Raw genomic sequence first — 72,089 nt, 5'->3', positions numbered from 1 at the left:
GTCAAGGTTATTTTACCAGTTAGCTTACATGTGAAAATCAATAGATACACTTTCTCTTTAGCTTTGAGTCAAGTTCAGACATGTTAGAAGCTGGGGGACTTAAAGTTTATTTGCGGTCCTATCATATACAATAAAAATCTCGAGAGGGTTATTCTGATTTTACCTTTGCTTGACCTCAAAGTTTTACTAGTTTGAGGTTTTAGGATGTCAAATATATGTCATGCCTGACCTTCTATTGTCAAACCGTTCTCAAGATATTGTATGTAAACGTGTCTTTTAAGGTGAGTAGCAACACATTTTCCAAGTCTTGAGGTATGAAATGAAATGCAGATTTCTAATTAGCTGATATAGCTCTGAACTACACTGCGCAAATACATATTTGAACAAGGAGATTGAAATATATAGCTTAAATATGTCAGACTCTTAAATCTTGTTTTTCCTTTTCTGCCCAATGAAAGGAAATACTGTCGTTAGAGCACATACTTGCCTCACCAGGCATACCACTTTGGCATATCCCATGGTGGTGCTGGAGTCAGTTTTCACCTCTTCCCTCCAGTCTATTGGGCAGCCTACGCAGGAGTACTGGCTGGTCTGTAATGCCTGTAACACTAGATCTCAGATTAGCAGTACTCCCCATCCTCTATTTTCTGTAGGGAATATATGGTTTCCATAAGGAACAAAAGCACATTCCCCACGGTGACTGGCTCTCTCAAAATGGTCTTGCAAACCCCTCTGATACGTGCAAAGTAGACTCAGAAATACAGCCTCCATCCAAGAATTCAGCCTATTTACACAGGTAGTAGTCATGGAGGCAATTATTACCACTTGTGACTGACCTCCTTCCCACCCTGTCTTTCCTGGAAGGTAAAAGAGAGTAGTGATCCGAGACTGTCAACATCTTCTTTGATTAAAGGAATCTACATCCCTAGTCCAAACAGTACTAAAGAAACCATGGTTTGACACTAGAGAGGTTTAAAGCTACTGCCAAGTTTCTGATCCCCTGTTTCTAAGCAAGCCAATTGAGAATCTAGCAAAATCTTCACGGCAACACCACCTGTCAGCTGCCAGAATTCTGGATCCTTTTCACTCAGGCTTCAGCCCATGAAAATATTTGTTGCTTTGATGGGTGACCACCTCTTGTCCATAGACAAGGGAAGTACATTCATACTCATACTGCTGGAAAGCTCTGCAGTGATAGCTATTGTTCATGACCAAATACTCTTGTTTTGCCAACAAAAAAGCTCCAAAAGTGAATGGAAGAATACTGGAATGGCTCAGATCCTTCCTCGCAGAGTGAACCCACCGGGTGGTTATGGACACCTTCCAAAGCCCTCACCTGCAGCACCGAACAAGGCTAATAGTATTATCTATACAAAGCCTTTGGGAGGTAACCCAGGTCAGCATGCAGATGTCTACATCTCCTTCACATCAGACAGAAACAGCATCAGTTCCCAGCTTTCTGAATGCCTAGGCAAAATCAGCACTTTGGTGAAGAGCGGCTAAAGCTGATTCCAGGAAAGATCAGTGGGAAGGATGCGATCAAAGGAGGGAAGCACCATGAAGAACTTGCCTTCTCTAAGACATCCTAACTATCAAGGGCACCTGCCCTCACATTGTTAAGTTGGTCTGCAGCTCCAAGGCCCTTTTGAACTCCTTAATGCTCTTGGATGGGGCTTCTCTCACATATCAGGGTGTCATCTAATCAAGCACATTTTATTAGCACATCCTCAAATCTGACAAAAACACAGATCTCTTTGAAAGTATTGGAGGGAGCTCAAAGCCTTGCAGCAAAGTACTTCTACTCCCCAGAGCTGTGCTGACCTTACAGCAGAGTCACAGATGTAGTGACAGAGGGATGAAAATAGAGAGTTCTGATGTTTCATCCAACTGGTGTAGAAAATATTGGCAATATTTACCCTGTAAGATTATTACAGTGTGTGCAATATAACTTGTGAGTGCTACACATTCAGGGAGCAATTTAAAAAAACAAACTGTGGACAGGCAGCTCCCTCTTGCTCCAAGATTCCCTGTTCTGCCGCTAGTACAGAAGTGCCTCTCTGCTCTCTGAAATTATTTTGATCTTTCCTCTTTGCTGCAGCTAATGCTGCTGCTCTCTTCCTGGCTGTTGGGTTGGAGCTCCTCCTCCATTGGCAGATGGCTCCTTTGGACACCAGCTCCTTCCATGTTACTGGGCCTCCTCCTGCTCTTTGGTAGTGGCTCCTCTGGGGGTCTCTCTAGGCAATGTTGGCTTCTCCTTGTTCTTCCTCATCACTGTAGGCTCAGGCAAGCTGTCCTGCTGCTTGTGGAGTACAGCAGCCCTCGCTATGTCTAGCCGTTTGCTGGAGCAAAGAGGACACCTGAACCTCTCTGGTGAGGGCTGATTTCTGCTGGAGAAGAAGCCTGCCCTGCCCAGTTACTGTGGGGCTCTCCCAGCTATAGGCAGATGCTGTTCTAGGCTCCTCGCTTCTCTTCAGTGGAATTGCTGACATACCAGGAGTCTTCTTCTCCCTGGCAGCATCTCCGTGACACTAAATAGTGGCAGCTGCTCCATCCTGCTGAAAAACCTAGGTGTTGATGTCTTCTTATAAGGGCTTGTGGCTACCAACACCCTCTGCTTGGCTTCCTGCACATGGTCAACTGTAACTGTGGAGATGGGCTGGTAGCAACCTTAGCTGCTGAAATCATGTACAAATGCACTGGAACTCAGGGTGCCGAGGATCACAGGGCAAACACCACTGTGTCAAAGCCCTTCATTTTCTGCATGTAAAAGCCAGGCTGGCATTAGGAGGTAGCAAGCAGGGCAACTGCCCAGGGCCCCACGCCACAGAGAGCCTCGCAAAGCTAAGCTGTTCAGGCTTCAGCTTGAGGCTCAGTTGGCAGGGCTTGGGGTGGTGGGGCTTTGGCTTTCTGCCCTGGGCCCCAATGAGTCTCATGCTGGCCCTGCTTGGTGGACCCCCAGAAACCTGCTTGCAGCCCCCCAGGGGGCCTCAGACCCCTAGTTGAGAACTGCTGCAGTATTCTCTTTTTCTATTTAGGTATTTTCCATGGGAGAAGATGTGAAGAATATTTAAAAAAATACAATGCAAAACATCCCATATAAAAGTTTAGAGAATTAGACTGCAGCATTCCGAAAACATAACAGAGCCTTGGGCAAAAAAGACACATTACGTAACTATTTAAAAACCTCAGCATTGTCTGTACAATAAATACATAGCATACATGGAGGCATTTCTTGGCTTGACTAAGAGGAATGTTATCTGCAAGATGTTAAGGAATCACCCACCTCTTCCAGCATCCCAGACCATGACTTGTGGCTTTAGTACATGACTCCATCCTGGCCAGGCCTCACATCTCATGACAACAATGGACTGCTGACTGCTGAGTAGTCACAAGGCCAAAGAAACTAAGATTGTGCTGTGCTGGGCCTGTAATCAAGTGTAATATTTTTGCCTCTTTTCTAACTAGAAGTATGAGTGCTTTCAGTGATACAGACAGCACGAGAACTGCAGATGCTACTTTTCAGGGTGAAGAAGCTCCTGGATTACCTGACACATGGATGAAAGCAGCTGTGTTCTAGTATACTGAACATGGGGTAAAACATGCCAGGCTTCTATTGCCAACTCTGCCATTGACTTTGTCATAGTGGCTCTTTACCTCTGTGTGCCTCCTTTATCCGGTGGTTTAAAACAATATAGCTGGAACAGTACTTTGAGATCCATGGATGAAAAACATTACAGAAGGGCAATACATTGAAGATATTTATGGGAAGGCTTTTCAGACAGTTTATACATCTCAACCAGGGATGAAGGTTTCATGCAATGGCAAGTTTTCTGTTTCATGTTACTCTCTGTCCTGCAATAGAAGATTGTGTCTACCTGACAAAATATTTTAGCCCTTTTTCACTGTGTGGTTAGATGGAAAAATGCTAGTGCTTGGTTAACCCTAGCACTTACATTATTATATATACACCACTGCTCAAAATAGGTAGCAATATTCTTAGCATAGGCAAAGCGAAAAGGTGCACTAGGGCAGGGTTGCAGGTCTTTGCAATTCACTGATGATGCCCAAACTCCTGGTATCTCTTGTAGGAGTAGTATTAAAAAGAGGGCCATAGTGAGTACCCCAGCGACCCAATAACCTTTGAATCTAAAATAGGGTGACCAGATGTCCTGATTTTATAGGGACAGTCCCAATATTTGGGGCTTTTTTAATATGGGCTCCTATTACCCCCGACCCTTGTCTCGATTTTTCACAGTTGCAGTCTGGTCACCCTAATCTAAAAGTAATATTTACCATTTGCTTAGTTAATTATGGTAAATAATATTTCTTAATCTCTGTCTTTTCTTTGAATTTTCAGGACTATATCCTCCATGGAGTTTATGGCTCTGCAGTCACAGTGTCATCTAAGGTCCAAGAAACAGGCCATCAGACTGAGATCATAGCTAAGCTAGTGCATCTGCATTAAGATGGGAATTTACATATGTTATGGATGAATTGCTTCAAACACTGGGCTTCTTGCATTTCTGATCAGACACAGATTCCAGTAAGTCGCTCAAGGAAGAACAGGTTGGTATGTGGGACACTGAAGAGTCCTCTGCTCTGGCTAAAGCAGGACCATTATGCTGCTCAAACAGTGATTCCTTTGCAGTAGCCTGATATGACCTCAGCTGGGTCTGATATGGAGCACCAAGCCAGCCAGGGTGGACCATGCCAGAAATATGTTTACACAGAGGAGGCTACAGTTTTACTGTATTTGTGGAAATTGTCATCTTGCACAAAAGGATCACTGACAGTTTCTTTAGTATGTTTCGGAACAAACAACTGTCCACCAACCTGATGCAGGAGCTGACAAGTTTTGGACAAACATCTATCTTATCAAGGTTAGAGCAATTCATAGATAGCCAGCAAAGATGTGTGTGTGTGTCTGAAGAGAAGGATAGTGTGGAGGACCAATTTAAGGGAGATTTCTAATGTTGCCTTCTGGCAGGAGTTCAATGTAGCACTGGTGGATGGGTTTACCCTTTATCTTATCCCAAACCCAAGCAGAAGGCTGGGAATGAGTGGGCCACCACTTACAGTGAAAGGTAAACATTGTATTGGATTTATTATGAAGCACAGATTTAAAGCATCCACCCTTTGGGCCTCTTTGTGCAAGGAAGCAGCTGTCGGGGGAGGGAGCATTCAGCTGGGGGCAAATTCCAAGGAGCATGGGCCATGGTGATTTCATGAGTGTGAGGAAAGAAGAGTGACTAGACAGACTATAGAAGGAACCACATGAGATAAAATTTCTGTTGGGTAACAAAGTTTCAGGTTTTATCTTTAACAGCAGCTGAGGCCATCCCTTTATGAAAGAATTAATGTGGAGTCTGTTTCACTAGCCTACAGTTGCAGCATCAGGCAGCTTTTTGTAAGAATTTATTATCCCTTTAAGATTCTGTGCACATCCGTTTCAGAGACTCATTTTCATTCATTAATCTAAAATGTTTTGCACCTTCAAATCCCTCCTCCAATCACTCCTTTGCCGAGATGCCTACAAAAAACTTGACAACAGGCTGCTAGTGCGCAGAGACCATTGCCTAACATGCTGACCAATACCATCTCACTGTTTACTCCTCTATCTGTCTATATCCATGGCTTGTCTCTTGTCGTCTATTTAGATTGTAGTCTCCTTAGGGAAGGGATTGTCCCTTTGTTCTGTGGTTGTACACCACCAAGCACATTGGGGTCCTGCTCTATGACTAGAGATCCTACATACCGTGATTATGCAGACAAACAAAAACAAATAATAATAATATATTTAAAAGACACATTCTACCATTACTTTCTAGAATTATAGAACACTTTCAGCGAAATTTCATTTAACTGAAATATGCTATTTCATCAAAGCTGATACATTTTGTGGAGACACAGGCGTTTCAGCTAAGTTTTTGTCAGGAAGGGATGCAGGGTGGGGAAGCAAGAAACGCTCTTGTGCTCGATAGCATGGTTGCTTAGGCCCTGGCCTGAGATTTTTGGAGATCAAAGTTCAAGTCTCTGCCTGATTCACTGTGATCTTGGATAAAATACTCTGCTCTGAATCAGGCAGAGAAATTATTTAAAGTTGGGGCTCCTACATCCCAAGCTGGTTCCCTAACTGCCAGGCCAATCACCCAGGTTTTGGACCAACCCTGGACATTTCCACCCAATATCATGTTCACAAAAACATTTGAAAGCTTTTGTTTTCATTCCAATGCATAACCAAAACAAATTTGGCAGCCTCAAAAGTTGCAATGAAATGAAATTGCCATCCTCCAGTCAGCTCTATTTTTGTATGCATCTCTGGCAAGTGTTCATTTCTTTTCATTTTACAATTTAAAAATATGCAGTGTTAAAGAATACCCTCAGTGCTACAGAAAATACACAAAAAGGTACACAAAAGCACACCAAATAGACGATCAGTATTTAACCACCACTTCTGCTGCTAATGTGATGCTGTAATTAAATGAATGTTTGCTTCCACCCCCTCCTCCACTTCATTTTAGTGATTTTCTAAGAGGCTATATTTTTATAGTCATTCTGTAGGTTAGCTGGAATAGCAGATCCTTACTGCACATACGGAACATTTTGAACCTGCTTATAAAGACATGTAAAAGTGAACCCTGCTAGGAACTCCACTGTTCATGCTGAGGTTTAAACACTGGAATTGGGTTCCCAGTGGATTTTCACTTTCACAAGTACTTAATGCAGCTTTAGGTGTCCCTAGGGCAATCTGAACTGGCCACTGAATATCTTTTTCAAGGGGAGTGAACAATGGCTTAGTTCCACCTCTCTTGAAATACAGGATTCATGTTTTTCTCTCTTAAAATTTAGTGTTCCTGGAGGCAGTCAGTAGCATTAGAGAATGAGACTGTATTTATCCATCCCAAGGCTAGGTACAGTGTAGGTGAGGGCAATCCAAGCTTCCCCATGGTGCTTTGTCAAAGCTTTTTAACCCTAAGCTGAAAGGATAACCACTCTAGAGTACGATTACAATTGAACCTCCAGGCCTATTAAAAAGTTGGGTCTTTAAATTGGCAAAAGCTTTTGATTATAGGAAATTCTTTGTTACTTTTTATGATGTGCATCTCTATACTAGGGGCTACACTGAGAAAAATGAACAGATTTCACCTCAAACCAATTCTCAGATTGGAACTCAGATCTCTGGAGATTTTCTTTTCTTGAAAAACAGTGTGATTTTATTTTTCACTAGAAAATGTGATAAAACATACCTGCTGGGAATAAAAAACAGCGACACTAAATAGATCATTTCTAAACGAATGAAAAACAAGGCGTGCATCAGATAAGAACAATACAAAATGAAAGTATTTAGATGAAAAACATTTTTGTTCTTGTAACATTAAAAGCCAAAAGCCTTTGTACAGATTTAAGGATTGTGATGAATACGTTAACTCATTAACAACTAGAGGCTCAGTCCTGTTGAGTGCCCTCGACTCCTATTGACCTCACTAGACGTTGAAGGCTCTCAGCACTTAGCATGATCTGGTCTAACTAAATACTAACAGCATGACGAAGAAAGGGATTTATTATTATTATTATTATCTTGATAATTTTAAAGGATATTTGTAAAATCATTTTTTTTATGAAAACCACAAAAATCTGCATATCTATAGAGTACAGTATTTCATTAAATATTCAAATGGCATTTCAATATTTAAACAAAATCTATAGGCTAATTTCATTATTGTCACAAGCAGAATATTATATTACCTGGAAAGTGTTCAATAAGATTGATTTGTGTTGCTCTGTAAAATATAGTCTCCACTGACCACTTGCCAGGTTGGGTTACAAGATCCTTTCAAACCACAAACTGTGCTGTGGTCTTTACAATGCATTGCCTGGAATGTTCAGACTGTGCTTTGAAACATTACAAAATATCAGTGACCATCTCACATCTTCTAACCAGCTAGGCAGAGGCTCTTTTCTGAAGATCTTTTGAAGTAGCTATTAGTGTAAATCAAAGGTTTAGTATGTTCTTATTTTTTTCTTTGCCTATCTAGAATATTCATAAATGATACGTACACTTTTGCATCCCACTTTAACCCCCACTCCTGACAAACCTTGAAGTGCTATAATTTAATCTCTTCTGCAATATTTTTTAACGAACCCCATCGATACTATTCATAATTAATGAAATGAAGGATGATTCCTGGATGAACTAAGTTTTAGTCCCCACTGCTAATCGATACTTCTGACCATGTCTGTTTCATTATTGACAACATCTACCCGCATTTACTCTTATAATTAAGTTACAGTTCAACTCCTAACTTTTCTTGAGTGTTTGAAATGGCCGTATGGTGTTCTTAATTTCAGTTGCTGTTTCATCTCTCTCAGTAGGTGCCTATTTTATTGTTAAAGGTCAGACTCATTTGTCTGCTCCAACAAAGGCAGACCTTAAAGTTGGCTGTGGTTTTGACAGACAGTGGTCCCTATAAGTGATGGCCTTAAGGACAGACCTGGCACTGGGAGACAGTCACCACAGCAAGGGAAATAACAGATAACAAATCATGCCACTATTTTTCCTCCTGGCGTGATTGACGACATCACAGCGGGTGTAACTTTTCAATGTCTCCAGATTAAAAACCTCTCAAACAAATGAGTTCTTAAAATACTGTCCGGGGGCGTCAAAGGGAGCTGCTGGACTCAAATGCATTTTTTAAAACTGGTATTATATTAAAAAAAAGCAAAGTGCATAATTTAAGACTGCTGAGTGCAATTATCTAATTGTCAGAGGTCTTTCAACTCTTATGGGACAAAGCCCTGCCATAGATCAAGAGGCTATTGTATTATAAATGTAAATATTTGTGCAATAGATACAAACTATATGAAGCAACACTTTTAGAGGGAAATAACACATTTGTCAATATACAAGTCTCTCTTTGTTACAAATGACAGGAAAATGGCAAACTTTTTGCGTGTGGTCTATTTGTTAAATTCTCTAAGCAAATTAAAAAAACGGTGACTCTAATGGAGGCAGTATTTATATATATTGTATAGTCTATGCAGAATGCAAAAGAGGGAGAGAAAGTAAAAACTTTCATGGTCTATATTTAAAAGTATTGATTTGAATCCTAATATTGTCTTGTTTCCTAAAATAAATCTGCAAGTAGCAAGTTGTTTGTGACCAGAATATAAGTGCCATACTTTCTCATAATGGCATTCCCAATTACAGTAAAAAGAGGGCATTCCAAGCTCTTCCCCAGTTAGGCTGGTCAGTGGCTCCTCTATAGGGTTGCCAACTTTCTAATGGCAAAAAACTGAACACCCGAGCCCTGCCCCTTCCCTGCCCCTTACCCAAGGCTCCTCCCCCCACTCACTACATCCCCCCTCCTTCGGTGGCTCGCTCTCCCCCACCCTCATCACTTCCACTGGGATGGGGCAGGAGCTTGGGGTGTGGACTCTGACTGGGGGTGCGGGCTCTGGGGTGGGGCTGGGGATGAGGTGTTTGGGGTGCAGGAGGGGGCTCCAGGCTGGGGGTGGGGCTGACAGATTTGGAGAGCAGGAGGGGCTGTGGGTTGAGGCAGGGGGTTGGGGTGCATGAGGGGGTGAGGACTGTGGGGTGGAGCTGTGGATGAGGGGTTCAGGATGTGGGAGGGGGTTCTGGGCTGGGCAGGGGGTTGGGATGCAGGGGGGCTGAGAGCTCTGGGCTGGGGGTGCGGGATCTGGGGTGGGGCCAGTGATGAGGGGCTGGGGCTGTAGGAGGGGGCTCCAGGTTTTGGGGGGCACTCAGGGTCGGGGTGGGGTTGGGGTGTGTGTGTGGACTCGGGGCTCGGGGTGCGGGCTCTGGGGTGGGGCCAGGGATGAGAGGTTTGAGGTGCAAGAGTGGGCTCCAGGTTTGGGGGCTCAGGGCTGGGGCAGGAGTTGGGGTGCAGGAGGGAGTGAGGACTCTAGGCGGGGCCTAGGGATGAGGAGTTGGGGGTGCAGGAGGGGCCTCTAGGTTTTGGGGGCTCTCAGGGCTGGGGTGGGGGTTGGGGTGTGGGGTGTGTGTGAGGGCTTTGGGGTGCAGGAGTGGGCTCCAGGTGGGGGGATCTCAGGACTGGGGCAGGGGGTTGGAGCTCGGGGTTGGGGCATGGGCTTACCTCTGGTGGCTCCTGGTCAGCAGCAGCACAGCAGGAGGGTTAGGGCAGGCTGTCTGCCTGTGCTGACACCACATTGCGCATGCCCCAGAAGTGGCCAGCAGGTCCGACGCTACTAGGAAAGGGGAGGAAGAACGCTTCGCGCGCTGCTCTCACCCACCGCAGGCACCACCCCCAGCTCCCATTGACTGGGAACTGGCCAATGGGAGGGCTGTACTGGTGCTCAGGGCAGGGGCAGTGCGTGGAGCCCTGTGGCCCCCTGTCTAGGAGCTGGACCTGCTGGCCCAGGGTGCAGCGTGGTGCCCCAGGATAGGTAGCGACTAGCCTGCCTGAGTGCCGCAGCACTGCTGACACGATCTTTAATGGCACAGTTGGCGGTGGTGATCGGCGCCACCAGGGTCTCTTTTTGACTGGGTGTTCCAGTTGAAAACCGGACACCTGGTCACCCTACTCGTCTATAGTAATGAGTGTGTCTCAGGCTCTCATTACGTTTCTTGATAAAAGTCTGTCATGCTTTGTCTTTGAAATCTAGACTTTCAATTTCTTTACTGGAACAACAGTAACTGAGATTAACATTGTGTGAGAAATGAAAATATTTTTGGCTGAAACTGCTGGATACATATGCAGGATGTCCAATAAATGCAAAAGAATTGTATACCTACACACAAGCACCCAGGGTATGACAGAAGAGAACTGAACAGAAAATGTTTATATGAAACAGGTGAAAGGGTTAGAGCCTTTCATGGCATGCAGCACTACTCTCGCTGAAGTGAAAGATATGTCAGTGTTTATGATTGAGCTCAGTCATAGCCTAGTAGCTGTTTCAAGTTGAAATCCCAGCTTGTGGTATGCCTCAGTTCACTGAGAGGAATGTATACACGTGTATATGCACATACATTCACCAAAACATGTGCACACACACACTCCCAATGATGAAAACTTTGTTAAACATCAGTTAAGGTTGCTTTAGCACCAAATCCACCTACACAAACCTTGAAATCAGGGACATAAACAATTAAGGGAAGTTAGTTCTTTACTATATCTTAGCTCTCACACATCCCATTAGCCCTTGTCACTGACAAACCCTACACCCTCATAAAGAACTGAGTTCCATCTCTCACATATAAATACGTGCAATACACACACACATCCAGTTCTCATTGTTATGGTAAACCATAGATCTGATTGCAGCAAATTAACTTATCTATTTTAGAAATAGGCCGGATGGTTAGGAGTATGATGGAGGTGTATTAGAGGAGAAAGTATGAGGTCAGAGCACTGAGAGAATCCTGCAGGCTAGGGAGAACTCTCCCTCCAATTTCCAAGGTATATGGCTCAAAAATTATAAGAAACAACAGGGGAATATACCTGCCATCCCCAGTTCCCACTTAAGCTCCCTTTTCGCACTATTTCGCACTCCTTCCTGATCACCAACACTTCCTTGCTTCTCCCATCTTTCTGTATCACATATATGTCTATAATGTGCAAACAGAGTAAAGTCCACTCCAGTCATACATAAACTTGGTGCTTTAAAAGAGCCAATTTCACAAAGCTGAAAATAATTATGAGCCAAATCAGCTGGAAGGAATAATTTAATCAGAAAAATGTGAATGATAATTCGGAATAGTTTAAGAACATTTTACTAGGTGCTCAAAAAGCCAAAATCAAGGAAGAAGGTCATATTGGTAAAAAAACAAAAAACAAAACAACAACAGACCTGCCTTAGAGGGGAAGTGAAGGCAGCTATAAAAATAAAATAATAAAATTAGTATAACAAATGGGAAAGAAGGGGGAAGTTGGTACTAATAAATATAAATCAGAAGTTAGGAATTGTAGAAAATTTATAATGGAAACAAAGGGCACAAGGAGAAAACTATGACCAGCAGAGTTAAGGGAAATAAAGAGTTTTAAAGTATATTGGGAACAAAAAGAATCCTGAAAATGGTATTGGTTCATTATTAGATGGAAATAGTGAAATTATAAATAATAATACAAAAACTGGCAGAAGTGTTCGATACGTATTTCTGTTCTATATTTGGAAAAAAGCCCCAAATGATGTAGTCATATGATATGATGATAACACTTTCTATTCCACTAGTATCTCAGGAGGATGTTAAACAGGAGCTACTAAAGTTAGACATTTTAAAATTAGCAATAAGATAATTTGCATCTAAAATACCTTTCTTAGGAGCTCACTGGACCGCTAAAGTTGATTTTACAATATTTCTTAGAACATTGGGCAAGTTCCAGATGTCTGGAAGAAAGCTAAGGGTAAATGAGATGACCTGGGTACTTATAGGTGTATCAATCTGATATTCATCCTGGGCAAGACAAGGCAGTGGTGGATATGAGACTCAGTGAATAAAGAATTAAAGAAGGGTAATGTACACAATGACAATCAACAAGATTTTTCTAGAAAACAGAGTGTCAAACTAACTTTATATCTTTTTTGATGAGATTATGAGTTAGGTTGAGAAGGTAATAGTGTTGATATAACATACTTAGCCTATGGCTACACTAGAGAGCTTGACTTGACTTGACTTGACATGACTTGAAAGCTGGAAGTTGAAACTAGACAAATTCAGATAGGAAATAAGGCATACATTTTTAACAGTGAGAGTAATTAACCTCTGGAACAATTTATCAATGATCGTGGTAGAATCGCCTGTTGATAACTTTTCAATTAAGATTGATGTTTTTCTAAAAGAGCTGCTCTAGGAATTATTTTGGGGAAATCCTATGGGCTGTGTTCTACAGGAGCTCAGACTAGATGATTACAGTGGTTCCTTCTGGCCTTGGAATTTACGAATCTATATTCCTTTTAATACTGCACCCCCTTATTAATGATTACACAATGTGATGGAAGTGCTTCCCTTCACAGCCAACTGTCTAGGCCCAGTGAACCATGGAGCCCCTGGTGGAAACTACAAGGGAAGCTCTCTTAACAACAGCACTGGTAGCTTGGCTCTGGAGACAGCACTGCTGCTCCAGAGCCAGACAACTTCTCCTAATGCTAAACAACCTGTAGTTCACCACTAGGGCTCACTGGGATAATTAACCATAGCTGTTTGAGAGACTGGGAGTGCCGGGAAGACACATCTGTCAGAGTAAAGGGTGGTAGGGAATGGCAGAAATCCCAGTGTGCATGTGCATGTGATAGCAGCCATATTGTCCAACAAACTAGGATTAAACCAGGGACCTCCAGACTTAAAAACATGAGCTTTTAAGTTAACAAGCCAAGGGTCTGTAGCTGGGGCTGAAACAGACTCGTATGCTCTGTGGGTCAGGAACTTACCCTCACCATGGGGTTACATGTGCACACTCTTGGGTGAAGTTTGGTATTTATGGTGGCTGTGGTTCTTTACCTAAATAAAATAAAGTGAGAGCCAGGCCCAGTATTTCAAAAGGGGAACAATTTAAAAAGCTTTATCTGGTAAGTTACAAAATATTTCTACAAACAGAACAGAGCATTCAAATGGGCTCTGAAGAATTAGGGTTTTAGAACTGGAAACTATATTCAACCTTCAAAGCAGTGCTTTTCAGTGTAGGGCTCTCTTTGGGGGGACAGGAAGGGTAAGCTGAGAGAGGGGCACAGACTGGTCTTTTAGTTCTTTTCCAGTCTCATCTTTCATTTAAATAAAAAAGCTGTTATGGTTTTGAAGAAAACCTTGAAAATGTGTCCCAAGTATAACTAATGTAGTCATGTCTGCCTGAATTTGCAAAGAACCCTAAATAATATCTCTCAAGTGTGAAGTTTGATTTGAAGGGTGCTGACTTAGACACCAACAATAATATTGTTGCAGCAGGTGTCACCAGGAGGCACTGTTACATGTAGACTTCCAAGTTATTTTTCTTACAATGTGAACAAATAATGTTCTGTCCAGGGAAGACATACTGTTATACAAAGTTAAATGTTAAGGGAGCTGTGTGAGTAGTTGGAGAGTTTGCTTTCTGCCTTGTCTCTGACTAGCGTCAATTCTTGAGATGGAGGAACCAGGCATTGGAGTTGGGCTGAAAGAAGGGACTGCGTGCATGCCGTTTGTGACCACCTATGTTTCAGGGCTGGTGTATGTGTTTAAATAAACCAAGTTATACTTAGAATGTACCAGGACTCTGCAACACTGATTTCTCTTTAACGTGGAAACTGAACTTCAGTGCCCTGAATATCTGCTACCATTCAGCTGTGGAACAACATTGTAAAGTCAGAAATGAGGGAGTTTCCAAGGACAGAAAGATGTACGATGTAGGCAAGTCTCATGCAGGTAGGTCACTTCTGACTACATATATGAGGTGTCTCCCATGTGTATTCTAACAAGTGTAGGGAATGTATTACTCTCATGAAATTTGCTATTGATACTCAAACAGGAATATGGATAATAAATGGTTTCTAAGCTAAAACCTTCAATTTTTTTCACACTGTTTCCCGTTATTTTGATCTTAAAGTGAGCATGTTATATATGCACCTCTAACCTAACACACTTTTAAGAAGACAGCAGTTATCTAGGCAATGCAATATTTTGTGCCAGTATTACTGTTGCCTCCTCAAATGCATGGATCATTGAACTTCTAGGTGTGCACATGTGAAGTCAGAATTGATTTAATCCTGGGAGATGCTAAGACCCTCAACTTCCAGTGACTTGAGTGGGAGTTAATAGCATTCAGTACCTCACGGTATTGGGCCTTTAATGAGCAGCATCTCCTCCAAACAATTAAAGCCGGAAGCTCCGTCCCCAATAGTCATACACTAAAATGCAAAACAAAGGCAATACAATCCATTCTATCTGCAAATATTTTTAATTTTTTTTAAACTAGGTTTTATTTCTACACTATTAAAATAGCCATCAACTAATGCTAGAAATAACAGTTGACAAGAACTCATAATCCTACGGAAACCAGAGAGTCTTCAAAATGAGTTTTATCAGGAATAGCGTAATATTCTTATATGAATAAATAACGATTCTTGTAAAACACAAGAGATTATTTTGTTTTGCATTATACAACTAAAACTGTCTTCACAAAATTGTAATCCTATACAGTTTATGGTAATTTCCCATAAATTACATGGGTATATTGGAAGCTTGTTAATAATTAAAAATCTTTTACTTTTTTCAACTCACAAATAAGTATTAGAGTAAATAGTTTCCAGTCTTCATCTGACATGACATCTAACCAATACAGGCATCACAAAATAAATAATTTATGAAAAATATTTATTTAAAGAGCAGTAATTTACCTTGCATTTACCATATGCCATTCATCCAAGTATCAATATAAAATATTCATTAGAGAAACTCATTAAAACAAACTTCTATACAATGAGGTGACAGGCCAACAAAAACATCAATCACAGAAAAGCTTGAAGTTATTATTAGTGCATATAGATAACTAATATTTCAAAGTAGAAAATTATGAATATTTTTGCTCTAGCCCTGGGATGACCATAGAGGCACAATGGAAAGTTTGATAAAGGTATAACAAAGACAGACCCAAGCTTCTCTTCACTCGTTTTCATTATAGTTAAAAAAAAAATCAGTGACAGCACACAGAGATCTATTTTATTAATGATGAATAAACGTGATGTAATAATTAATGGGAAATCTATAGCTAATCTTAGAGGAAGAATAACTAGGCATGTAATGATGTTTAAGTCTGGCATAGCAGAACTTTGTGCAGCTGTCCCTGACTGCCTGCAATGCAAACAGAGCAATCATCTATAACATCAACAGCTCTAGACTGATGGGAGGATACCAAGCATCCACACAGAGCAGTTTTTTTCTAAAACACAAGGAATAGTTGATATTTCGTAACATAGTAAGCCACAGCTTTTACTTCAGACTAGACCGACCACATATATGGATAGAGTATCTGGGATACTGTAAACTTTTAATATCAACTAGTCAAAAACACCTATACTCTGTGAAATTTCTTTAATGTAAGCAAATATCAGAACTTCTGATTTGAATTCAGAAAAGGTAGCATGCCAAAGCAATACATTTATGGGATTCACATAAGAAACAGTGGGGCTCACTGGCTTTCCATATATAGACTCTTTCACTTATTCATTAGGAAGTTCTGTTAAATATCTGCTTCACATCGGCAGTATTTCTATTACACTGTTGATCTGTGATTAAATGTTCTAATAAAATTAACTGGCTTTGCTACAAACAGAACATCTGGAGCTATGTTTAATTTCATGTCAAACATATACAGGAAACACCTGTCTAGGTGAAGTAATTTAAAAAAAAATGACATTAATCCATCTGTTGTGGAAATGTATGTCACAGTTGTCACATTAAAAAGCAATATCAACAAACACAGAAACCTTAAATTACTTTGGAACGTAAGCCTTCTAAAATTAACAAAAAATTCATTTATCCAAATGTTATCGTGTCAGTCTTATTTCATACTGACTAAGATCCCTTTCTTTTCTTCAGACTAAGGATGTCTTTCAATTACTGCACTGTAAAATTTCCAGATGTGAAATTAGTCTACATAATTAGAAGATTAAAAGCATTGAAGTGAGTCTTCCTAAGCACCTGTACCAAAATAATACCATAACAGTTCTAAGGATATGTGAAAAACAGCACACAAAAACAAAAGAAAACGTGTAAAGTATTTAAAAACAGAACCCTCACAAGTCCATATGAGAAGCAGAGTGTATTCTGAAGAAGCATTAGCTGTAAAGGATTTGTATGATGTATGAAAGAAGCATTCATGCTTTGCAATCTATTTACTACATTTCATTTTTCCAAGAGATCAGTAAAGTGTGTACATTGGGTGAGAAATTTGTGGGCCTGCCCATATCATTCACTGATGTAGAGATTGATAGACGGTTTCAGTACAACAATCAAAGCCAAGTTGAGAACCTATGCAGACAAATCTGAAGGAGAATGGGAAAAATAATTGTAGCAACTGCTGTTTGATATCAAGAGGTTTCAGAAGAATCCACTGGGATTATACCTTTCATGCTCATGTTTGCATGAGGACAAGAAGACTCCTTGCCCTCATGAAGGACGAGACGAAAAGCAAGCTGGGAGCATCACAGGAGTCAGCAGTACAATATGTGCTTGACTACCGCAAGAGAGTAGGAGAGTTTATTGCCTTAGCACATTATAATAACCTTGCTAAAACACATCAAAAAAAGAAAACCTGGTATGATTGACAAGCTAAGGCTTAGAAATATGAGGTGGGGCAAAAAGGTTATAGTTCTGATCCCTGTTTGGCAGGAAAACTGTAAACAGTCTGAGAGGGACCATTTAACAGTATTAGACAGGTCAACAATATTATCTACATCATGGAGTTTCCAGAGAGGAAGTGGAAGCATAGACTCTACAATTTAAACACTAGCAAGCTGTAGTGTGATCAGGCTAGATCATGATCTGTGGAGAGGCAGAGGTTGGGGACATATAATTCATAATGGACTTACTAGGGAAGGCAAACAAGAAATGTTGGTAAAGTGGGTGGTTTTTTTACTGCAAGTTACATTTATGCAGAAGGTTCATATGATAGAAGTGCAGATTCCGTCACCGATGTGTTCTCAGACAAGACATGGCACAACTCAGCTATAAATCCTCAAGTAGAGGCTGGCTCTTCAGCAGCACAATTATAAAGGAGCAACAATAGTATAAAAAGGAAATAGTTAAATACAGACTGTGAGCTGGATCTAAGGTTTGACATTCCCAAGCAGTGTAACCACTGCTGACTTCTTACAGGAAGTGAGATGTCACAGGAAAAGTCATTGTGTGTCATTTGAGGAAGAAACTAAGGATATTGAATCCTGCATGTTATGCAGATGTCAAAGAGTGGCCATAAAAACAACATGTGGAAAAACAGTGGCCATGGGAAAGCAAAAATATTTAAATAAATTAAAAAAGTACCAATCTGTTTGGAAGAGTTCCAGCTGAACTTCTGAAAAGATGGGACTACGATTTTGATGTTGGAGGACTGTAGAGGGATTCTTGCTGAGGCATCACTGGATTAATAAGACACTATGTACACCATTAAGAGTAAACTTTCCAGCCTGAAACAGAACCTGACTCCATCCCTTGCTCTTTTTTATGCTACCTTTTAAAGTGGGATAATTTTTGGTGGTTCTCGTCCAGGAGATATGTTGCCTGGGCAATCTGCAGCCACCGTTAATGAGGGATGGCCTGTGCAATGTTTTTAATTGTGCCTTAACTACAATAGGTCTAGAATGCATCCTGTTTCTTTGGTTCTAGGGAGATCCACAACTGAAGGCCTTAGAAAACAGTCTATCCCAGCCTCAATAATTTTATCCAGCAGACAACATTTTTATCAGTCACAACATCCCCATTGATCACAGCAGAGTACAGAGAAAGAACTAGTCTCTGAGATACCTTGGCCCAGCCCACTTAGGCTTCAATTATAGAACCAGGACATAGAAATAGAACCAAAACTGAACAGATTTTATTTAGTGTTGTGTATTCGCTAAGTCAAGCAATAGTGTCCTCAGTGGCCAAGTGGAGCTCTCAGAGCTCACCACTGATTTAGTTAGTGGGCACTCCACAACAATGTGTATCACTGTTTGATCTGCACCGCAGTGGTAGCTTGGATTGTCTCAAAGACCCCAACGGTGCTGGTTGGCTGCACAAAGGCCTTGCCCAGTCTTGACGTGGTTAAGAAGGGCCCACTGACGAAGTGGCAGGTCGAAGCAGGGCTAATGACAGTAGGGTCTGTGATGAGGAACTGATTAGTGGTTGATATTAAGCACCAGTCTTCCTGCCACAGGGACTAAGCTGTCACATCTTGGCATGGTAGCCTCAACCACAGTGGGTGTTGTAATGACAGACATGTAGCTGGTGGGCTAAAAAGGTCGTTGAATAAGAGCAAGCTTGGGTTGGCACAAACCTTCTGAAGCAGCTTGCCAACTGCATTCTTTCTCCTGATGTAACAGGAAGCAATATGGCTCAGAACTGGAAGCCACAGAAGATGAGTTGATCAGAGAGTTCCTGTGATGATGCACATTACTGAGTTCAGTTGCACATCAACAAGTTTGGTGTGTGCCGCCCAACTCCATATGGGCGCACAGTACTCTGCTATTGAGTATGAGATGGCAAGGACTGAGGTCCTTAAGGTTGGAGCATCTGTTCCCCATGAAAAAACTGCCAGTTTGTTGAGAAGGTTGTTGCATGTCTTGACCTTTGCTGCTATTTTGCTCAGGTGGCTTTTGTATGTCAGTGTTCGGTCAAGGGTCACGCCTATGTAAACTGGGTATCCTTCATGCATCAGCCTCGGGCCATTCATTATGATTTTTAGTTCCCTCTTAGCATTGTCATGGTGGAGGAGGAATGAGTTAGAGACTGTTATGCTGGTGCTAGGCTGAAGGTGCCATCTCTTGCACTAGTTGGCTAGCTTTGCAATGTTGTCACTCAGAATCTTCCCTGGCTCAGAAATGCGGAGCCTGTAGCTCACAGCAGATGTCATCTACATAGATGAACTTCCATGGCTGTGTTGGTGATAGGTTATTGACGTATAGATTGAAAAAGGTTGGGTAGAACAGACCCCTACGGTAACCCGTTCATCTGTTTTTTTTCCAAATGCTTGTTTTCTAGCCCACATGCACGCTGAACTCTCTATCTCAGAGTAGCTGCTCCACGGCATCAGTAACCCATGGTGGGAGGAGTCTTGATATTTTAACAAGTAGAACTGTGTGCATACTTGTTAAACATACACTTCAGTGAGGTTGTAACATACACTGTAACATACAGAGGTGTGAGGTTGAGGAAAATAGGGCCTGTTTTCAAGTTTCTTTGAAAACTGTTTTTGATTAATGTGGTTAGTGCAAGTACTTGGTCACATGTGCTTTGACCTTATTGAAAGCCTTCTTACTCAAAATTCAAGATGTTCTCCACCTTTGGAGAACACTGGACAGAGAAATTGGACAGAGCACTTGTCAAGCTCTCTTAGACAAAATGTGGTAGCTGCATTCTGAACCAACTGAAGCATCTCTGTTGCCTTCCCATTCAGCCCAAGGTAGTTAACACTGAAATAGAATAGCCTTGAGGTGACCAGAAGTTAGCCATTCAGAAGAATTATTCAATAATTCAAAGTTTCTCAAATGTCCAAAGATAGTCTAGGGTCTCCTATCATTGCTGGTTTAGAAGGGCAAAGACTTCCCTCAATGGCCATATTGTCTCAGGAAGAATAGGATAAGTTCTATATTTGTGGTCCCTTAAACTAGTGGGTTTTACCATCCAGTTCTAAACCTCAACCCCCTAATTATGTGTATGAAGGCCCAGCCCTTTTGAGTGGACAGTTCAAAACACTCAGACTGTAAACAAGCAAAATTTATTTGTAAAAATAGACCTAATCAAAGCCTCTACATTTAAGCTACATAAAAATTTCTAAGATTATCTTGAATGGAACTAGAGGAGGGTTATGGTCTTTGGCCTCTGCATTGCCCTATGGGCATTTACCATGGTTATAAAGTCCTGTAATTTGTTCTTAGTCATTTTTACTCTGATAATCTTTATCTACTTACACAATATCTTGATTTCAACCAATTTAGAAGCTGCATCTTTCAGCCACAGTACTGTTAAAGGCTTTAGATCTTTTAGTAAACTTGTATTCAAATTCCTTCTCCCAGTTTAGGTTTTCTAGGATTCACTGTAAATGCTATAGTGCAAACTATGCCCAATCCTTGCTCCAAGAAGCACCCCATAACAAGTATTTTTTCCAAAAGGTGATGCCTGCTCCGTCAACAATAAAATTTAGCAAAGCAAAATTTCTCCATTATCTCTCTGCACTTCCACGGTGATTAACTATCTTATGGATATCCAGAAGTGTTCACTAAATGCTATTATTTGAACTCCACTCTTTTTCTTAGATTTACCCTCTCCAGAAAACTTGGAGCACATGTTGCAGAAAGATGCCAGGGAGCCTTCTTTGGTTAAAAAATTAGTTGGTAATGGGACCCGCTACAGCTGGATTAAGCATAAGAAAGCTACTGATCTTTTCAATCTGCAAAGTTCTCTACAATTTACTGCTACCCAGAGTAACAATATACAGTACCATAGTCCTAACTGACCAATCTAGGGTGGGGAAAAAGGGAAAACTAGGTCAAAAGACTGCCAAATTCCTGATTTCAGCTTGGTACAGTACAACAGATCATTCAAAAGGGTTTATAGACACTTAGTTGCCCAGAAAATATGTAATCTTGCTAACACTTTCATTCATAATCTTGCTTTGTTTAGCTGAAGGTAAGCTTCTGTTTGCTAGAAAAGAACATCCTTAAAGATCTCGTCTCATGTGTGTGAAGGCCTGTAAGGATCTCTCCTAATTCTATAAAGCCTAACTGGATATCTAAAAGCAGCAAAGAGTCCTGTGGCATCCTATAGACTAATAGACGTATTGGAGCATGAGCTTTCGTGGGTGAATACCCACTTCGTCAGATGCATGTAGTGGAAATTTCCCGGGGCAGGTATATATATGCAAGCAAGAAGCAGGCTAGAGATAACGAGGTGAATTCAATCAGGGAGAATGAGGCCCTCTTCTAGCAGTTGAGGTGTGAAACCAAGGGAGGAGAAACTGCTTTTGTAGTTGGCAAGCCATTCACAGTCTTTGTTTAATCCTGAGCTGATGGTGTCAAATTTGCAGATGAACTGAAGCTCAGCAGTTTCTCTTTGAAGTCTGGTCCTGAAGATTTTACTCTTAAATACTTTCAGCTAATATTTTCCCATGTTTTTGAACAACACACATTTTATGTATATGTTTTAATGTATAGAAAAGAAGCATGTTGCCTCGCTGAGTAAGATCATTTGGATTTCAGTCCTGCAAACACATATTTGCTTGAAGTTAAGCATGTGTATAGATATTCAAAAGTTGGGGTCTTATCTTGTAAGATACTCAGGGCAGGAATCAAGCTTTCGCTGTCCATATAAAGGCATTGTCACAGGGTAGCTGGTCTCTGTCAGTAGACTAAGCCCAGTGCCCCTGGGCAGGAGCAGGGTGCCCAGTTAAAGAGGGCTGTGCTGCACTTAGACCTTTAAAGAATAACTAGTAGGCAGCTGGAGAGGAAGGGCTAAGACAGGCTAAGACCTAGGGGAGGGAGATCCATACTGGAGAGGAGCTAGCTCCTGTGATGGGTCCCTGGAGCAAGGGGCCAGGACACAGCTCTACAGCTGCTGCTCCAGGAAGGCAGCAGAGCTGATTGAGGCTGGGAAGCTGTCAGGAGCTGGAGTGCCACTGTGGTGGCCCTGAAGCCAAGGATTGAGTTAAGACCATCTCCTGTTTTGTGTGCTAACCTCTGTGAAAGAAATAAACCTCCTTGAAAAGACTGGGTATGGCAGTGCATACTTTGGAGTTGGGAAGAAGCATTTCTTGGTGACAGGCATACACACCTATGATACTGTATAAATAATCATTACCATTAGTTTCATAACAAGAGTTTCATTTTGGCCTTTCTATTAAGTTAGTGGAGTTTTCAATGAAATACTAAATTTACTGTATTTGAGAGGGGCCTTAGTTATGGTTGCATATGTGGATCTCCTTAAATATCATCTGGGACTGGAAAGTAAACCATTATATACAAAATGGGAAGAGCAAACTTTTAACATGAGAGCTATTCAGCGGTCTCTTGGTGTTTTTTAAGGAAAGGAGTCAATAGTGGAAAAAAATGGGGGACATCCCAGCCCCCATGAAGACAAAGGTAGTTTTGCCAACCTGGAGTATGGATTTTATGCAATGTCTCATTCTTCTTCAATGATAGACAGAATGACAAGTTCTTAAAATCAAAGATAATCTATTTTTATCCTGCAAAAAATTGCTAATTAATGAGAAGACCTCTCTGAGAAGGCACACATCCTCACTGTGGCAGCAGGCAGGAAGGAAGAGATGTATGAATAGTAGTAACACTACTATGAAATGTTTGAGAAAATCTGGAATAAAAGTATGGCCTAAACACACACCATTTATAAGTTTTTATGTTCTTCAGTAAAGTTTAGAGAAGCCAGAGTAGTATGGTACTTGCAAAATTCTGAAAAAAATCTACAATAAACTTTCTTCTAGGAAGAAATTTACGAATATTCGTTCAAGGATCCTGGACCAAAATAAACAAGAAGCCATTTGCGGTGTGTGGATAATGTGAATAAATGTACAGGATTCCTGTGCAGAACCTGTCAAATTAGGATTTTATGAAAGGCCACGAAACTATTTTGGTTCAAAAAGCTACATTATGATATTGAAGCTGCTTTCCAAACTAAAAATAATATATTTTCAGCGAGGAATCAGCATTTCACATTTAGGCACAATATATTGTCACACAGTGTGATGTTGGCTAATGATGTGCTATGCAAAACTGATGAGATGCTGGCTACTTGCTAAAAATGTAAAGTGACACTCTATACACCTACTTTCAGCAGGAAAAGTCCCCATAACATATGTCATGTAGCAACAATGATACAGTCAACTGACACCAATTAAAAAGTCACAAATGGTTGCTTTTCTTTAATGTTCCTAGAGCTCAAATAATTCAGATGTGTACATTAAGGGATCAGACACTGTGCTACCTATTTTACCAACTATGTTAAAAAAATCAGTATACAGATGGCTGTGACACAATAGCCACTGAGGAAAATTGAGCAGTGAACTGTTGCAAAGTTTGATAGTCCATCACATTTTAAGGGCCCTTTTTTTCCTCGGTCATTTGAACAGTCCCATATTTTTATATTCTGCCTTTCATTGCTCCATACTTCAGTGCTAAGGAACTGGATTGTGGACTTATGAGACCAGGGTTCAACTCCTGGCTCTACTACAGACCTTCTACATGACAGACCATGTTACTCGTTCTCTGCCTCAGTTTCCTTGTCTGTAAAATACAGGTAGTAATAGTTTCCTACCTCAAAAGGTTGTGTGTTTCAAGAACGAATTTGTGAGGTTTTCGGATACTGCAATATTGTGCGCCATCATAGTACTATAGATGGCCTCCTTTTGATTTTAATTTTTTTTTTAGTTCACTCAATGGGATTACAGAATAGCTATCTAGCAGCCACAAGTGATTCCATATTAATTTCTTTCTCCCTACTGTTGGATTTCCCTCCTTCCTTGGATCAATGCAGTTTTCATTTCTCAACTCCTTCCCCTTCAGGGAACTGATTCTTTGGGGTACTGGTGATATAGGAATGACCTCTCTACTTCTTTATCTTATTTCCTTCTATAGGAAAGTGGCCAATCCTATAGTTGATGCATTGTTTCTACTCAGCTACTGGAGAGCATTGTTTAGTTCTTACCTGAGATTTTGAAAAGATAATGCTACTTCTAGGTTTGAACACCTGATGAACAGCATGACACTGGGGGAGAAAGAGTAAAATACCTGGAAAATTACAGCAAATGTAATGACCCAAGAAGAAAGAACTTCCACTATAGAGAATTCCCAACAGTAATCTCTGAAATCTCATTACAGAGAGATCCTTTGTTACTTCAAGGATGGTCTCAAATACAAGGCTCCTACATTTTTATGTAATAATAAGAGGTTCTATTTGCTGATTCGGCCCTAACTCTTGAATTAAGGATATTTTGTACAACAAATCAAGAGTGCAGAATGCCAATTAAATTTTCCTCCAGACTGGATTAGCACAGATTTGTTTGATCATAGCCTTGTTTACTCTTTGTCAGGGTAACAAATCGCAGAGTGAGACATAATATTCTTGATTCTTCAAATTCAAGTGCTATAGTTTCACTTTGAAAGTCAATATTTTCTATTTTGTGCCTGGAAAAAAAGGAAGTTCAAAATGGCTGCAATAATGGGCATGTTATAGCAGTAATTTCTTCTAATGAAAATGAAGGAAAAAGAACAATTGAAACAAGTCTTTAATGACTCCTCCTAAGAATAAGATGTTCTGATATTTGAGGAAATAATCAATCATCTGAAACTTGATACCATTCCTCCTTTTTAGCTGACTAAACCTTCTCAACCTCCTGGAAGGGGAACACAGGGCAAAGATTTTGCTCTGTGTAAACTGTACAAGATAAAAATGGATAGTGGCTGGAAATTTTGAACCCTGACTCAAACTTGTCCTTGCAGATGCTAAACAGTTACTATATAGTATAGCAATTTTTCTCAAACTGCTACTGCACATGTAACTGCATTAGTAATTTGAAAACCCACCAAACCCTATATAAATATTACCAATATATATTTAATAGCTGCTTTATTATTTTCCTACAGATCTTCTTTCCCCTAAACAGTTTATAAATCTACAAAGGACATTATTGGCCTTTCTAAAGGATTTTTGCTGACCAGTCTCTTATTTTGTTGCATTAATTTGCTATAATGGAAAAGCTACTAGTCTCTGATTGTTTCTCTTGGGTGCAGATGTCATCTTACCTTTAAGTTAATAATTTCATATCCAGTGGTATGGCCGATTTACCCATAAAAATAAAGATTCTCTGGTCCTAAATGTTATTTATCATTTGGTTTCACAAAGGGAACACATTTAGATCTACAAATCCATCCTCAAACAAATCTGATTCCTTGCTAATCCACAGCATATTTTGATCTTTACAGTATAATGAAGTCTTCATTTTTATGTGTAAAAAAATCTCATGTATAATACAAACAACATTATCTCTAAAACTGTGATACATCATCATACATGCAAAACCAAAGCCTTGGGTAAGACAGGCTGGCAAGTTAGATGAACCACTTCAATTTTCCATCAATCAAATTATAGTTTATTGTTCAGCTGAACTACCTCAGGCAACACAAATCTAAAAACTGTCATTTTGGAAACATTACATTTTTTTTCTGTCACATTATAACCCAAACTGTGGCCATAAAAAAGAATGTCATACCATTACTGACTATAATATTCCTTAATTTAAGAACAGCTAATTCATCTGTAGTTTATGCAGTGTTCCTAGTATTTGGAGCTTGTAGCAGTGTTCAGTTACACTAATCTTATCAAACTCCATTAGTACATTTATTATTTCTTAAATAATGTTGATTTTGTAAAATTCAATTAAGTATAGGATGGTTATTTTTAATGCTCACATTAGAAATAAAGTTTACATTTTAGAATAATCTAATATTTCAATTATTTGGTTTGTATGAACAATAAATCGTAGACAATTTAATTAAAAATTAGGCTTCTGTGGCACACATTTGGCAAAAGAATCAGCTGTCCTTTTTTCTATTTCTTTTCAGCAAGTAGAGAGAGCCATCAGTCTTCATAAGGCTCAAAAAGTTAGAAACTAATCTTGGAAACATTACAAGTCTGATTGCATTCTGTCACCCACAAGTGTATCAATGTCCTTTATGACATTTAGCCTGTGAAGTTTCTCTAGAGTTGAACAACAACAATATAATGCTAGTAAATTTTTAAATGTTCGATTTGCAGTTTAGCTTACATTTTTAAACCATACATTTATTGTGGTCCTGCGTTTAGTAACATTAAGTGCTAATGCTTATATCAAGTATAGCATTTTCATACATTGGGTGTATTGTAATTAGAAAGAGTAGAGGAAAAGAATTAAAACGTGGATAGTGTACACTTCTTTCATAGTGGGAAAAATAGAACAAGACACCTGGGACATGGTGTGCTCCACTCACTACAGAACCTGTATCTATGCTTAAAATGTAATTATGTTTACCTGACAAAGGCATAAAGCTGCTTTTAAATAACGTATGCTAAAACCTAACAATTACTAGAGAAGTTATAAGAATATATCTTTCTCCACAAATCTATGTCAATGCTACATTTCATGAAACCCCACTTAATTCATTACCTGATAAAGGAATAAACCTGCTAAAAGAATAGATTTATTGTGTGCTGAGGCAATGCATTTAAGGGGTCTCTACAGAATAAAAAAGTAGTTCCATTGACTGAGCTGAGATATGTTCTTGAATAGGTTGGGACTGATTAACTAAACTTTTATGCACCGTTTATTTCTTGAAAAAACAGGTATATTAATGGCAACAATTACTTATGCACCAAAGTCGTGTACAATTCCTGTGGCTGGCATTCACCAAATCTGTGCTAAGGAAATACCACAGAGCCTTGGTTAAACACCTTATGTGTACATGACAGAAAAAGAAAGTGGCTTACGTGATTTAATAGTTAATATTATGATCCTAATTCACACAAGAGTTACAAGGTCTTTATATAATATAAGCTTTTTCATGGCATTCAGTTATAAAAGTTGCAAATCCACATCAAGGAATTAATTTGTATACTTATGGAACTTATAAATGCTCTGTTTATTTGTATGTATCCAGCCACCTCTCCAGCATTCCCATATGTTGCAAAAGTTTAACTGACAGCCTCAGTGAGACAGGAGCTAGATTATAAGAAAGCATGTCCTGCTCAAAAGATCAAACTGCCACTTAAAATCTGTATTTATACAGGATTCCCCAAAGTGGCCCCACACTTTTTAAAGAAACAGAGATGTCAGTCCTAAAATTTCAAAGCAGTGTAATAGGTTTTAGCAAGCCCATTCCCATTCATGTTAATGGGAATCACATGGCTAAATTCCTGTTCGACATTTTGAAATTTTAGGGGCAAAATGTAATTTCAACAGCAATAAATATTTTCGAAGACACAGACCGTTTTTCCAGTTTTATGTTTGTTCTGTAACAATTTGTTTTCTGATTTACACTACTTTGTTTCCCTTTCCTGAAGGAAATCATTTTTCTTTGAGCTAAAAGTGGTCACCTAAACAATCTGCTTCCTCCCACATGCAAGTAGTTAGATCAAAAGTAGCCCTGAGCTGAATTCACAGCACAGGTACAGGAAAAGTAGGAAGAAGGTGGCATGGAACCAGTTGCAATAAAAATATAAAAGTGACCTATCTGAAACTCAGTAATTTAGGGTAAAGTTGCTTCCTCTCAAGTGAAAACATGGCTTTTGTGACTCATCCTACTGACTCACAAGTATATGTATATTCTACTATAAAAGTTCCTGTTTTATCCTGTTTGCCAGAAACTGGACTTTCCTGCTATGGAAGCACCAACACCGATGGCATCTAAGGAGTAAGTTATATTCAGCCTTGCAAAAAAGTCCAGGGTGTTTCCCATATACAGTATAATTAAAGACAGATGCTATGTTACAATTATGTTAAGGGTGTGACACAGACCAAAAAAAGGAACTTATGAGATAAGGCTCACATGCTGTTCTAAATTCACCTTTTTGTGCACAGATGTTATAAATAGTTCTGAATATTATAGATACAAACACTTCTATACTTTGGGTTGATTCAAAATCTGGATCTCAGTCTAGTAGTTTAAGATCATTTCTTCAGATTACCCACTGTTTTGAGATCATTTAAACTCTAGTTGTTTGACATAATGGATGGGCACCACATTTCAAGAAAGATGTGGAGAAAGTCCAGAGAAGAGCAACAAGAATGATTAAAGGTCTCGAGAACATGACCTATGAAGAAAGGCTGAAAGAATTGGGTTTGTTTAGTTTGGAAAAGAGAAGACTGAGAGGGGACATGATAGCAGTTTTCAGGTATCTAAAAGGGTGTCATAAGGAGGAGGGAGAAAACTTGTTCACCTTAGCCTCTAAGGATAGAACAAGAAGCAATGGGCTTAAACTGCAGCAAGGGAGGTTTAGGTTGGACGTTAGGAAAAAGTTCCTAACTGTCAGGGTGGTTAAACACTGGAATAAATTGCCTAGGGAGGCTGTGGAATCTCCATCTCTGGAGATATTTAAGAGTAGGTTAGATAAATGTCTACCAGGGATGGTCTAGACAGTATTCGGTCCTACCATGAGGGCAGGGGACTGGACTCGATGACCTCTCGAGGTCCCTTCCAGTCCTAGAATCTATGAATCTATGTCAGACTGTTTGAAATAAATATTGTAAGCAAGAGACTCCAAGGTGTTGACCTTGATATATCTGGAGCAATGGAACAACTGGACAAAGCAAAGGGATTTCAAAACATTCTGAAGAGTGCACAGAAGTTGGTAGAGGAACTTCACACTGAAGCTATTTTCCCACCCATTCAAGAATACAAGAGTCACCGGAGAAGACATTTTGATTATGAGCGGATTGGTGCTGCAAGCCTGGGAGGCGGGAGAAGTGAAGCAGCGACGGCGTGCTCGGGGAGGAGGCGGAGCAGGGGTGAGCTGGGACAGGGAGCTGCTGCAATTTTTAACTTGTTCTTTTCCTGTTTCAGCCTCTGATCCTACCTTATTTTCACTGGCATTCACTATGTTAGACATCCAATCACCACTAATCTTCTTGGTGAAAACTGAAACAAAGTAGTCATTAAAAACCTCTGCCATTTCCACATTTTCTGTTATTATTTCCTCCCTCACATTGAGTAATGGGCCTACCCTGTCCTTGATCTTCCTCTTGCTTCTAATGTATCTGTAGAATGTTTTCTTGTTACGCTTTATGTCTCTAGCTAGTTTGATCTTGTTTTGTGCCTTGGCCTTTCTAATTTTGTCCCTACATACTTGTGTTATTTGTTTATATTTGACCTAGTTTAATTTTACCCCGGCTTGTACACACCAAAGCAAGTTGTCTCTCCAGAGCCTCAATATCAGCCACCTCCTGACTTTTCTCACCCCTGGCTCATGACTATTGGGGTAAATTTACCCATTAAGACCTCATCAGAATCCTTCTTCCTCTCTTCAGCATGCCCTTGCTCTCAGGCCTTGGCCACAGTTTGTTCCTCCTGGAAGTCAGCCAAGCCTATACCCTCCTTCTACTCTAGGTGTTCCTGCTCTACTGTTTCCTGATCTACTCCTCCCTTCCTGAGTTTCTCTCCTAGCTCTGCCCCGCAAGTCCTCCAGCATGTCAGTTCTTTCTGCGCTTGTTAATATACATCTAGGATGCTTTTATATTATCCCAGGAGGGCTATCTGCAGAGTCTATACTCAGAAATACTTTATTTGGAACTCCTTGTTGGCATCTCTCCCTACATCCCTTGTCCTTCTTACTCAAAGGAAATGGTGTCCAGTCCATTCCTATCATGACTGCACAGGATAATGCCTTTACTATTCCTACTCTCTGCCACTTAAATCTTCCTCCCATCTCCAATGGGACAATAGTGATGGGATAAGTATTATTTTCCCTATACACAGAGTGGATGGTTATCATCACCCCTGTTGCCACTGGGGCTTAATCCAGGTGCTTTGGACTTGAGGACATGCAGCTGCCATGTCTACCACCTATTCTGATGGGAGAAGTCTTTATCCCAGACCTGCCTTTTACACCTGCCCACCCACAGAACTCCATGACTGCCATCCATGTATGTGAAGTCTTTCTTTGAGTCCTTTATCCCTATAGTAGTAACAAATACAGTTGGGGCACCCTTGTTCGCCCCTTCTATCCTCTTCCTGGATTTTGACAAAGGAGGTTCCTCAACCTTCTTTCCTCTTTCCCTGCTTGTAGGGGGACTGAGTTCTATCTGTGGGAAGTCTGCTTCCACGTACTTCTCTGTTAGTTTTACCATAGTCTCTGATTATTCTGGCTGACACCTCCAGACCTAGACACTAGTAGCCTAGGGAAAGCTCTGTGGAAATTGTTCAAGGATAATTGAGTCCATCGGGGATGCTATGTCCTGCTTATCTGGCCTCAGTCACTGAGCAGCCCAGTCTGACGGTTTGTGTGAAAATGCCCTGGGATGTATCTCACCATGCTGTCTGGCTGCTCTAAATTCTTGCCAATATTTCTCCCCTGAGAGATACAACTTGGTCAGAATAGTGGCCTTCAATGTATCATAATCTTTGGCATGGTGCTTGCTCAAGGCTGTATGAGCTACTTGAGCCTTCCAGGTCAGATAAGGGCCTAGTCATAGCACCAAATATGCTTGTCCCATCTGGCACTGGTAGCCACTCAAATGTTAGCAAAAAAGCATGAGGGTCATTCCCCAGGGCCATCTTACATAATCCCAGGCCCACCATCCAATTTCTAGTTCCCTCACTGGAACTCACCAGCTTCTGCAAGAGCTATGGCTGTACCTGAGACTGTTTCTTGATAAACTCCTGCAATTTCTTGATAAACACTGCTGCTCCACCTGCCAACCCAGCAGGGCTTCTCTCTCTTCCTGCTGGGTCTTCTGCGTCTCTTTCTGTTGCTTGACTGGCCAGCACAGCACCTCATCTATTGTGTCCAGATCCCTTGCCCTAGCACAGGTCAGCCCCTCCAGGGTCCTTCTCTTCACCTGCTTTTCTAACTAGTATTATTCCTTTATTAGTTATCCTACTCAAGTTAATGGAAAGTATTTATGTGTAAGCACATGAAAGCAGAATATGGAGCAGATATTTTCAATGTAAAAAATGTAATAGTCAAATAGTAGAAAAAATAAAGAAGAGTGGTCTAAAATGAAAACACTGATGGACACTTAGCAACAATTCATGGACAGATTCCATTATAACTCATTACATTCTCTTTTACAGATTTACTATTTATTATTATGAAGTGCAAATATAGTAATATATTCAACTTTTTATTAAGCTAAATGTGATTGTCTATTTGTATGGCAGATCCCCAGTCACTCAAATATTGTCTCTGGCTTGTCCTTTTCTGACATCGATTTCTAGCTGCTTCTTGTTTGCTAGAGTGATACCAAAAGTGAAAACCAAAATAGGGGGTGAAGAATGATTTTAACAAGGCAGCCATATAAAGCCACTGTATTCCCCATTTCCTTTTCTCCACCTGCAGATCTCAACAGAATTGCATTTGTAAGCTTATTTCTTAGCACTGAGTATGAGTGGAAAAGGTAAAGAACTCCCCGTGACAGTGGTATTGCATCTGTTGTGTATTTGGTTGTCATGGTTTTTGTTGCTATGGCAACTGAGTTAGATTATTATGGGTTAGCTCAGCCGGTTTCAACCGGCTGTGTGAGCTCTCTGTATATCTGTAAATAAAATGGAGGTTTTGGTTAGCTGCCTGCTCTCTGGCCTCAAGTGATTGCTTCCTACACCGGCTGCCCCAAGGATATAATACTGGCGACGAGGATGGGATTCCGGTGCTGCTCCAGTAACAGAAGGAAGTAGAAATTAAGGTAAAGAACAAACAAAGAAAAAAAGCTGCTTGTTTGCACTGACTGTGAAAGTGAAACTAAAAATCATGGCTACTCTGACCAGGCCCCTGGAGCCTTTTGATGAGAATACAGAGCAGTGGCATGTGTATACTGAGCGTTTTGAGCTTTTTGGTATTGCAAATGACATTACAGAAGCGAAGAAGGTGCCAATATTCTTAACTGTTGTAGGGACTAAAACCTACTCTCTGCTACACAGCTTACTGCACCCTGTTAAGCCTGAGACTAAATCTTACAGTGACATTGTGGAAATCCTGGGGTCTCATTTCTCCCCAAAACCACTGGTAATTGCTGAAAGATATAGGTTCCACAAAAGAGACCAAAAGGAAGATGAAACAGTTGTACAATTTGTAGCCATTTTAAAAAAGCTAGCAGAACACTGTGAATTTAAAGAGATGTTAAATGATGCCCTGTGTGACAGGTTAGTGTGTGGCCTCTGCAGTGAAGCTATCGGCAGCGCCTACTGACAGAGGCTCAGCTTACATTACAGAAGGCTGTTGATATTGCTGTCTCCATGGAACTGGCTACAAGGGAGGCACAATACATCGGTGCATCCCCTAGGGTGCAAAAAGTGTCACAAGAACTGACCCACAAAACGGTGCAGAGTCAAGAATGTTACCGCTGTGGTAAGCTGGGTCACCAGGCATCAGAATGCTGGTGTAAGGACCTGGTGTGTTGACACTGTGGCAAAAAGGGACACATTGAGTATGCCTGTAAACAAAAGAAAAAGAGGCCTGTGGTCTGGCCGACAAAAAGAGGAACCTTGCATACCCTAGAGCAGACCCAGGATGATCAAGGTGACACCTCCTCACAAGAGGAAGTGCCACTGCATGTTTTGTCTTTGGCAATGGGCTCACATGAATACTGGGTAACCCCGTTATTGGATGGCAAACGTATACGCATGGAACTGGACACCGGTGCAGCCGTCTCACTGATCTCCGAGACTGTGTATAAAGAAAAGCTACAGCATCTTCCGCTTAAGGCGACAAAAACTGTTCTGAAGACGTATACGGGAGAAGCTGTGCCTATGCTGGGCACTATTGATGTTAAGGTGGAGCTCAATGGACAGGTGGCTAAATTGCCACTGTTTGTGGTGAGAGGTAACTACCCAGCCTTAATTGGTAGGTCTTGGCTTGGGAAGATTCAACTGAACTGGGCAGAAGTGCACCGGATGACTAAAGAAGAAACCAGTATAACCCCTATACTAAGGAAACATGCTGCTGTTTTTGGAGATGATTTGGGAAGTATGAAGGGAATCACTGTGACATTGAACATTAAACCTGGCAGTCCACCAAAATATCTGAAAGCCCAAACTGTGCCATATGCCATCAGGCCAAAAGTTGAAGCAGACCTGGAGCGCCTGGTCACCAATGGAGTCCTAATACCAGTTACCCATAGCTCATGGGCCACTCCTATTGTTCCAATCGTGAAGAAAGATGGCTCTCTCCGGATTTGCGGTGATTTTAAAGTCACTGTCAACCCAGTGTTGTGTGCAGAGCAATACCCGCTTCCCCGCATCGATGACCTCTTCGCAGGCCTGGCTGGGGGACAAAAGTTCAGTAAGATCGATCTGAGTCAAGCATATTTACAGATGCACGTCGATGAAAAGTCCCAAGAGCTGTTGACTATTGTGACTCATAAGGGGCTTTATCGATACTGTCGCCTACCCTTCGAATAACATCTGCTCCGCCCTGTTCCAGAGGGCTATGGACCAGATCTTGTGTGGCTTGTCAGGAGTTCAGTGCTATCTGGATGATATCCTGGTCACTGGAAGAAATGAAGAGGATCACTTAAAGAATTTAGAGGCTACCCTACAAAGACTGGAAGAGTATGGCCTACGAGTTCGCAAAGACAAGTGTGAATTCTTCAAGCCCTCTGTTGAATATTTGGGACACATCATTGATTCTGCAGGTCTTCATAAGGCCCCTGCAAAAGTTAAAGCTATTGTGGAGGCTCCCCCACCTCGAAATGTAAGCCAGCTGCGCTCATTTCTAGGACTCCTGAACTATTATGGAAAGTTCATCTCACAGTTAGCCACACTGCTAAAACCACTTCATGAGCTCCTTGGGCAGAACAAGGCCTGGAAGTGGACTGAAGCCTGTGATGTTGCGTTTAACAAAGCTAAGGATGCATTGCTAAATTCTGAAGTTCTAACGCACTTTGATCCATCCTTACCACTGCAATTGGCCTGCGATGCCTCCCCTTATGGAGTGGGAGCAGTAGTGTCACATATTATGCCTTCAGGAGAAGAGAGACCTATTGCTTTTGCTTCACGCACTCTAAGCAAAGCAGAAACTAACTACGCCCAAATCGAACGTGAGGCATTAGGAATTGTTTTTGGAATTAGGAAGTTTCATCAGTACCTGTTTGGGCGAAAATTTACTCTTCTCACAGACCATCGACCTCTGACATCAATTTTTGGACCCTACACAGGCATTCCCCCATTAGCTGCTAGTCGTATGCAACGTTGGGCATTGTTACTTTCAGCACACACATATGAAATCAAATATCGGAAATCCACTCTGCACGGCAATGCAGATGGCCTCTCAAGGTTGCCTTTGCCGGTCAAACATCAAGATAGTGCCCAAAGAAAATCTTCTACTTTGAACAGGTAGAGAATACACCCATCACTGCTACTCAGATAAAGAAGGCAACTCGCGTTGACCCAGTATTGTCCCACATTATGGACCTGGTGATGCATGGAAAATCTCGACAAACCTCTCCGGTCTCATCCGACCTTGTTCCCTACATGTCCAAGCGGACGGAGTTATCGGTCCAATCTGGTTGTTTGTTGTGGGGGAGACGTGTCATTATTCCACCACCACTGAGATCACAGATGTTAGAACAGCTACATTCCGGTCACTGTGGAATAGTGCGCATGAAGGAAATTGCGAAGCTATTTTTGGTGGCCTGGACTGGACAGCGCTATTGAAGAGAAGGCAAAAGCTTGTATGTCATGTCAGGGTGTGAGGAATGCACCCCAGTGGGCACCCCTACACCCATGGGACTGGCCTGAAAACCCGTGGCAATGTATTCACGTTGACTTTGCTGGCCCCCTTGAAGGAAGCATGTTCTTGGTGGCAATAGATGCCCATTCTAAATGGCCAGAAGTCTCTATAATGCAGTCCACTTCTGCAGAGAGTACTATCCAAAAACTACGAGGACTCTTTAGTCGTTTTGGTCTGCCAGAACAACTTGTGGTGACAACGGACGCAGTTCGTTTCTCAGGAGTTTCAAAATTTTATGAAGGCAAATGGGATACACCACATCACGTCAGCACCATATCATCCGTCCACCAACGGATTAGCTGAAAGATTTGTGCAGACAATGAAAACGCTTTGAAATCAGCAAGGGACAACACTCCATTCAAAAGCATCTGGATACCTTTTTACTTTCCTACAGAAACACACCTCATGCTACGACCCACGCATCTCCGGCCTTTCTAATGATGGGACGACAGCTGCGCACTTGCTTTGATCTGCTGAAACCTTCTGAACCCCGACAAATTGTGCAACATCAGCAGCAATATCAAGTCATCAGACGGGCACCCAGAGCAAAAGACTGAACCTTTAGCCCGGGACAGCCAGTTTTGGCTCGGAATTATACTTCCAGAGCTAAATGGGTTCCGGCCACAGTCATCACTCAAACAGGACCTGTTTCCTACACAGTCCGGACTGCAGAGAATCTTACCTGGCGGCGACATGTAGATCAGCTGTTGCCAGGTCATGCCAGTCCTCAGGACCCATCTGCAGTTGAGGGGGCTGACTTCACCTCTTCTGGTGAGGGACCGAATCACGAGTCACCTGTTTCTGACTGTTCTCCTCCATTACTGCTGGCGCTGAGATACCCCTTTGCCCAGCACGAGCTGATACCACCTCCTCACCTGTTCGTGCTGCGGACCCTGAGCCCCTAGTGCTTTCGGGTGCAATAACAGCAGAAGTTCGCCGTAATCCACCTAGAGACAGAAGGCCTCCTCATCGGCTGGATCTTTAGCTAGGGCGAACCCACGGTTATGGGGCAAAATAATCCCCAGGGTTTAGCCGGGAATGGAGGCAGTCTACCCTCCTTCTCTAGTCTAGTGTGTGTTTTATTTAGGGGATGTTCTTATTAGGGGGAGGAATATGTTGTGTATTTGGTTGTCATGGTTTTTGTTGCTATGGCAACTGAGTTAGATTATTATGGGTTAGCTCAGCCGGTTTCAACCGGCTGTGTGAGCTCTCTGTATATCTGTAAATAAAATGGAGGTTTTGGTTAGCTGCCTGCTCTCTGGCCTCAAGTGATTGCTTCCTACACTGGCTGCCCCAAGGATATAATAGCATCCTATCCATTGGCTCAGTAGGGAGTGATCTAAGAGAATCTTCAAGCATTTCTTTTGGAGAGTAAGAAACTTGTAACATTTATGACAAAACTAAATCAAAGTCATGTTTCCTCCTAGGTTTATAAGTAGAGAAGGGAGAAGAATTGGAGGAAGAAAGGGGAAAAAAGCCTCATTAAACAAGTGGATGTAAATTATTAAAAGAAAAACAAAGAAATAATATACTTTGTTATTTTCTTCCTGGAATACAAATCTGCACGCTTTTATGGAGGACTAGTATGTAGCTCAATATCTTTGTGCCATTGGGTATGTTAATCCTACATAAAATGATGAGTTTGGAGTGATCTCCACCAAGGATGAAAGCTTACATTTTTTTAATTTGTTAAGACATGGAATCCTATTTTTAACATGTGACCATGAAAGATAAATTGCCATGAAATATGAAATAGTATACAAATGAGTAGTAGACTTTGACAATATATCATATTGTGGGAAAATGACCTAAATGTTCCAGTTTTTATGAGGGTGCATGCTCCCCTCCTGACCTCTTTTCCAGATTTGTATTTGGAACTCGAAGGATATATTTCCCCTTTCGGAAATCTCTTTAAGGAGGCCTGTGGACAACATGTGTTCAAACAAAAGTTTCAGAACTTAAGGCCTTTCAAAGCTGCTTTTTTTATATATATTGCAGCTCTTTTCATTACAACTCATTTTGATGATGGTTGGCTGAACTCTTCTGAAAAAAAGTGAACCTGCCCAAAGTTCATAGGTTAAAAAATCTGAACTAAACTGAAGCAATACTTTTAATGGTATTTCTGAGGTTCTGTTTTAGAAGCTCAGAACCACCAGTGGTTTATGATTTTTTTTGTGACTTTGTACTTTGGAGTCTTACAGCAAAAGACAATGTTTCATTATGAAATAATTGCCATACAACTAAGACACACCTTTATCCATGGCCAGAATATGCTGCAATACATGATTACCCTATGATGCAAAGCACTTGATTATGAATTCAAAATGAACTGGAACATCTCTAGTTTTATCCATCCATATTTTCATGTCACTTGTCCACAGAATGTAGTATCAGATTAATACTTTAAATAGAGAATCAAAAACTTAGCCATACAGGTAAATATTCTATCAATGAGGACTATGTTTGAAAATTGCTAAATATATTACCTATGTGTGTCTGCCTGTCTGTCTATGTATTACAAGTATCATAGCCTGCTCTATGAGAAACTTTATTTAACCATGTTTTTGCTAACCAATAGAGAAGAGCCCAATATGCACATTGTTCAGATTTTTTTCTTTGTTCCCATAGTTGGTAACTTTGTGCTTCTATGAAAGAGCAATGAACTGGAAGGTAAATGACAGCAAATGTTTTAGCTTGGGAGATTTTTTTTTTAATCTTTGTTTAAATTGATGCGACAGTTAACTAACTCAAATAACAAAAATAGCTCAATGAATGTCTGTTTCAGGCAACAAATATAAACTAAAAGCTACCAAAATCTCTTTGGCTCAAATGCAGCCAGGTGGCTCTCATCAACTTCAGTGCGAAGCATGTGTGTCCAAGGCTAAACTCTGGTCCGTTAAGCGATACATTTCATGTTTAGCAACCTAGAAAACCTACTGGGACAACTTCTGATCTTGGCTGCATTAGCTTCAGTAGGATTACATGGGTTTAACTGGGAGCAGAATTTGGGCCAATGTATTTTGTATGTGCGATTGAAACATAGCAAGCACTTTTTAGTTGGCATCAGTTACAAAGGTCATGATTGGAATAGATGCCATATCTGTTTGTTAGATTTATTGAAACTCTCTCTATAAGATAATGGTAAATATAGATAAATACTATTAGTATACTTTCTTTTAGTTTACAGTTGTGTTGACCTCTTAGGTTCATACCTATCTGGTAGCCATTTTCTAGGATTGTACAGCATTTATCTCTCACTAGACTTACAAGTCAACAGGTCATAGAATTTTTTTTTAAAAAAACATCTTTTCTCATTTCAGTTTTCCTGTAGAAAAAACTCGCAGGGTCCTAGTTTGGCAGCATCTGGCAGAATTCCAAGAATTTGGAGAACCGATGATTCCAAGTTCAGTGCTTTCAGCTCCACCCTTCTTTTGCAGGTGAATGTACTGGTGGAGATAGCAATTCAGATTGCTAAGAGAATTCAGCACCAAAATTGCGTGCACTATATTTCCTACACTCCCCTAAGTGAAAAGACTGGGATTCTGCCTCACTCTTACATATACCACACAAAACAAAGAAAGGCTCCTTGTGCCCTCTCCACCCACTTTGCACCTGCGTAAGGCCCAGACAGAATATGACCCCAAGTGCAGGGAAGGGACTCCTGATCAAACTCTCTAGCACTTGAAGACCAGTTCATTTGGTGACTGTGGGGAAAGGGTCATTTTCAAAGTCACAAAATGGCAGTTAGGCATCTAATTCTCATTAAAAACCAATGGAAATTAGGCACAATCATCATTTGTGCCTTTGCAAATCTCCCCCTGCATCGTTATCCTTAAATCCATGCTAGTCTTCATCTCTTTACTCATTTTCCCTTCCTCTATACACAGCTTCGCTCTCTTACGTCTCTCCCTTTACCATTTCCACTCTTTTGTCTCCTAGCTCTTCCTGTTTTTTTTTTAAATTCTTATATATTATATCACAGTATTGAGTATTGACCAATTGTCTCTAAAACCAAAAATGGAGGAAAAAAGCAGTTTTTAACTAAATTTATGTAGCGAGCCTCAAATCTGACAGAATTTGGCATGGCTGTAGAATCATGTCACATTGTGGTAAGGCCTACTGTAGATGAGGGTATATTGAATTCAGCCCCTTTTTTGTTTTTGAAGGGAACAGAATGAGCACTGTGACAGGAAGATGTCAGCAAGTTGGTTAAAACACAGTGGTAACTGCTATTTAAAAAAAATATATAAAGGCAATAAACTATTTTCCTCCTGGGGAGTCTCACAAAAGAGGTTTATGGATATGTTTAAAAATCCTGCACAGCTCACCTGTCAATCACATGGAAGGATTCTCTTGGCATTCACTAATGTTATGGCAGTTACCTCATTAAAATAGTCAATAGGATCCGTATCAAATTTTCCTTTCTGACTCTGAGTTGGGGTTGCCAGTTTAAAATTTTAATTTAATTTTTTTCCATTAACACAAAGCACTACTTGGTTCTGTGCTGACACCGCCCTAGCTTGCTACCTGACATGTTACAACCTCAACACTACCAGGGTTTGGTCACTCTTTAAAGAAGTGTTTACTTATTTCCTAAACCTTGATAATGATACAAAAATCTTCAGTTTTAAGAGCCATTCATCCCTAAAGCACTTTTAAAATACATCGGGTCCACACACAAACGTGCTTCAGCTGGTTTACAAATGTTCTGTCTAAACTGTACCATCCTCAACCATTTTAGCACCAATCTGCATGCTGACTAACTGAAACAGTTCAACTAGTCTTCTCTCTACCTTTTTTATGGTGCACCAGTATTGACTTTGGAAATCTCCAAGAATCCATTACTTGTGCAAACTGTGTCAGGAACAGTGAGATCAAAGGATACTGCAATTCATATGACTTGGTACAGTGCTAGTGAGGATGGAATGCAAAAGCACAAGGGTTGTCAACAGATTCAACATAGCTGGTGTGCACTCATGAACAATCTGTGCTTGAAAATGTTCTGTTCAACCAGTTCTAGCATTAGACACATCCACAGAGAACAGTTTGGTGTCAATTTTGATAGTGAACACAAGAACTTTGGTAGTGACTCCAACCTAGTCACAGAGAGCATAAAGTTGTGGAGTGATTCCCCATTTCCAATTTCTGGCCAACACTTTAGAGCAACTGAAGAAAAAATTTCTCCCAAAGAAAGAATTCTCACAGTTTTTAAACAAGGAGATTTAGGGCCTGAGCCTGCAGATCTTTACTCATGTGAGTAGTACTGGCTTCTGTGTGTAAGGGTTTTCAGGCTCAAGCTTTTCAATCAACATGAGTAGATGCTTATGATGTGGACATGTTCAATAAAGAACTTACATTAATACTAAGTCTTAGTGCATTAATTCATGGCACTTCCGGCAATTTGGGACACTGCAGAAAGTATGGTCTCGTTTTTGTTGGGTTTTTTTTTCCAGTGTAGGTCATAGCGAATGCTTTCATGTACTATGTATAACATGCAGTACACAAACTTCTAACACAGCTCCTACTACACTAGATATTTATAATGCACTAGAATAAAAATATAAAGAGCCATATTTTCAAGGACTGGTCTTAGTACAGACAAAGCTATGAATATGGACAAATCTCTGAATGCCTTATATATCAAAAATCGAATCCTAGAACTGTAGTTATATATTTTCACTTTTGCCCCTCTCAGAAGTATAGCGTATTTCTGCTTCAAGATAAAAGTCAATTTCACAAAAAGATATTCAAGTAGAGAAAATAATTTGAGTGATTGAATCAGGTCCAGCGAAGGAGGGTTTGTTTCTGATGGGAGAATGCATAATCCTTTTTCAGAACAACTTTGGTTTAGCACTGTATGCTGGACTATTTCCCAGCCCTAGCCACAGTCATACATTAGTAGCTGCCTATAGGGCTAGCTGCAAAAAAAGTAGCTGCTAGAACTACTAAGATGCAGAAAATAATCCCCGGTACATTTTAAACCCAGGTTTTAATATTCCTAGGGTTAAGTGAGCATCATGCTTCTATTTATTTATTTATTTTACCTTATAAGATCTTTTGTAAGGAGCTGTAATTCATTCTTAATAACCTCCAAGTAATTTATGTGAGAAAAGCGATCACATTTTACTATGATGGGAAATTTGTCTGCTCTCAAGTGTTCAGAGTAAACATCATATATTTTCTTCCTTGCCTATACTTAATTTCTCTCTCCATCTGCTTATTTATTATTAAATATCTGCAAAGCATTTTGGGATACAATTTGTATGAGACACACTATACAAAATAAAGTGGTGCTGTAGTTTGGATGAATCTGTTCTGTGAAAGGATTTGTTTTACTTTGTAATTATAATTAGAGTTATAGATTGGGCCATCTCAGGCACATGGACTAGAGGCAACCCAAACAAATTCCCATTCCTGAATGTTATTATATACATTCTCCACTGTTAACACCTTCTTGAAAAAGCCTGCATATATAAATGGGCCTTACATCGTATTCTAAAAGTCCACAGAGCCAGGCTTGGTTGGAACTACTGGGAGGAAGTGAATTCCAGAGTTGATGGTCCATCCCAGCAAATAGCCTGCTTCTAGCTCCCAGAAGTCATGACAGGCACACAGAGAGAAATAACTAAGATCCAAACTAAATACAGCTTTATAGATCCTTATCAAAACCTTGAATTGAATCCAGGAGCAAATAAGAAGCCAGTGCAGTCATCAGAGAAGTCAAATGCAGCTGTTTGACTGTCTATTAAACTGCTCGCTGGCCAAGAATACAAAAAAAAAAAAAAATCCCACTTCAAAGAATCAGGAGGGTTTCTTCAACCAGTCAGAAATTGGTTTTTGACCTCTCCTGACTTGTGTAAGCTTTCATGAATCCCACCTGTGGTTTCTTTTCTAAATGATTTGATGATAAAAAGAGAATATTTTTTTCTTCTTTTATTTGGAGTAAACTCCTCCCTATTCCTATTATATATAACATTGCTCAAGCCAGCTCTGTCTATTACTACCCTTCAGTGGCAGAAGCCAATACTGTCACTACTACTCTTCTCTGCATTGTACTTCCTGCCACGCTAAACTCCCTAGTTAACAGAGATCTTGTTTGTGTTGCTCACATGTAAGTTTTCACACAGTTCTTGGTTTGAGCACTGAAAACCCATAAATTATTAATATTGGATAATCTCACTCTGCATTACATTTCATTTTTAAAGAAAAGAGACATCCTGTTACAAATGCATTATATAAATATTTAGGCCGATATTTTCAAAACGCGACTAGAGATTTTTAATACCTCAGTTTTCCAGTGCCCAACCTGAGATGTCTCAAAAGGGACCTCATCTTCAGAAAGTGCCGAACAGACGGACCTTCTGAAAATCAGGCCTTATTCAAGGTGTCTTAGGTTAGGCACCCAAAAACTGAAAAGTCCAAGATCACTAGTTATTTTTAAAACTCTTAGTCTTATAGCCAAGAAACAGTATCTTTTTCTTTAACATTAAAGGTCTGGGAAAGAAAACACAAGGGAAAAAGGCATGAATATTATAGTACCATTCAAAAATAACAGAGAGTATTCAAACCTGCATAGGGGTGTTGAGTGTGCAAGGTAAGCATGATTGGACCTTCAAGTGGGCATAAGCTGGTTTTAATAATATATAATATTTACATGCTAATTAATGTGCTTTTTCAAAAGAAACTTTATGTTAAAAAAATTCTGCAAAATTTGACAAATGATCCAGATATGAAGTGCTGTTAAATGATACAAAAGATATATTTGTGATGTATCAGGTGTAAAAAAAATGGGGAGGGATTTCAATCATGGAAGATCATGGATAATGTATAATGCCATTCATTAAAGAATCAAGGGAAAGGCCAGGCTTCAAATGGCCCAATATGGGCAAGTCATGAACCCAACATGACCAGAATCCAAACACTGAAGGCTCCAGATGACAGTCTTTCTTTTCTTTAAGATACAACTGGAGCAATAAAACTGTCATGCACCATGGAACTGATAGAACTTATTTGGATTGTGTTATTTTACTGAAGTGATATTATCCTCTCCCATCTAGCAAGGCTACGAAAGTCTGTCTCTCTAGGCTTTGGAGGCCTGGTCTTGCTAAGAGTGAAGGTAAATCAAGAAGATACTGGAGGCCCTTACACTATTCTTTGGGTCTAGTTGATCCTATCTGTTTCTAATGGCTTCTTTTGATATCCCATGCCAACAGGATACCTGTTCATTCACCTGCTTTTGCTACAATTCTAGTGGGCACCATAGGTCAGATCAGCCTCTGAGTTTTCTGTAGTTTCAGTGATGTTTATGGGGGTTTTGTTAGCAGGATGAGAGCACAAAGGGACTGATTACCCAAAGGTCGGCCAACTGGAATGTGGGAAATGGTGGGAAATTGTTACCTCAGGAGAATGGAATTCCTAGTGAAAGCTTTTCTCTAGTTCTTTCAGCCCAAGTCTTTGTTGTTGTTGTTGTTATTGGGGTGGTAGTGGTATGGGCATACAGGACTTCTGAAAGCAGGAATGGCAGTGGGGTTTATTTTACCTGTTTTACTGCAATTTCTTTATTTAAAAAGCATTCATTCCAATGAAGCCAAATTCAACTGTTTCTCACACCTCTAGTGATAAGTAACTATGTGAACTAGTAATAGTGAAAAGTTTATTCTTGCTGGATGATGTGGCAAAAGTAAGTTTACTATATACTGAATAAAGTCCCAACACAGCTCCAAAGAAATCCATGGAAAAATTCCAACCTACATCACTGGGTGTAGGAGCAGGTGGCCCTAAATTAGTAATAGTTGAAGTGCCATTAGATTTATCTTCCACAGCCTAGTACTATATCTGCGTGGCATGATTCATTGCAGAATCCAACATAAATTATGGATCCATGAAAAATTGGTGGTTATACAATGCAAGCTTCAATGGCTAGAATTTGTATTCCTGCTTCTTGTTCTTCTCATTTAACTATGGAGGCTCTGTTAGTAGTAAAAGTGCTATTTAATTTCCCTTCCCCTCTTACAGGTTTTATCAAAATACAATAGTCCCTGCTTCATTTCATGGAATACCTTTCCCCAATGCCCCTCACCCTTTTGCTGCAATAAACGCAAAATTCAGAAGCTAGATTTTGCCTATTTCAATCCCCAAGTGAAGTTTCAATTGCTGAGCTCTGTTAAATGACTGCTGAATTCAACCCCAGAGGTGGCTGTATTTCAGTGCAAAGTAAAGTGATGTCATGTTTGTAAAGTGGTTCAGCATAAAAGTACTACTACTACTACTTAGCACTGATATGGTATAGCAGGTTATATTTTTCAAAGCACTGTACAAACATTGGGCCAAATGTTGTGGTCAATTAAGCAAAATCCCCATTCAAGTAGCTGAGAGTTTTGTGCAATTAAGGACCCAGAATTTTCCTAGCAGCAATTAACTATACAAGATAATATTGTTGCATACATAGTGATCACCCTTAAAATACTGTCCATTGTCTAAGATAAAGCCTTATGATTATTATTTATATTGTGGTAGCATTCAGGAATGTCAAATAGAATGAGGGCCCCATTCTGCTAGGTGCTATACAAATATATAGGAAAAATGCAGTCCTTGCTCCAGAGAGCTTACAGTGTAATTTAAAACAAGATGAAATGCATAACAAACAATAGGAGGACATCTTAACTATCTGAGGAGCAGATATGGAATAGATTTTCAATTGATTTATCAATCTAAATAACGTTTCTTCAATATTTACAGTATTCGGGATATTTGTATTAAGGAAAATAACGTTTACTGATGAAAATAGTGAGGTAACCATCTTCTAAAGCAACACTGGTAAGCTTTTGGGGTTCCCTTTGTTTTTTGTTTTTGTTTTTTTAAGTGGACCAGTGTTTAAATATTTGTAAAGTGTGGAAAGAGATAAGAACAAGTAAGAAAATTCCAATTTTTTAAGAGCCCTCAGTACTGAAAGCACATAAACTACATAAAAGAAAAAAAATCTGAACTTTTGGGGTTTCTTATGAAAGTAGGAAAAACAGCATATTTCAGTTGGTTTCACTTTCTAAAGAAAATCTTTCACAAAGTAGGAAAAATACAATAGGAAAATGTGATACAAAACCTTGAGTCTTCTTTATAACCAAAAGGTATTCACTATGTTTTCTGTGTAAAGTACTAGAGTCTAGTGCACAGCTGGTGGTCAGTGCATTTTAGGTCTCAGGTAGAGAAGCACTATGGAACCCATAGACCACCAGAAACTATATAATTATGATCTATGAAAGCAATTGATTTAAAGGGACTGACACTTTAAATCTTGTCAATTTTCTTTTTAAAAAAGTTAAAAAGCCGTCTCCTACATGACACCTGCCCCTGAGATCCCCTCCCTATTTTTGTAAATTTACATTCACATTTTCCTATTTTTAATAAGTTTCCTGCTATTAATATGTTTTTTCTCTCTATCTCTCCATATAAAAGACCCTATCAAAAAGGAAGGGAAAATGACTTGCTAGGTATATCTACTCTGCAGCTGGGAACATGCTTCCCAGCTCAGGTAGACAGACATGCGCTAGCTCTGCTCGAGCTAGTGCGCTTGAAAAAGAGGTATAGCTGAGGGTAGCACAGATGGCTGCTCGCCTAAGTACAAACCCACCTGGACTCTCTGGATACAGACTTGGACATCTTACCGAAGCTGCTGCTTGTGCTATCCCCAGCTACACTGCTATTTTTAGCATGCTAGATTTAGCAGAGTTAGTGCATGTCTGTCTAGCTGTGCTGGGGAACATGCTCCCAGCTGCACTGTAGACATACACATTGACTATTTAGGGGAAACAGTGAAACTGATTAAACACAAGCTGCTGTCAAACACATAAAGTAGGCAGAAAAAATTCTTCTGATAGAAGTGTGATTATTAAGTTGATAGTGTCCCTTTAAATTCAATGGACCAGCAGTATCTGACCCTTACAGTATAGTGAGCTGTGCACTGTTGGATTTGAAATCTTTAGAAATACAATGGGCTATACTGAAATGGTGTAATGGGCCTTGAGCTGGCCTTCAGAAGCTAGTCTATGCTTTCCCCAGGCCTACAGTGATACACCTTGCCCACTGGTGGAGAATGCCCCTCATATAGAGTACATTCACTATGAATAATGCTCTACCTTTTCATTCAACAGCACAGTACACATAAAAGGCCAGAGAACAGATTGGAGTTGCTCTCAGGGAATATTAGCTTCACACCTTCCTTTTTGCTAGATGATTTTTATCTTTTTGTCAGTGAATATGATGAATGTATTTGGAGCTTAAAGCTGTTTTCATTCACCTCTGCCTCCCCTTTTCAGATTCTGTATTCACAGGCAGCACAAAGTTAGAGAATTTTGTATAAAGAAAAAAAATTCAGATATTAATTTTTCAAAGGATGTACTACAGTGAAAGAATGTTATGAATATATGTCCTGCAAAAGCATCAAGTTTTTATCAATCTGTTATTCTGTTTGGATTTGAAACTTAAATCTCAAGGATTCTTTTGCATAAGGTTTTCTAGTTGTAAAGCAAACGAAGCACTCTATATTTTTCCCTCCCAGTAAAAAACTTGTTTCATTAGCTGATCAGGTGGTAAGTTTTTTAAACAATGCATGACAGGTACATACTCAAATCCAAACAACAAATAATTAACATTAATTAAATGAGACACCTTCAAAATTATGTGGAGGGGGGAGGCATTGTATGGATAAGATTGGTACCTTTCCCCTCCAGATCAGGCACCATTTTGGAACTGTAGCTCCTAATGAATTGCTCAAGTTCTCACTTTACAAAGAAAGAACATATAATACCTGATGTTTTTCTCTCCTGTAATAAAACACATCCATTTTAAAGGTTCCATCAGACTGAATTTCAGATACGTAAGAATAGCAAATAAATAATGATTCATTGGTGTCTTTCTTTGCATGCATTAACACTCTTTCCAAGTAACACATCAGCCTAGCTTTTGTATAAACTATACATTAGAGCTGAGCATTCTATTCCATCATACTATGTTAATACCAGGTGAAAAGCAACCCTAGATTTTAATAACATTAAAGGCTTGTGTACTTTACCAGCTTGATCGAGGAAACCATGCTGATGTCCCTTCTTTAACAAAAACTATAGCCAATATACATGCACAACAGTAGAATTTAAGGGCAGTGTTAGCCATTGCCTTGTACTTTTTGCCTTTCATAATATGCTAGGTGAATTTTTTAAAATGTTTAAAATGCTGTTTCACAAATGACTGAAAAAGGGCAGGATTTTCCTGTTAAGGTAAATACCGCTTTAAGGTAAACAAGTATTTTAAGCAGTGTTGGCAATGAATATTAAAAAATGTACAATATCTGATAGGCTAAAGGGCTAGGCTGATCTTTTGTTTACATATATATTAGAAGGTGACCTATGTGCAGTAAAAAAGACATGAAAAATTGAAAGAGTTTAGTGAGAATATAAAGTACCTCTACTTCCTCACTATTTCAGTCGATTACCCTCCAAAGGTCCACCACACCTTTGCTGGAGACCCAAAGACACCTGCTTCAAGGTACTTCAGACTCAAGGCCCTATGTTACAGCAACCATTTAGCTGGACATAAAGTACTGGATGGGATCTCCCACTGTCAGTGTTCCTCATTTGTTTGCAAGATTGTTTTTAAATATAAAAAGGCCTGATCTCAATGGACTGAGAATGTGATCTTCAGGGTGTTCCTAGCACCAAGACCACATTAGTAATTTTTCATTGTGTTTGAAGATATGAAGTAGTACATTGTGTGTATCCTGTTTTTTTCAGTGTTTAAATCTAAGCCATTTTTTAATACCACAAAGGTAAGAAGAAGGATTTGGAACTGGACTGGTACATTTCTTTCACTTGTACACTTATTAACTGAAAAAGGTCTCGATTTATCTGAAGGAGTGGGGGGACATTGTTAAACATATACCTATGTTAAGCTGTTTTATAATAAACTTCAACTAAAGGCAAATTTCAGTGGCTATCCCCTAGAAGCAAAGGTCCAAATTCTGCCATAATTTAGAGTAAGTCTAACTAAATCAATTTTGAGTAGCTGTGAGTAGAATAAGGCCATGAGCTTTTAATGGAAGCACATACACACACTTTCATTCCAACACCACAAATAAGAACGCCATATTATCTTAGTAAAATAATATACCATGTAATACAGCATTTAGGTTTAGTGCTATTTCACATGTTGTGCTTTGGATTCTTCTCAAGTAAAGTAGTGAAATCAAATCTCCAGTTGATACAGGAGATCTGTTTGCTTTTACAACAGTGTTTATCTATTTGCTTAAAGAATTCTTTCATATGGTCCCCAGACACGAGAGTTAATACTCTAGTCACATGTCATACTATATCCTCAGCTAAATTCCCTACTACTGGTGTATTCCTGGTTAATTTTGGTTCAAACTGACATCATATACAGAAAGGAGGCCAATGCGCTTCTTAGAAATCCAGTAGTCATGAGATTTTACCTGCCACCACAGATGATACACAGACACACACACACACAAACACAAATAAAAAAACGACTCAGCAATTGCAAGAGTCACAATTTACCCTGGAAGCCTCTACTTAATATTCCGCTTGATCTGCCAAGTTTATAGCCTGGCAAATCTGAATACAAATGTTGATGCAAATGAGGATTCATTATTCTTACATCGTCTTTGTGTTGAAGCTTCATGTAACTTGGTTCCTGTGGTTGCTCAGGGAATGTAGATTGCAAGACAGCAAAAAATGACCAAAAAAAAAAGAAAGAAGAAGAAGCAAATAGGGAAAAGAAAAATGATAGAAATGGAAAGAAATGGAAAAAATAAGCTAAAGTCTGATATGTAAATATACAGAATAACAAAGCATCAAGCTAATACATTATAATTTTTCTCTATTTTCTCTTCTAACATATATTTGCTTATCATCATCAGCAGAGAAGGAGTTAACTAACCAAGACCATTCTCTACAGAGTCAAAACATAACAATCCTCCTTTCACTGATTATACAATATTGTGCCCATTGTAAAGTCAGTGCCCCATTTATCTGAAAATTTCAACATTCTTTCATAATTACAGAGCTCATCAGCTGGTAGAAACTGTAAGAAGATTACAAATGAATAAAAAAGCTACCCCACCAGTTCTCCTTCTTTCATTATAAATAACTGCTGAATAATTCAGAAACACATTAAGAAAACTGCAGTACAATTAATAAATTACACATTGAAAATCATAATAGTTTAAAGCATACATTTATTGTTTGCTGTAGCCCATCACAAGTAAAGGGTTGAAAAACATCAAATTAGAGGAAACATGAAATGCTGCAAAATTATAATTAGATCCTTTACGTTACAGTCCATTGTTCTGATGAATCTTTTGCACTGTTAGCTTTTGTTCACATATAAATACCTTCTCAGTAAATAAAAATGTACTGTAGGCTTGACTTTTAGAGAATCTGTAAAGCTTAGTATATGCGATGATCAATAGTCAATGCTGTAAGGCTTGCTTCTTCATCCATAAATAAAGCACATTTGCATCCATTCAGTCAAATTAGCTCCATATAAAAAGGTGGTTATAATTAGCTCCTCTTTCAGGTTCACGGTTAAAACTCAAGCGTCCCTGCCGTCTTGATTAAATCCACCATTGTCTTCCAATATCTAGTGCTAATTCTTCCAAGGAAATATTCAGTTGAGGTGTTATTTTATTCTGCACTGCTGTTAGTTGTCTAATTTACGCCAAGTCCCTGCAGTGCTTTCCTTAAGCCATCCTCTTTGTCTTGCCTTTGAAATTTACCAAATCTTACAAGAAATCAATACTTAATTGATTATTCACTTTTCTGCAGCTTCAAACAGCAAGCACGCATAAGATCCTGGAGTAGTTACCCGATTTCCAATGCAGGAGGTTGTTTGGTGGCAGGGATCTGCAAGTATCCAACAGCAGGCACTCCATGAAGCTGTGCAGTGGCGTATAGTGCCAGCATCCGATAAAGAAAACGAAGATTCTCTAACGAAGCAGGAAAAGTTCCCATGTGAGACAGATCCATATCAATGCTTTAAATAAAAAGCGGAGGCAGTGGCAATCGGATTCAACAGCACCATTCTCTTGCAGTTATCCCCCTTTTTTTTTTTTGCTCACCCTTTTCTTCTCATGGCACTGAAATGGAGTATCCAAAGTGCCACTGAACTCAGAGAACTCCATGCCGGAATGGGGGTGAGACTTGTGCTATACCTCTGACATAGAATAAGGATGGCAAGCACGTAACATTACGAAATGTAGGACAAATTCAAGCGAGAGAGAGAGAGGGAGAGCAAGAGACAGATGGCGGACCTGGCTAGAAGCCAAAGCCAGTGAAATGAATTACACTGCTGAATAACTGTACACCATTGATTCTGCCACTTGTTGCTGCATGGCAAAAAAAAAAAAAAAAAAAAAAAAAGGCCCTGATGTTGGCAGGAATCTCCTTGTGTGTCATGCATGCCACAGACAACTTTTCACACATAACTCACAACACTGACAATGATATGCCATCACAGAGAACGCCATATGTGTGGGTTTGTGTGCGTGAGAAAAAGAAAAAGTGTGCGTGTATGTGTGCGTGCGAGTGAGCAAGAGAGAGAGACTCTGTGTGTGAGTGCGTGTGTGTGTGTGTGTGTGTGTGTAGGGGAAAACAATCACTGCAATCCAGCCATTTTGTTTAATGAAGAATGGAAGGCTGGCATTCAGAGACGTGGTTATGTGCCGCATATTAATGTGTGCTCTGTAGACATCCTCCCCCTTTTAAATGAGTGGCACAGGAATGAAGCCCTCTATAGAACAGCCACAGTGGGAGCAGGAACTCACAAGGTAACATATCATCGCTAAACCTAAAACTGTGGCATACGGAATTCCGCAGCAGAACAAGTTGCTGTCTGACAAGAAGAAAAGCTGGTCCCAGGGTTACAATGTTTGGGTGTTTTCGAAAAGATAGCCCGAGTCATAGCAGATTGTTCAATAAATGCTTCATACCCAGGATGAAGGGATACATTATGGGATGCCCAGGGGGCTTTGGAAATCAAATACAATGTTTGAGTAGCACAATTTGAGGTACATTATAAAAAAGCAATTTGAATTGCCAATGAGGCGACACATATCTGCATGCTAATTAGACCTGTGTCAAGCTTATTCTGCAGGCTTCTGTTGATGGCTAGGAATGTGCTTGTAACTCTGCTGAGAGATTGTTTCTGCATAAATTATCAGCTTTGTCCTACTGATCATTTTCCACAAACAAACATGAAATGTAAGATCAAAAGGCAATTCTGAAATTAAAATTATTGATTGATAAAGCCTAGATTTCAGAATCTAATTAGAGGAGGCACAAACAAAAGCTGATATTATTACAGATTGTGCCTGAGCTAGCAGCCAGATTGTGAAAGGCTTGTAATTTATCTTTGTTTATGCAGCCAGGATATTAAAAATGTAATTAAAATGGTAAAATGATCTGAACAGAAATAGCCACCTAGTGGCAAGTATATTATTTTAAATGGATTATAAAAGCATTGGTCTGTACAAATAAAAGTTTTTTTTTTCATGACAAACGTAGCATCTCATTGAAAACTTACTGAGCAATTTGTCTTTTGCTAATAAGTTGTCTTTTGTGTTTTGTTCCATAGATAAGCAACATCATTTATAACCCTTATCTGCACACTAATAAACATTCAGTTATTAGAGGTGGTGTGGGAACATCTTTCATAAATTATGACACACGAAAAACCCTCTTATATGCACGTACAATATATGTTTTGTAAAATTAGAATATTTATCTGACAGCAGCAGAAAAAGTTGCTTATTAACTCACTCTATTGCTCCATTTAAACTATGACATTGTAGAGATCCTACCAATGTGTTTTTCAGCTTTACCTCTATCTTGGTTGCTTAAAAATGCTATACAAAACACAAAGGGCCCAACTCGCTAAGTGCATGCAGATTCAATTACTAATATTTAAGGTGGTAAGGAGGCTTCTGTGATTTATATCTGCTATTTTTACTTTCATTTAGCACCTTTTCAGAGGAGACACATGGATTAAGTATTTAAGGAGCACACTGTCTAATTGCACATAATATAGAAATGTATTTTAAAACTCCTCTGCCATCCCGGAACTCTGGATTGCCAAACTGCTGGAGTAAGCTTTGCAATATACTAATGAGCCAGAATATTAAAAACAAACTGTAAACATTTTTTCAGAACAGTGTCGTTGTGAGCTTGGAATTTGGTTGAATGGGGTTTAACACTTGTATTTCTTTATTTTATATTTCCACATGAAACCACTATGGAAACACTCAATTTTCTTTTTTTTAAGAAAGTCACAATTTAGGGTCCTGTCAGCAGCTCTGGGGTCTTTTGTTAGGTGCACTTAAAATGCCAGATTAAATATTAATACGTGGTTAGAGTTATGCTATTTTGCAAGCCTTGAAACCCTATTAGTAAATCATGATCTGGTGACTGATGCAAGAAATTTCAAGGCGCCAACAGTGCAGATTGCCCATCAATCTGATGGATCACTAATTTTTAGGAATTCAGGCCCTTGGACTTTTAGCTGTAAGCAGATGTATGCTTTGCGGTGACAACTAACACGGCAGTCCAACTAACACAGCAATTTTCTGCACAGAATGTGTACCATAACAGGCGGACTTGTTTTGCATAATCAGTAAGCGATTTGAATACAAATGTTCCTTTAACAGTCTCTGCATGAGTGATGCTTCTTCTTAAAAAACAAACTTTTGTGGCCAAACTGGCAGAGAAAGCTGGATTCTTACAGAGCAAGGCTGGAGTTCTGAAACTGATCCCCAAACTGTAGAGACTAGGAATGCCACAGTAAGGGAACTTCCAAGGAGAAGTCACATCTGTCTCACAAGTATGTCTTACCAGCTGCAATGAAGCAGCATCTTTTAAAAGGGGCTTTTTTGTCCACTGCTCTAGCAATGTAGGGCTCACAAAGTGAATGATGTCTTCAAAGTTCTGGGGGGTTGAATGTACAGTAGGATAAGAAGGTAGAAAATGGCACCCTAGAACGAAGGGGTGAGAGAAAACCTTGATAATAATGCTGAAAATGCCCTTAAATCATAAGTCATGGCTCTGGAGAAGCAAGAGCCTCTTGACATATGGCATGCTTTGATATGTGGCTGAGTTCCAGCCCACACTCTGATGCCTTGCTAACCAGTCTGGGGAAACAAGTCTTTATTGGCAATGTTTATTTTATACAGATGGGTCCTGACTCCTAAGTCCTCACAATATGGATTTAAGCATCTCATTTAGGTGTTTACCAGTTATAAAGTGTTTTCAGGGCTATAGATACTAATACAGCATATGTCATCTCCTGATTCACATCTGTCCCTTTTACTTTCATAGGTTCTCTTTCTCTCATTTTTTAACTGTTTGCTGGCACTCACATGGAAATCATCTCTAAAAAGAAGAGTATGACGAGCTAGTGACCTCTCCAAATCTCTACTGTCAATACTGCTTCACAGACACTGAGAAGTACAGTTTAAAAAGAGTGATAAGTCTTGTATGCATTTGTATCTCTCTTAGGTTAGTCTCTTCAAAATTACTCTATTAGCTATCACTTTCAAGATGAATTTCATTATCTTCAGTTAAAATTAAATGCAATTAGTAAATTCAAGTTTTCTTCTACAGCAGGATGCAACATATTAGACCATAAATATGTGCCTTTAAGATCAATACATTGAAAACATAGCATATGATTTATGTTTTTATAAATAGTTGACAATAGGGCATAATGCAAATTTTGCATCCAAAGCCGAAAGCATCAAGATCTGTTCTTTAATTGCACACCTTGTAACAAAGAAAGACAACCACAATATTATTTTCTATCGGAGATGGCCATTTTTAATATTTTACAGTATTCAATCTTTTGTAAAATAATGTGATCTAAATCAATAGTCTTTCTGGTATCGACACAGCAAAGTAATATACAATTTAAAATACCCAACACACTAACCAATCTGAAACATTCCAGTGGGCTTTTAACATGAGTTAGAGCCTGCTGGAAACACAATCTCATTGGCTGAGTTTCCTGGAGAGTGTTCTAATTTCCACTAAGTTCTGATCAATGGGAATTTATTGCCACTTAGACAAATAGGAAGACAGACCGTTTGCACAAAATCAAATTGGCCTGAATATATGACCAGCATCAAAAAGACATACAAATATCTTTTAAAAAAATCTAGCTGTGGATGCCTTTTAATTGTACTTTTTCCGGAACTCTGATGCTTTGCTGTTATGTACTGTAAAAAAAATATTGTTAATGGAAGAAAGCACTCAGTTATTTTAATGGACTTCTTCAGTTATGCATACAATGTGGGGAGGGACTAGATGTCTTCCTGAGGTGCTTTCCGGACCTACTTTTCTATATGATATATACATAGCCCAGCAGTTGCTCACATGCACATGTTAGCATATGTCACATGTTTACAGAAATGTCAGAAAATTTATTTACAGGCTATTAATACTATTATAATCCCTCAAACATGCATAGAAATACACTTGCTCACCACATCACACACACTTTTTCAGTATACATCAATATATTACAAAGACTTGAGTTTCATTACCATATCATATGTAGTATTGATTCTTGTTCCAAGCTAAATAATGTTGTTTTTCAAAAGATCTTTTACCCTTTAAGTGGTGGTCACTAGCTGAATCACAGACTGGTAACAAAGATGTACTATAGCATATGATACAATATATGCTTTGGCAAACACCAAAACCATTAACTCAGGCAGAAATTTCAATGCTTAATTCAAGTTTTACAAACTGGACAATTGTGCACAAGATCTAGTTACATACATTCCATGTTAAAAAGGGAAACATTACTAATAGAACTTTCAGCATAATAAGATTCAGGTCTTAACAGTAAAGAAAATGATTACAAGTTTTATTAGGCTTCAACTAGTTTCCATACCAGATCTAAAAAGTCACCTTGCACCTATATAAAGAGGATTATTCATGTAATTATCTGTACATGTGTCCTCATCAGCCACTGTATACAATCATTTCATGGCATTCAGATTCAGCACAAAAACATCAAGGCCTAAGTACAAATATTATTACTATAATGGGTTTTCATTTCGAGAGGTCATCAGGGAAAGGGATTAATTTTGCTTGCTTTATTGTACACACAGAACAGCACACGGGGTCATATTACAATGCCTCTATCTAGAAAATCACATTCAGATGTAATGAGAAAAGGCACTTTTAAAAACTATTTCACAATTTTAGGTGCATTAACTGTATTTTATTCCGTTTATATATTGCTTTCCCTCCCATACTGTTGAGACATTATTTTGGCTAACACTAATTGATTCTTGTTGATTTTTACAGAGAAGCCTTCAGATGCCTATTCTGATTTTTGTCAGCTTCTTCTCAGCTTTCAGGAGTCCCTTTTTTATCAATACTAACCTGTCAACATTTTCTATCACTGAATTGCTGTAAGCATTTTTTAGATTAACTTAGAGAACTTAAAGCCATGACAATCCTAGCCCAAACACATTGCATTTCCTTACAGTTTCCATACATCACAGAAGACTATGTTGGTAATAACTTACCAGGACAGCCCTATTTTCCTGTCACTTTCTCCCCAAACATCTGGGGTTTGGGTGTTATTTAAATTAGTGAGACACGTTACTGGGATCTCGCATCCATGTTACATGATATTCTGCTGTCTGAAAAACTTCATTCATGCTAAGATGCGTTCAAGTTAAATTGAGGTCTGGGGTTTCCATTCTACAGACAGAGTCAAAGATTGGAGGAAAAGGTACCCAAAAGTTCATGTCCCAAAGTATATGTGTACATGTCATATCCATTTAATAACTAAAACATTAATACTCAGATTTCAACTAGCAACAAGTGAACTTATTTTGTCTGATTTCAACCCACTTCAACATTGTGGGTTTGAGAGTTCAACCTGAATACAGGCTCTGCATTCCATATAGGAAAAGCTGGAAAAAGAAAGAGAGGAAGTGAAGTGAAAAAGAATGGTTGTGGGGAAAGGAGGTGAGTGAAAAACAGAGCAGAGAGATGATAGAGAAGAAAACAAATAAAGAAACAAAAAGACTGACAAATATTGAAGCAGGAACTAGGAAAGAGAAAAAATAATGAAAAAATACAGCATTTCATATATACCTTATAGAGAGCAATCGCTTGTGCCAGGCTAAAATTTGCAGCGATTTTTCTATGGTTGATATAACACAGGCTTTGCTTTAGTTAGAAAGACTTGCTTATCTTTTAATAATTAAATTTCTCATGTTAAGAAAATAGGGTTTAAGGTACAGAGGGGAAAAAATCATGAACTTGAACTAGTTTAAACTCCATGGGATACTCCCAGCCCTAATTTTATCATTTTTTGACTCATTTTTGTCTCAGAGTCTGAGCTGATGTGTGAAGGACAGGAGGTACAGCAATGCCTGGAGGCATTATGACTTCAGAAGCTGGGAGCAGTCAGACACCTTCCAAAGGCAGAGGAGGCGTGTGTGCACATTGCCAGCAGTTACTACACTTAGGGTACATCTACACTACCTGCCAGATCAGCGGGAAGTGATTGATCTATCGGGGATCAATTTATTGTGTGTAGTGTAGATGTGATAAATCAATCCCTGATTGCTCTCCCATCGACTGCTGAACTCCAGCTCGGTGAGAGGTGGAAGCAAAGTCGATGGGGGAGTGGCAGCCGTTGATCCCGCGAAGTAAGTGATTCTAAGTCGATCTAAGATACATCAGCTTCAGCTACGCTATTCTCGTAGCTGAAGTTGCATATCTTAGTTCAATTCCCTCCCCCCCCCAGTTTAGACCAGACCTTATAGAAGAGATGTTGTGCGTTGTTCCTTCCCTTGAAGTGACCTTGCAGGTACTTTCTGGAATTTAGGATTGGCAAGGTCATGCCCGTGGACTCATCCTACCTAGACACAACTCTTCTGCAATATTGATCACTGACCTTAGTGTGCTGTGCTGAGGGAGCACAGGTACAAATATAACAGCTGCACTGGAACATCAGAGAGAACAGGGTTCCCTGTAACCCTTGCCCTCCTAGAACACCTATGTCAGGGAAGCCATTGGCTCTCATGTTATGTACATTCAGACCCTATTCCTCACTCAGGCAAAGCTCCCGAAAGCACTTGGAAGTTTTGCCTGAATATGGAGTGCTGGATACTAGCAATGCAAACACAGACAGTAGACCCTATGGACACTCATTTAACATTTATGAAGTTTCTGAAGGACTTTCAGCACAGTGACTTATTTCTATTTATTTAATATTTAAAATTTCAAATACAATGAACTGTAATGATCCTGTCAGTAATAGTACAACATACAGCATCAAAACACAGCTTAGTAAAAGTTCCCTAAATATGGGTGCATAATGCAAACTATTGCATTTTCACAGTACTGTGAAACATCATTTTCAGGGTATGTGTGGGTATGCCCAGGTGTGTGTGTAATACATGCTAAAGAAAAAAACAAAGGTGATGAAAACAACATTACATTCAGTATGCACAAAATTAAAAAGAATGTTTTGACCTAACTTAAATCCAACAAATTCTGAGCTGAGAGTGAAATTAAGACTGGTCCTTGAGGCTTGGTACCTGTGGCCCCCCTCCACCCCCTCAGAGATCCATTGGTAGGATCTAGCCCAGGCATAGGCAACCTATGGCACGCGAGCCAAAGGCAGCACGCAAGCTGATTTTCAGTGGCACTGACACTGCCCGGGTCCCTGCTACCGGTCCGGGGGGGGGGGGGGGGGCTCGGCATTTTAATTTAATTTTAAATAAAGCTTCTTAAACATTTAAAAAACCTTATTAACTTTACATACAACAATAGTTTAGTTATATATTATAGACGTATAGAAAGAGACCTTCTAAAAACGTTAAAATGTATTACCGGCACATGAAACCTTAAATTAGAGTGAATAAATGAAGACTTGGCACACCACTGCTGAAAGGTTGCCGACCCTTGACCTAGCCCTTGGTTTGGGATTTCATGACCTCAGCATAGACAGAGTTTCTTTTAAAACAGAATTATTGTTAATGAATTATCTATACAACTAACACAAGTAGTATTTCAGACTGTAAACTCCTTGGGCAAGGAACAGTGTATTTATTTAAGTATTATTCAGTACTTAACAAATATATATTAATAGTACTAATACATACCAAACATCAGTAACAACAATGTGTGCATTAAACATATAAGTAGCTTCTTTAGCAATATATTACTAACATAGTATCACTGTTTTCTACATTTAATACACATACTACTTGCAAAAGGAAACTCCATTGTTGTTAACATTTTCAGAAGATGAAAACTAATCTTCCCAAAGTGAGAAAACAGTGGTATCATTTAGGTAGCCTAACACATTCCAGAGTGAAGGCCAAAATAACAAATAAATAAATAAATAAAAATCATGAAAATAAATACAAATAAATAAAAATCATGAAAAACCATGATGTTGTTTTTGAATGAACAAGATCACTAACAATAAACAATCCTGTAAATATATACATTGCTGCAGCTTTATAAACAATGCCTTGTTTCAACATGCTTGGAATACTTAAAAACGAAGTATTCCAAGAGAAGAAATGAATGTCTATGTGCCAGAAAGAACAAATGCAAGCCACTTTAATAAATGCAACTTCATTGTGGAGTATTTGTCTTCCGCTGATTATTAAGGTTTTAAAAATATATATATAGTATATACCTGGAAAAACATGAGCTTATTTGATCTTTAAGGTGTTGGTGGTTCAAAATTTTTACGCCATGAGTTGAATCAAAAAAGGATATATGAGTGAAATGAAGAGCAGTTGTAACACTAAAAGAACAGGAGTACTTGTGGCACCTTAGAGACTAACAGATTTATTTGAGCATAAGCTTTCGTGGGCTACTGCCCACGTCTTCGGATGCATAGAATGGAACATATATTGAGGAGATATATATATACATACAGAGCGCATGAAAAGGTCTCTTACTTAATTGGCTTTGGTAAGACAACTCCCACCTTTTCATAGCCCACGAAAGCTTATGCTCAAATAAATTTGTTAGTCTCTAAGGTGCCACAAGTACTCCTGTTCTTTTTGCAGATACAGACTAACATGGCTGCTACTCTGAAAGTTGTAACACCGGTTCTCATTAAAAAAAAAAACGCTCCTTTTTTGTCGGAGCAATGAGCTCAAGCCCCATTTTCATGTGTGCTTACGAAAGCCCCTTCCAGGACTCCTTCCCATTTAGCAATATATGTAAAGCAGGATGGTGGCATCTGTTTCTAAGCCCCACGCTGAAAGCCCATAGACTATATAGAATGTTGATATAGTTCAACTCTTAACAAAATACTAGACTATACTATTGCCAAACCCCAAACATTCAAAAATCATCAGTCAGGCCCCAAACACATGACATTTGCTTAAAAGTCATGAAATTTTTTTAAAAAGACAATTTTTGTTTCCTTCTGTTTGTCCTCTGGTTTTGAGTCTTTATAATTAATATTTTTAACTTTTTCTCTGCAGTCATAAGAGCCAGAAATTTCATTTTCTTAAATGAAATCTAAAAATCTCTTCATCACAGGACTTCAGGAACTGGGACTTTAAGAAAAGCACCAAATATCTCAAGACTTGCAAAAAAATCACCAAAGTTGGAAACAGAGAAAATTCCCAAGTCTATTTGATATATTTAGGGCTTGGAGTTGAGGGAGATCCTTGCCGTTCTGTCAGCAGTGGTGTTGGTACACCTTTTTAGAATGTTCCTGTTCAGTTATTATTTTGACACATTGCTAACAATTTCTTGAGGAACACAAGGGGAAGAGAGGCAGAGTAAGTGGCAATTTTCAGAAGCTTATAATGTAGCTATGCATCAGCAGAACTTCATGGGACAAGCAAAAGGTGAAGAGGTATAGCCCCCGGGGCTTTATTTTTACTGCATTTCAAAAGCCTGCCTCAAAACATTAAGGTATTAGAGCTTTTTCAAAAAAAGTCACACATCTTTCAAAATGGAATGTGTTAGGCTACCTAAATATAGCGGTCGCTATCAGTTCCCTCTAGAATACAGTTATACTATGAGCATAAGACCATATTATTGACCAATAGTCTCTCTAGCCCAGTATTCTGTCTCTGACAGTAGCTAGTGCCAGAGCTTCAGGGAGGATGTATACAACAGGGCAGGGATTGATCCACCCCGTCTTCTCCTCCTGACTTCTGACAGTCAGAGGTTTAGGGTCATCCTGACGATGGGGTTGTGTCCCTGATCATCGTGGCTAATAGCCATTGATGGATATATCCTCCATGAACTTATATAATTCCTTTGGACCCCAGTTATACTTTGGCCATCACAACATCCCATGACAATGAATTCCACAGGTTAACTGTCTGTTGTGTGAAAAAATACTTCCTCTTGTTTGAATTAAATCTGCTGCTTATTAATTTAATCAGGTGACACCTGGATTTTGTATTGTGGGAAAAGGTAAATAACACTTCTCAATTCACTTTCTCCATGATTCATGATTTCTTTCATGATTTTATAATCCTCTATCATAATCCCCCTTACTCACTGCTTTTTTCTAATAGTCTTAACCTGGTGTATGTCAATGAAATGGATGAGCCTGTGTCTGTGCACATAGCTTTCCCAGTTATGGAAAACTTACTGAAAAGTGAAACTGGATAGTGACCTGAGAGTCCCTCTGCTGGGGAAGCGGGGTGCACGGAAGAACAAGCTAAGCAGGGTCTGAGTTCAAAGGAGACGCTGCCTCTCCTTACTTATTCCCTTGGAACCCTTTTCTCCCTGCTGAGAAAACCCAGAGGCAGCCAGCCAGCTACTATCTCAGGATCTCCTATGCAGCAGCAACACAGTGGCTGGACAAGTGCAAGGGAGCATTAAGAGAAAAGAGAAGAGAGTATCCCTGGCTCAGTGATAACAATACCCTGACACCAGGTGGGGAGGAACCACTGCAGGAAAAAAATCATGTTTAGATCTGCAGGGAAGGGATGCAAATATGAAATCTAAAAAAAAAAATTCTTAGTGGTGATTTGCATTTTCTTATTTTCAAGATATAATAAAAAAGTAAGATATGAGTTTCAGGCCTTCTCTAAAGAGCATTCAAGCCCCACCAGTCTAGAATGATAGCTTAAGAAAACCAGAGTTATAACAATATAACCCTTTCAACAATCAGCTGAGCCAGAGAAATTCTTCCCTTGTCACTAACAGCATATTGATTTGGGAAGACCAAGACACTGGAGAATGAACATACACTTGCACTCCTATTTCTGGTCTGAACAGTGACTAGGAAAGTATAGTAATAAACTAAGCAAGAAAACTTGAAGGTTTTGGCCAAACACATTCCCCCACTCCCACATCCCAAATTCCCATATATGGTCCCTCCTGAGTCTCATTACATAGCTGAGGTTGTGTAGTATTCACCCACTGCCAGGGTCACTAGATCAGAATGTAAATGATATTCCTTGATGAGAAAGAGGTGCAAAAGAAAAGGTACAAAATCTGCTCCTACTGTTATACTATGGGGTGAAATGAGTTCCATACTGGGCTTCGCACAAGGCCTCTCAACACACATGATAACCCCGTTTTCACAAAATCCCTAATGTTACCACAAGATTGCACCTCACCTTCAGTACTTTAGTCATGCTTCTAAGTTCAGCAGTGCAATCGCACATCTGTAATACTCTAGAGGCACTGGACGTGCACTATGTCAGAAATAGAATTTACATTAAATGGTGTGGACCTACTGATTCTGGAGAGCAGTACCAAAGGAAATGCAGAATTTCTCTGTATTTGAATGGTATATGCATGAAGTAATTTCCATCACTTGCTGTTATTTAGTATAGCACCCAGAAACCTCACGAATGGTGTTAGGATTTGCAAATATGAGGTCCCTGCTCCAATAAGCTTAAAATGTAAGATGCTGGTTCACAGCTCATTTCATTGACTTGAATGGCTTTTGGACAACACCCTATGAAGACCAGTGACACGAGAAGTATGGAAGAGGAGGACATTCAACTTGTATATACATTTGCAAATGTATAAAAGATTATAAAAAGGTAAAGTAAGTGCCAGCTATCCTCGTCAGTCTCTGACACTACAAATACCAAGAATAATTTATAGCATTCAGGATTTTTCCAACATTTTCTATTAATGTAAAACATTGAAGTTACTGATTTAAATGCTCAAAAGTCCAGAAATGCAAACGTTAAGATTCTCATAGTAATGGTAAATCGTTGAACAGACTATAAATTAAAGTACAAATTTAAAAGCAAAACTAAATCACACAAGATGTATTTTCCGGTAGTTCTGTGTCAGATCAGCTCTTTGGGGTATTTTTTTTTCTCTTTAAAAGTTTGTTTTAAATTGTTCTTTTAGAGGGAACTTCTTCTCTTCGATCTCCACAGCTTGAATGCTCTCTGCTCATACATCTGCAAAAAGCTCAGTGATGCTATGTGGGAGATCAGCACGTGCAGGAAGACAGAATAACAAAGTTAAGCTCCACCATGTGAATCCAAGAGGAAAATTTTGTCTTCAGTTTCAAATGGAATTTCTCTGTGGCAGCTAATCCTGAGTACTGAAAGTGTCCAAAGCATGGAATGGTTAAACAGCAGCTTATCTCACTCTCTGTGCCTTTATCTTCATTATCACCAGAAGACAGATCCTTTCAGAAGATCTTCAGGGTAACTGGCAAAGCTAACAAGTATGTCAACAAACATCTACATGAATTAAAGGAAGTCACATCATCCTTAGATAAAAAAAGTTTTAAAATGTAGGAAATGTATTGTTGAGTTGGAAGGCAAAAAATTCCCTTTACCTGTGGGCCCAAAGAACATGATATGATAGCAACTAATATTATCAAATAAAAATTGAACATTTGTGTTTAAATTAGAAACTTCTAAATTGTGGGCCTTATGATGAGATAGCCAGATGAGGATAAACTTGAGGGTTTAACTACTGAATAAAGTGTAGTTTTGTCAGATGGAGCCTCTCAGAACCCCTAAGTTGGAATCTATAAGGGATTCTCAAGATAGCTGGTGACTAAAAAGGACTGTGCCCAGTTGCAATGCTAGTCTACATATTCAGGATCAGATTAAGGCAATCGGTGTCCTAGGCACATCAGAACATGGGGCCTCCCATATGTCTGTACCCACGACCTCTCTCTCCAGTTGGAAGTACAATGGCAGGAGTCCCCCTCTCCTCCCAGATAAGTATGATGAAGCAGAGGTTGGAAAAGTTCAGGGCTTTCCCTGAATTCCCCCTCAGTGGTCCAGGCAAAGGCACCACTCTCAGGCTTCCAGCTTCCCAGCATTGCCTTTTCGGGTGTAGATCCACATCTCTCTCTCTTCTGACCACTGTATTCTCAGGCTGCACACATTTCCTGTCTTCGCAGTGTATTTCATAACATAGACAGGTGTGCAAAGGACACCTGCTTGCTTTTTCTTCAGAGACTGTTAATACGTGTAATTGCTACAGTTATTAGTTACCACGCAGCACTTTCTATGAAAGCCTATTTTATTCTTAAGGGATTCACATTGCTCACATTGGTGATAGTGTGCCTCCTCCCCATTCAGCCAAAATAGTCTAAAATCTTCTTAAACATCTCAGGATCTATGGCCAAAGTTTTTGTTATCCAAAGACCAGCACTGCACAGGAGTTGAGGGGAAGAGGCAGGATGACACTGAATACCCTGTGACTGCAAGCTCCTTGCAACAGAGACCATATATATCAGGGCCGCCCAGAGGATTCTGGGGGCCTGGGGTCTTCGGCGGCAGGGGGGCCCTTCCATTCCGGGACCCGCCGCCGAAGTGCCCTGAAGACCCGCGGCGGGGACCGCCCCGCCGCCGAATTACCGCCGAAGCGGGACCTGCCGCCGAAGTGCAGCCCAATCTTCGGCGGTAATTCAGCGGCGGGGGGCTCCCGCCGTGGGTCTTCGGGGCACTTCGGCAGCGGGTCCTGGAACGGAAGGGCCCCCCGCCACCGAATTACCGCCGAAGACCGAGCTGAACTTCGGCGGCGGGTCCCGCTCCATCTTCGGCGGTAATTCGCCAGCGGGGGGCCCTTCCGTTCCAGGACCCGCTGCCGAAGTGCCCCGAAGACCCACGGCGGGAGCCCCCCCGCCGCTGAAGACCCCCCGCCGGCGAAGACCGGGAGTGAAGAAGCTCCTGCGCCCGGCCCCGCAAGAGTTTTCCGGGCCCCCCGGAACGAGTGAGGGACCCCGCTCCAGGGGCCCCCAAAAACTCTTGTGGGGGCCCCTGTGGAGCTCGGGGCCTGGGGCAAATTGCCCCTCTTGCCCCCCCCCCTCTGGGCGGCCCTGATATATATAGGTGTCTTTATATAACTTTGCACAGCACCTAGCTAATGACTGACACCTCTGGGCACTACCATATTAAATACTAATCTCTAGGGACAATCAGTAGCAAACCTTCAACTATAGTCACTAATTTATATTTTTAAGGCTATCTGAACAAAGGAAATGTCTCAAAACGTACTATTTTTAGCAAATGAAAGCTGATAATAGCCCAGATCTTTCAATCAAGAGCACCCGGTACTGCTAGGTTTGTATGTCCCAAAGGTGGGTTCTGCTAAATAGCTGGAAGTAAAATGAAGTGCTTTTGTCTTCAGTAAGATTAAGTTTTATTTCTGGTGGGTGTAACTATATGTTTTTCCTTTCCAGATGGAGTTTCAAGTTCTGCTGCTACATTAGATAACAGAAGCCAAGAAGGAACTGGTGAACTGATTATTATTTTTCATGGCTCCAACTCCAGAGGCCAAATTTTTGCCTAGCACATAAATCAGCTCAGAATTTGAATCCATTTTAGTATTTTGATGGCATACTACTAGTATTAATTACATGATTCCTTTGACACTGGTGAAGTGTCTATGGAGTGAAAGCTAGTAGTCACACTGCCAAACTCTTTAAGGGAATGGATGTGTGAATCTCCCATGCATGAAAAGTATAGTATGGAGAGCGAGGGCAAAATCCTTGTCCCATTGAAGACAATAGCAAAACTCTAATTGACTTCATTTTGGCTAGGATTTCACCCTGAGTCTCTGGAATGCTAATTATTTAATCTGTTTCTATGTGTTACAAGAATGTTATTCATATTTTCATTTTATGATGACATATGAGTGTCTGCTGCTGGGGGAAAAGAAACACAAGCCAGAATAGGAAAATAACAGGTTAAAGAATATATTAAAAAGTTAGATGTATTCAAGTCTGATGAAATTCATCCTAGGGTACTTAAAGAACTAGCTGAAGCAATCTCAGAATGATTAGCAATTATCTTCAAGAACTCATGAAAGATGGGTGAGGTCCCAGAGGACTGCAGAAGGGCAAACATAGTAGCTGCCTTTTAAAAGAGGACAAAGAGGACCCGATAAATTATAAACCAGTCAGCCTAACTTTGATACCTGGAAAAATACTGGAAGAAATAACTAAACAATCAGTTTGTAAGCACCTAGAGGATAACAGGATTATATAAGGAACAGCCAGCAGGGATTTGTCGAGACAAAATCATGCTATATCAACCTAATTTCCTTCTTTGACCTAATGAATAGGATGGAAGCAGTAGATGGGATATGTCTTGATATTAGTAAGGCTCTTGACACAGTCCCACATGACATTATCATAAGCAAACTAGGAAATATGGTCTAGATGAAATAACTATAAGGTGCGTGCATGCACAACTGGTTGGAAGACCATACTCAAAGAATAGTTATCAATGGTTTGCTGTCAAACTGTGAAGGTTTCACACTATTCAATATTTCCATTAATGACTTGGATAACGGAGTGGAGAGTATGCTTATAAAATTTGATGAGGACACCAAGCTTGGAAGGGTTGTAAGTACTTTGGACAACAGGATTAGAATTCAAAATGAACTTGACAGATTGGAGAATTTCTCTGAAATCAACAAGACAAAATGCAATAAATAAAAATGCAAAGCAGAAAGGAAAAAATCAAATGCACAACTACAAAATGGGGAACAATTGGCTAGGCAGCAGTACTGTTGAAAAGAATCTGAGGGTTATAATAGATCACAAACTGAATATGAGTCAACAATGTGATACAGTTGCAAAAAAGACTAATATCACTCTGGGGTGTATTCACAGACGTGTCTTACATAAGACACAGCAGGTAACTGTCCCACTCTACTCAGCCCTGGTGAGGCCTCAGCTGGAGTACTGTGTCCTGTTCTGAGCACCATACTTTAAGAAAGATGTAGACAAATAGGAGAGAGTCCAGAGGAGAGCAACAAAATGAAAAAAAAGGGTTTAGAAAACCTGACCTATGAAGAAAAGTTAAAAATATGGGCACATTGAGAAAAGAAGACTGAGGGTAGACCTGATAACTTCTTCAAATATGTTAAGGCATGCTGTAATGAGGATGGTGATCAATTCTCAATCTCCATTGAAAGTAGGACAAAAAGTAATGGGCTCTATTTGTGGCAAGGGAGATTTAGATTAGACATTAGGAAAAACTTTCTAGCTGTACTAGGGAAGTTAAATTCTGGAATAGGCTTCCAAGGGAGGTTGTGGAATCTCCATAATTGGAGGTTTTAAAGAACAGATTGGACAAACACCTGTCGGGATGGTCTAGATATACTTGGTTCTACCTCAGTGCAGGGTGCTGGTTATAATGACTTCTGGAGGTCCCTTACAGCCCTGCATTTCTATGATTCTAGGACTGGTGTTAAAGCCTGTTTCTCTGTCCATTTTGAGGGTTGAAGCCTGTTTGGGTGTCTTGTAGCAGAGGGTAAGGTGGCTACATGCAGTATTTATAAAGCCGCGCACAAGCGACCAGGGAGCTTTGCGAACAGGGGCTGCTAACAGGGAGTTTCGCAAGGGAGTTCTCCAGGTGAAGGAGGAGCTAATACAGCATCTGTGGGGTAAGTGACTGTCTGTAGTGTGTGCTTGTTTGTGTTTGGGGGTTACTTGCTGTGTGCTGAGCTTGTGTTTGTCAGTCTGTTTGTTTGTTTGTTTGTTTGTTTGAGGGACCGTGTGCTCTGGCTGGCAGTTGGAGGCAGGTTTGAAAGCTCGAAGCCTCTGGTAATTGGCTGAGCCTTAATCAGTGGGTGGGGCATTCACTCAGGCCAGGGCTTTATAAAGCCGCGCACAAGCGACCAGGGGCTGCTAAAAGGGAGTTTCGCAAGGAAGTTTAGAAGGGGAATGGGAAGGGAGTGGGAGCCCCTCGCCAGCCCTAACCCCGTCCCCATGGCCCCCCCCCTAAAATCTATAAACCGAACCACAGTCCAAAACTACTTTCCGTAAACCACCCTTTCACTAACTAGGAGACAATGCAGGCAGAAGCCCAGCAGCAGAGTGGGGGCTATCCAGTTTATTGCACTGACTGTCGCATGTATGATTACCTGCCCTGTGGGCGAGTGGCGTATGTGTGCAGTCGGTGCAAGGAGCTCCTGGCCCTCAGAGACCATGTACGGGCTTTGGAGGCCAGGGTGGCGGAACTGGAGGAGCTGAGAGAGGCAGAGAGGTATGTTGATGAGGCTTTCTGGGACACTGTAGAATTGTCCCACCTCCGCTTAGACAGCTCCTGTGCTGTTGAGGAGGAAGAAGGGCCCAGGGAAGTAGAGCAGTCGATGGGAGCAGAGGGAAACCTTCCCGTAGTTGGGACCCTCCTTCCAGATGGTGCTGGGGTTGCCTCTCGCACTGAGGTTGCCTCTCCGGGGGAGGGAACTCCAGTTTCTAGGAAAAGGCAGGTGTTAGTAATGGGAGATTCAATTATTAGAAATGTAGATAGCTGGGTCTGTGATGACCGGGAGAAACGTATGGTGACTTGCCTGCCTGGTGTGAAGGTTGCGGATCTCTCGAGGCATCTAGATAGACTTATGTGTAGTGCTGGGGAGGAGCCGGTGGTCGTGGTACATGTAGGTACCAATGATATAGGGAAGGGTAGGAGAGATGTCCTGGAAGCCAAATTTAGGCTGCTAGGGAAGAGACTGAAATCCAGGACCTCTATGGTGGCATTTTCAGAAATGCTCCCAGTTCCACGCGCAGGGCCAGGTAGGCAGGCAGAGCTTCCGAGTCTCAATGCGTGGATGAGACGATGGTGTAGAGAGGAGGGGTTCACATTCATTAGGAACTGGGGAAACTTCTGGGATGGGAGGGGCCTATACAGGAGAGATGGGCTCCACCTAAACCAAAGTGGAACCAGACTGCTGGCACTAAACATTAAAAAGGTTGTAGAGCAGTTTTTAAACTAGGAGATGGGGGAAAGCCGACTGCTGCAGAGGAGCGTGTGGATCGGACACAGACTTCTCTTAGGGGAGAGTCTGATGATAGAGAATCTCCAGGTTATAGTCAGGAGAAGGGGAAAGAGAAGTATAATGTAAGGGCCGGATCAGATGATAAACAGTCACATAAAAAAAAATCTGGCACATCAGAAAAAGGCAGGCTAAAAAACAGGGACAAGTTTTTAAAGTGCTTGTACACAAATGCCAGAAGTCTAAATAATAAGATGGGTGAACTAGAGTGCCTTGTGATAAAGGAGGATATAGATATAATAGGCATCACAGAAACCTGGTGGTCTGAGAGCAATCAATGGGACACAATCATTCCGGGGTACAAAATATATCGGAAGGACAGGACAGGCCGTGCAGGGGGAGGAGTGGCACTATATGTTAAAGAAAGTGTAGATTCAAATGAAGTAAAAATCTTAAGCGAATCCACAGGTTCCATAGAGTCTCTATGGATAGAAATTTCATGCTCTAGTAAAAATATAACAGTAGGGATCTATTATCGACCACCTGACCAGGACAGTAATAGTGATGATGAAATGCTAAGGGAAATTAGAGAGGCTATCAAAATTAAGAACCCAATACTAGTGGGGGATTTCAATTATCCCCATATTGACTGGGAACATTTCACTTCAGGACGAAATGCAGAGATAAAATTTCTCGATACTTTAAATGACTGCTTCATGGAGCAGCTGGTACGGGAACCCACAAGGGGAGAGGCGACTCTAGATTTAATCCTGAGTGGAGCGCAGGAGCTGGTCCAAGAGGTAACTATAGCAGGACCGCTTGGAAATAGTGACCATAATACAATAGCATTCAACATCCCTGTGGTGGGAAGAACATCTCAACTGCCCAACACTGTGGCCTTTAATTTCAAAAGGGGGAACTATACAAAAATGAGGGGGTTAGTTAGACAAAAGTTACAAGGTACAGTGACTAAAGTGAAATCCCTGCAAGTTGCGTGGGCCCTTTTTAAAGATACCATAATAGAGGCCCAACTTCAATGTATACCCCAAATTAAGAAAAACAGTAAAAGAACTAAAAAAGAGCCACCATGGCTTAACAACCATGTAAAAGAAGCAGTGAGAGATAAAAAGACTTCCTTCAAAAAGTGGAAGTCAAATCCTAGTGAGGCAAATAGAAAGGAGCACAAACACTGCCATCTTAAGTGCAAGAGTGTAATAAGAAAAGCCAAAGAGGAGTTTGAAGAACGGCTAGCCAAAAACTCCAAAGGTAATAACAAAATGTTTTTTAAGTACATCAGAAGCAGGAAGCCTGCTAAACAACCAGTGGGGCCCCTTGACGATGAAAATACAAAAGGAGCGCTTAAAGATGATAAAGTCATTGCGGAGAAACTAAATGGATTCTTTGCTTCAGTCTTCACGGCTGAGGATGTTAGGGAGATTCCCAAACCTGAGCTGGCTTTTGTAGGTGACAAATCTGAGGAACTGTCACAGATTGAAGTGTCACTAGAGGAGGTTTTGGAATTAATTGATAAACTCAACATTAACAAGTCACCGGGACCAGATGGCATTCACCCAAGAGTTCTGAAAGAACTCAAATGTGAAGTTGTGGAACTATTAACTAAGGTTTGTAACCTGTCCTTTAAATCGGCTTCGGTACCCAATGACTGGAAGTTAGCTAATGTAACGCCAATATTTAAAAAGGGCTCTAGGGGTGATCCCAGCAATTACAGACCGGTAAGTCTAACGTCGGTACCGGACAAATTAGTTGAAACAATAGTAAAGAATAAAATTGTCAGACACATAGAAAAACATAAACTCTTGAGCAATAGTCAACATGGTTTCTGTAAAGGGAAATCGTGTCTTACTAATCTATTAGAGTTCTTTGAAGGGGTCAACAAACATGTGGACAAGGGGGATCCAGTGGACATAGTGTACTTAGATTTCCAGAAAGCCTTTGACAAGGTCCCTCACCAAAGGCTCTTACGTAAATTAAGCTGTCATGGGATAAAAGGAAAGGTCCTTTCATGGATTGAGAACTGGTTAAAGGACAGGGAACAAAGGGTAGGAATTAATGGTAAATTCTCAGAATGGAGAGGGGTAACTAGTGGTGTTCCCCAAGGGTCAGTCCTGGGACCAATCCTATTCAATTTATTCATAAATGATCTGGAGAAAGGGGTAAACAGTGAGGTGGCAAAGTTTGCAGATGATACTAAACTACTCAAGATAGTTAAGACCAAAGCAGATTGTGAAGAACTTCAAAAAGATCTCACAAAACTAAGTGATTGGGCAACAAAATGGCAAATGAAATTTAATGTGGATAAATGTAAAGTAATGCACATTGGAAAAAATAACCCCAACTATACATACAACATGATAGCTACAACGAGTCAGGAAAAGATCTTGGAGTTATCGTGGATAGTTCTCTAAAGATGTCACGCAGTGTGCAGAGGCGGTCAAAAAGCAAACAGGATGTTAGGAATCATTAAAAAGGGGATAGAGAATAAGACTGAGAATATATTATTGCCCTTATATAAATCCATGGTACGCCCACATCTCGAATACTGTGTACAGATGTGGTCTCCTCACCTCAAAAAAGATATTCTAGCACTAGAAAAAGTTCAGAAAAGAGCAACTAAAATGATTAGGGGTTTAGAGAGGGTCCCATATGAGGAAAGATTAAAGAGGCTAGGACTCTTCAGTTTGGAAAAGAGAAGACTAAGGGGGGACATGATAGAGGTATATAAAATCATGAGTGATGTTGAGAAAGTGGATAAGGAAAAGTTATTTACTTATTCCCATAATACAAGAACTAGGGGTCACCAAATGAAATTAATAGGCAGCAGGTTTAAAACAAATAAAAGGAAGTTCTTCTTCACGCAGCGCACAGTCAACTTGTGGAACTCCTTACCTGAGGAGGTTGTGAAGGCTAGGACTATAACAATGTTTAAAAGGGGACTGGATAAATTCATGGTGGCTAAGTCCATAAATGGCTATTAGCCAGGATGGGTAAGAATGGTGTCCCTAGCCTCTGTTCGTCAGAGGATGGAGATGGATGGCAGGAGAGAGATCACTTGATCATTGCCTGTTAGGTTCACTCCCTCAGGGGCACCTGGCATTGGCCACTGTCGGTAGACAGATACTGGGCTAGATGGACCTTTGGTCTGACCCGATACGGCCTTTCTTATGTTCTTATTTCATCTTTTTTTCTAAACAAACTTGTATTTCTTTCTATTACTAGCCTACTACAAGTGTAAGTACATATTTGGAGTACCTGTACTAGGTTTAGCCATTGGCAAAATATGTTTTCACTGTCCATGTCACCCTGCTGGCTCTGTCAAAAATGTAGACAAATATAATACTGTGTTTTCATAATATAGATATCTGTCCACTAGGAACTGAACTGAATCACAGATCACAAAAAAAATATCTGATAGTGAAGAGAGGTGGACATTATCAGCTTGGACTGGATCTGAACCCTTACTTTGGGGAAGAAATCTTTTGTACCTCATTCTCATACATCTGAACCATCCCGTTCACAACTCTTAGATTTTTTAAATGTCCATATTAAAATACAAAAGTTAAAAACAGACAAGCCTAATACAAAATGAAGAGCTGTACCACCTGCTTATAAGTGCACACAGATGTGTGAATATTCATGATATCTGTTTTATTAAAGTAACTGAAAACAATATAATAAAACCTCATTAATGTAGAATGGTTTAT

General features: G+C 40.1%; 1 long non-coding RNA gene across 1 annotated transcript; it reads left to right on the top strand.

Annotated features, from left to right (window-relative positions):
• Positions 1–32,027: 32,027 nt before the first annotated feature.
• LOC120398741 lies at positions 32,028–51,551 on the top strand. The gene is made up of 4 exons (XR_005594671.1): positions 32,028–32,084; positions 38,449–38,565; positions 44,867–44,944; positions 49,960–51,551. It is a non-coding gene; the product is annotated as an uncharacterized LOC120398741 (long non-coding RNA).
• The last annotated feature ends 20,538 nt before the right edge of the window (positions 51,552–72,089 follow it).

This window comes from Mauremys reevesii, linkage group 2 (genome assembly GCF_016161935.1).
Source record: "Mauremys reevesii isolate NIE-2019 linkage group 2, ASM1616193v1, whole genome shotgun sequence".
NCBI classification, from domain to species: domain Eukaryota; kingdom Metazoa; phylum Chordata; order Testudines; family Geoemydidae; genus Mauremys; species Mauremys reevesii.
Note: the sequence above shows the minus strand (reverse complement) of the source record. Positions and strands in the feature narration are given on the sequence as shown.